The sequence below is a fragment of the Leuresthes tenuis genome, unplaced genomic scaffold (genome assembly GCF_036924035.1).
Source record: "Leuresthes tenuis unplaced genomic scaffold, fLeuTen1.0.hap1 SCAF_68, whole genome shotgun sequence".
Classification (NCBI taxonomy): Eukaryota; Metazoa; Chordata; class Actinopteri; order Atheriniformes; family Atherinopsidae; genus Leuresthes; species Leuresthes tenuis.
Genome location: NW_027325422.1, coordinates 169,283 through 241,371, shown reverse-complemented (window position 1 = coordinate 241,371; position 72,089 = coordinate 169,283). Strand labels below are relative to the sequence as shown.

General features: G+C 41.9%; 5 non-coding genes and 4 pseudogenes across 5 annotated transcripts; 3 read left to right on the top strand and 6 right to left on the bottom strand.

Annotated features, from left to right (window-relative positions):
- Positions 1 to 2,345: 2,345 nt before the first annotated feature.
- Positions 2,346 to 2,536, top strand: LOC140285983 (U2 spliceosomal RNA). The gene has a single exon (XR_011910906.1). It is a non-coding gene; the product is annotated as a U2 spliceosomal RNA (small nuclear RNA).
- An 11,470-nt stretch (positions 2,537 to 14,006) lies between these two features.
- On the bottom strand, positions 14,007 to 14,183 carry LOC140285976 (U2 spliceosomal RNA; annotated as a pseudogene).
- A 4,973-nt stretch (positions 14,184 to 19,156) lies between these two features.
- On the top strand, positions 19,157 to 19,347 carry LOC140285990 (U2 spliceosomal RNA). The gene has a single exon (XR_011910912.1). It is a non-coding gene; the product is annotated as a U2 spliceosomal RNA (small nuclear RNA).
- Positions 19,348 to 26,964: 7,617 nt separating this feature from the next.
- On the bottom strand, positions 26,965 to 27,141 carry LOC140285975 (U2 spliceosomal RNA; annotated as a pseudogene).
- Positions 27,142 to 32,111: 4,970 nt separating this feature from the next.
- Positions 32,112 to 32,302, top strand: LOC140285971 (U2 spliceosomal RNA). Its single transcript, XR_011910900.1, has one exon. It is a non-coding gene; the product is annotated as a U2 spliceosomal RNA (small nuclear RNA).
- Positions 32,303 to 42,323: 10,021 nt separating this feature from the next.
- Positions 42,324 to 42,511, bottom strand: LOC140285973 (U2 spliceosomal RNA). The gene has a single exon (XR_011910902.1). It is a non-coding gene; the product is annotated as a U2 spliceosomal RNA (small nuclear RNA).
- Positions 42,512 to 42,786: 275 nt separating this feature from the next.
- Positions 42,787 to 42,900, bottom strand: LOC140285985 (U5 spliceosomal RNA). Its single transcript, XR_011910908.1, has one exon. It is a non-coding gene; the product is annotated as a U5 spliceosomal RNA (small nuclear RNA).
- Positions 42,901 to 43,310: 410 nt separating this feature from the next.
- LOC140285980 (U2 spliceosomal RNA) lies at positions 43,311 to 43,444 on the bottom strand (annotated as a pseudogene).
- Positions 43,445 to 43,746: 302 nt separating this feature from the next.
- LOC140285979 (U2 spliceosomal RNA) lies at positions 43,747 to 43,836 on the bottom strand (annotated as a pseudogene).
- Between the last annotated feature and the right edge of the window lie 28,253 nt (positions 43,837 to 72,089).

Below are 72,089 nucleotides of genomic sequence, written 5' to 3'. Positions count from 1 at the left end.
GTCTGGTAAAGATATTTTGTTAAGTAACCATATCACAGCCACTGCATGAGGTACCTTAAGTGTTAATGGGTGAAATAACACCATTATTGTTGATGCCTGCACTGCCAATGGCTTCTGGCCATTGATTCAAAAGTACGATCTCGTCCCTTTTTCCCCTTTCAGTGGACACTGGCCCCTAATTACCGCAATTCAGCAGGTGGTCTTTCATTAGGAGTACTGGACTCCCCCGTGCACGGTTTCAGCTCCGACCCTGGACAGCGGAAAAAACGTTGAGATCTGGTTTGAGGACCCAATTGTTGAGAAAAGTCTCTCAATGAGACTCAGAGTTGCTGGAGTCAGTTAATGCAAAGGTTTAATCTTGCAGCAAGTTCAAGAATGTGTGTGTGTATGGGTGTATGTGTGCGAACGTGTGTGAGTTTGTGTGTGTGAGAGTTTAAAGAACCTGTAATCCACAGGCAGGCCTTAACTAGTATGGCACGGGTCCAGCCTGTCTCATCTTTTTTGGAAGGTCCAGCGCTCGGCCGTAACCCTTCTGTCTGCTTGGACTCTCACATACATTCGGTTAATCATAGAAAAACGAGAACAAAACTTTTTAGCCCCTTAAATTCATAAAACAGACATGGTGCAGTTATTTCCATTGTAGAAAATAAGAGTAATCACCACCATTCCTATTAATTCTGGATATTCTAACAATCTGAATCTTTTTTAAATGTTCGATGAAGCCCTTTGCTGTTCTGTTTAGAGACTCAGCTGATCATAAACCAAGTTTTGCTCTTGAACCAAGCTTCTAAACTCTTCACCTTTTTCATTTCTCAGTTAGTATTCACTTTAAAACTGATTAAAAGAAAAATTAAATGAATGCCTATCAACAAATGTGGGATCTAAACTCTAGTGCTTCCTCTAAAATAATTTCCTTTCTCAATTCAGAAATGTGTGTGTGTAAGTCACAACACCCGTGACACCAAAATGGCTTTCTTTTCTCTCTTTTCTCTACACTCTGCACTGTGAGCACACACAACAAATCAGAAAGGCTTTTTTCTCTCTTTTCTACATTATGGACTGTGGGGACACAAAACCGCTCTCTCTTTTTTTTTTTTTGATTGTGTGCCAGGGCGTTGTCTCACGTATTAGATTATGCTTAAGATACGAATGAGTTTATCAGTCACATCAGAATCCATATATACTGATCCTCCCGTAATAAAATGGTCGGATCTTATCAAACACACTTTGTTTCTTGTGACAAGTCAGCGAAACAGCGTATACACGTCAAGACACTGAATCAAGTTTGCCACAAGAACTCATAAGTTTGGCAGTATTGCTCTGCCGTCAGCAATCATACACCCATTTTATTTTCATGAGACATGTGCAGGCACCTGTTCATCTACTGTTCTATCACTATGAATTAGTTTATCTATTATCAATAAGGATACTTCTACAACTACTATCAAAGTATGTCCGGACTTCTTATGTTGTCAGTTGCTATATATGAATAAGTGGGTTGCTACTGAAAAGCATTAAGCATGTCACACAGCCCAAACATATAACATTTCAGGACACACCACACAGTTAACAACCACAGTGGAGCGTGTCAAAGCCCAAACATGTAACATTCAACAGGACACTTACACAACACATTCAAATCAAACAGTCAGACAACATACAAGAACCTATACCCCAGCCGGCATTGCTCCCTGCCTATTTTCCTACAACTCACTATGTGTGTGCACACCTTTATTCACAAACTCTTCAACTTATACTCTTTTACCGAAGCTGCTACAGCTCGATTGGCCAAATACCCTTAGATCCTATTTCGGTGAATTTGACATCTGCCTTGCATGTAACAGATTAGCGGTTTAGCAGTTTTAATTTAGTTTGAGTGAAGGAATTCATTTTATAGCAAAATCCGAAATCGTGAAGAACTCATGGAAGTAAGCTTATTCTCGGATTCCTGAATCTTTAGATTTGCTCTTTCTTTTACTGCAAAGTACAACGTTGAGCAGCACTAATGAGTTGTTTCTATTTTTGGCAGGCTTTACCTTTGCGGATGAAGCCCTTTCTGTCTGTGCAAAAGAAATCTTGTTACTGTGCAGAGTGACTTCTCTGAGTAGAGTCGCCTTACTTGTTGCGACTGTGCCAATGTTCGAAGCTGGAGTGCAAAGTTGTTGCTTGAATGGTGCTCGCTGGAGCGTGCGGTAGTGTAAAGTTATACCATTTAAAAGGGCTGAAGAGTGCTCAGTGCAGCGGGTGGGCCGAGGTGCAAAGTGACACTATGGCCATAAAAAGAACACCGCTACAAGTGCGCATTGTGCCAGGAAGGGCCCTCGGACGTGAACCAGTGGACAGTTATCGCTTCTCGGCCTTTTGGCTAAGATCAAGTGTAGTATCTGTTCTTATCAGTTTAATGTCTGATGTGTCCTCTATGCGAGGACTACATATTAAATGGATTTGTATCAATAGGAGTTGAAAAAGGAGCTTGCTCCGTTCACTCCAAGCATCGACCCGGTACTGTAGTGCCCCTGGGAACGGTGCGCTCTCCTCTGCTCTTGTGAAAAAGCAAACAGCGGTGCAGGATGGAGGTTTCAGGGAGCCCAAGATGAAACTTTCTTTTAGTCTGCTGAGAAAAGAGAGTGAATGCGAAGTAGACTTTAACACGGCTCTGGGAGCGAGCCGAGTGCGGGCTAACCAGGCGAATTGCTTGAAAGAAACGCGACACCGAATGAGCGGTCAGAACAAAGCCTCAATACGGTGTTCCTGTGGTGTTTTTATAAAATGCGGTGAAAAAAAAGGTGTGAATGCCCCATAGAAAACTAAAAGGTGGAGCGGAAGTGTTCGGCTGCAAGAAGGTGTGAATGTCCGACTATATTTGGTGAAAAGCAGGTGAAGCAAGGTCTGAATGCCCAACCTTACATCATCAAAAGCGAGATCAGAGGTTTTTGGCTGCAAGAAGGCCATAGTTTGCCAAAAGTGGGTAAGGTGCGAATGACCGACTAAATATCAACAAAAGGGGGGGCGGAGGTCTTCGGATGCAAGTGGGTGTGAATATCCCACCATAGAAGTATGGTGGAGAGGAAGCTGTGAATGGCCGACCATAGTTTGCAAAACGCGGATGAGAAAAGGTGCGAATGTCCAACCATACATGATCAAAACAGGGAGCGGAGGTGTTTGGCTGCGACAAGGTGTGAATGTCCACCCATAATTAATGAAAAGCGGGCAACAAGTAGGTTCGAATGCCATACCATACATCATCAAAAGCAGGAGTGGATGTGTTCGGCTACAAGAAGGTTTGAATGTCCGAGCATAGTTTGTAAAAAGCTGGTAAGAAAAGGTTCGAATGCCTGAACATACATCATCAAAAGCAGGACTGGATGTGTTCGGCTACAAGAAGGTTTGAATGTCCGACCATAGTTGGTAAAAAGTGGGTATGAAAAGGTTCGAATGCCCAAGTTCGGCTGAAAAAAACTGTGTTCGGCTGCAAAAAGGTGTGAATGTTTGACTAAAGTTTGTAAGACAAGGTTCGAATGCCTGACAATGTATGATCAAAAGCGGGAGCGGAGGTGTTCAGCTGCAAGAAGGTCTAAATGTCCATCATTAATTGCTAGAAAACATGAAAGAAAATTTTCGAAAATCAATCTGCACATGATCATAAGTGGGAGAGGAGGTGTTCAGCTGCAAGAAGGTGTGAATGTCCTACCATAATTGCTGAAAAATGTGTTAGAAACGGTAAGAATGCCGGACCATACATCATCAAAAGCTAGAGAGGTGGTGTTCGGCTGCAAGTAGGTGTGAATGTCTGACTAAAGTTCAAATATATTAACAAAAGCGGGAGGAGAGGTCTTCGGATGAGTGGTTGAGAATTTCCAACCATAATCTATAAAATGCGGTGAAAAAAAAGGTGTGATAGAAACCTAAAAGGTGGAGCGGAAGTGTTCGGCTGCAAGAAGGTGTGAATGTCCGTCTATAGTTGGTGAAAAGCAGGAAAAGCAAGGTCTGAATGCCCAATCTTACATCATCAAAAGCGAGATCAGAGGTGTTTGGCTGCAAGAAAACGGGTAAGGTGTGAATGACCGACTAAATATCAACAAAAGTGGGGGCGGAGGTCTTCGGATGCAAGTGGGTGTGAATATCCCACCATACAAGTATGGTGGAGAGGAAGCTGTGAATGTCCGACCATGGTTTGTAAAACGCGGGTAAGACAAGGTGCGAATGTCCGACAATGTATGATCAAAAGAGGGAGCGGAGGTGTTCGGCTGCAAGGTCTGAATTTGCTGTGAATGTCCAACCATAATTTGTAAACACCGTTGAAGAAAAGCCTCGAAAGCCCGACTATACACCATCAAAAGCGGGAGCAGAGGTGTTCAGCTGCAAGAAGGTCTGAATGTCCACCAATAATTACTGAAAAATGGGTAAGAAGAGGTGTGAATGCCCAACTATACATCATCACAAGCAGAAGTGGATGTGTTCGGCCACAAGAAGGTTTGAATGTCCGACCATAGTTTGTAAAAGGCGGGTAAGAAAAGGTTTGAATGCCCGAACATACACAATCAAAAGAGGGAGCGGAGGTGTTTCGCTGCAAGAAGGTGTGAATGTCCGAGCATAGTTGGTAAAAAGCGGGTAAGAAAAGGTTAAAATACCCGACTCTACACAATCAATAGCGGGAGCGGAGTTGTTCGGCTAAAAGAAGGTGTGAAAGTCCGACCATGGTTTGTAAAAAGCGGGTAAGAAAAGGTTCGAATGCAAAAATATACACCATCAAAAGCGGAAGCCGAGGTGTTCGGCTGCAAGTAGGTCTGAATGTCCACCCATAATTAATGAAAAGCGGGCAACAAGTAGGTTCGAATGCCCAACCATACATCAACAAAAGCAGGAGTGGATGTGTTTGGCTACAAGAAGGTTTGAATGTCCAACCATAGTTTGTAAAAAGCGGGTAAGAAAAGGTGCGAATGCCCGAAAATACACCATCAAAAGAGGGAGCGGAGGTGTTCCGCTGTAAGATGGTGCGAATGTCCGACCATAGTTGGTAAAAAGCGGGTAAGAAAAGGTTCGAATGCCCGAATATATACCATCATAAGCGGAAGCGGAGGTGTTCGGCTGCAAGAAGGTGTGATCGTCCGACCAAAGTTTGTAAAAAGCAGTTAAGAAAAGGTTTGAATATCCAACCAAACATAATCAAAAGTGGGAGCAGAGCTGTTCGACTGCAAGTAGGTGTGAATTTCCACCCATAATTCCTGAAAAATGGGTAAGAAAAGGTGCGAATGCCCAACCATACATCATCAAAAGAAGAAGTGGATGTCTTCTGCTACAAGAAGGTTTGAATGTCCGACCATAGCTTGTAAAAAGTGGGTAAGAAAAAGTTCGAATGCTCGAACATACACCATCAAATTTGGGAGCGGAGGTGTTCCGCTGTAAGACGGTGTGAATGTCCGACCATAATTGGTAAAAAGCGGGTAAGAAAAGGTTAAAATACCCGACTGTACACAATCAATAGCGGGAGCGGAGTTGTTCGGCTACAAGAAGGTGTGAAAGTCCGACCATGGTTTGTAAAACGCGGGTAAGACAAGGTGCGAATGCCCGACAATGTATGATCAAAAGAGGGAGCGGAGGTGTTCGGCTGCAAGGTCTGAATTTCCAACCATAATTTGTAAACACCGTTGAAGAAAAGCCTCGAAAGCCCGACTATACACCATCAAAAGCGGGAGCAGAGGTGTTCAGCTGCAAGAAGGTCTGAATGTCCACCAATAATTACTGAGAAATGGGTAAGAAAAGGTGTGAATGCCCAACTATACATCATCACAAGCAGAAGTGGATGTGTTCGGCCACAAGAAGGTTTGAATGTCCGACCATAGTTTGTAAAAGGCGGGTAAGAAAAGGTTTGAATGCCCGAACATACACAATCAAAAGAGGGAGCGGAGGTGTTTCGCTGCAAGAAGGTGTGAATGTCCGAGCATAGTTTGTAAAAAGTGGGTAAGAAAAGGTTCGAATGCCAGAACATACACCATCAAAAGAGGGAGCGGAGGTTTTCCGCTGTAAGAAGGTGTGAATGTCCGACCATAGTTGGTAAAAAGCGGGTAAGAAAAGGTTAAAATACCCGACTCTACACAATCAATAGCGGGAGCGGAGTTGTTCGGCTAAAAGAAGGTGTGAAAGTCCGACCATGGTTTGTAAAAAGCGGGTAAGAAAAGGTTCGAATGCAAAAATACACACCATCAAAAGCGGAAGCCGAGGTGTTCGGCTGCAAGTAGGTGTGAATGTCCACCCATAATTAATGAAAAGCGGGCAACAAGTAGGTTCGAATGCCCAACCATACATCAACAAAAGCAGGAGTGGATGTGTTTGGCTACAAGAAGGTTTGAATGTCCGAGCATAGTTTGTAAAAAGCGGGTAAGAAAAGGTGCGAATGCCCGACAATGTATGATCAAAAGAGGGAGTGGAGGTTTTCGGCTACAAGAAGGTTTGAATGTCCAACCATAGTTTGTAAAAAGCGGGTAAGAAAAGGTGCGAATGCCCGAAAATACACCATCAAAAGAGGGAGCGGAGGTGTTCCGCTGTAAGATGGTGCGAATGTCCGACCATAGTTGGTAAAAAGCGGGTAAGAAAAGGTTCGAATGCCCGAATATATACCATCATAAGCGGAAGCGGAGGTGTTCGGCTGCAAGAAGGTGTGAACGTCCGACCAAAGTTTGTAAAAAGCAGTTAAGAAAAGGTTCGAATATCCAACCAAACATAATCAAAAGTGGGAGCAGAGCTGTTCGACTGCAAGTAGGTGTGAATTTCCACCCATAATTCCTGAAAAATGGGTAAGAAAAGGTGCGAATGCCCAACCATACATCATCAAAAGAAGAAGTGGATGTGTTCTGCTACAAGAAGGTTTGAATGTCCAACCATAGCTTGTAAAAAGTGGGTAAGAAAAAGTTCGAATGCTCGAACATACACCATCCAATTTGGGAGCGGAGGTGTTCCGCTGTAAGACGGTGTGAATGTCCGACCATAATTGGTAAAAAGCGGGTAAGAAAAGGTTAAAATACCCGACTGTACACAATCAATAGCGGGAGCGGAGTTGTTCGGCTACAAGAAGGTGTGAAAGTCCGACCATGGTTTGTAAAACGCGAGTAAGACAAGGTGCGAATGCCCGACAATGTATGATCAAAAGAGGGAGCGGAGGTTTTCGGCTGCAAGGTCTGAATTTCCAACCATAATTTGTAAACACCGTTGAAGAAAAGCCTCGAAAGCCCGACTATACACCATCAAAAGCGGGAGCAGAGGTGTTCAGCTTCAAGAAGGTCTGAATGTCCACCAATAATTACTGAGAAATGGGTAAGAAAAGGTGTGAATGCCCAACTATACATCATCACAAGCAGAAGTGGATGTGTTCGGCCACAAGAAGGTTTGAATGTCCGACCATAGTTTGTAAAAGGCGGGTAAGAAAAGGTTTGAATGCCCGAACATACACAATCAAAAGAGGGAGCGGAGGTGTTTCGCTGCAAGAAGGTGTGAATGTCCGAGCATAGTTTGTAAAAAGTGGGTAAGAAAAGGTTCGAATGCCAGAACATACACCATGAAAAGAGGGAGCGGAGGTGTTCCGCTGTAAGAAGGTGTGAATGTCCGACCATAGTTGGTAAAAAGCGGGTAAGAAAAGGTTAAAATACCCGACTCTACACAATCAATAGCGGGAGCGGAGTTGTTCGGCTAAAAGAAGGTGTGAAAGTCCGACCATGGTTTGTAAAAAGCGGGTAAGAAAAGGTTCGAATGCAAAAATACACACCATCAAAAGCGGAAGCCGAGGTGTTCGGCTGCAAGTAGGTGTGAATGTCCACCCATAATTAATGAAAAGCGGGCAACAAGTAGGTTCGAATGCCCAACCATACATCAACAAAAGCAGGAGTGGATGTGTTTGGCTACAAGAAGGTTTGAATGTCCGAGCATAGTTTGTAAAAAGCGGGTAAGAAAAGGTGCGAATGCCCGACAATGTATGATCAAAAGAGGGAGTGGAGGTTTTCGGCTACAAGAAGGTTTGAATGTCCAACCATAGTTTGTAAAAAGCGGGTAAGAAAAGGTGCGAATGCCCGAAAATACACCATCAAAAGAGGGAGCGGAGGTGTTCCGCTGTAAGATGGTGCGAATGTCCGACCATAGTTGGTAAAAAGCGGGTAAGAAAAGGTTCGAATGCCCGAATATATACCATCATAAGCGGAAGCGGAGGTGTTCGGCTGCAAGAAGGTGTGAACGTCCGACCAAAGTTTGTAAAAAGCAGTTAAGAAAAGGTTCGAATATCCAACCAAACATAATCAAAAGTGGGAGCAGAGCTGTTCGACTGCAAGTAGGTGTGAATTTCCACCCATAATTCCTGAAAAATGGGTAAGAAAAGGTGCGAATGCCCAACCATACATCATCAAAAGAAGAAGTGGATGTGTTCTGCTACAAGAAGGTTTGAATGTCCGACCATAGCTTGTAAAAAGTGGGTAAGAAAAAGTTCGAATGCTCGAACATACACCATCAAATTTGGGAGCGGAGGTGTTCCGCTGTAAGACGGTGTGAATGTCCGACCATAATTGGTAAAAAGCGGGTAAGAAAAGGTTAAAATACCCGACTGTACACAATCAATAGCGGGAGCGGAGTTGTTCGGCTACAAGAAGGTGTGAAAGTCCGACCATGGTTTGTAAAACGCGGGTAAGACAAGGTGCGAATGCCCGACAATGTATGATCAAAAGAGGGAGCGGAGGTGTTCGGCTGCAAGGTCTGAATTTCCAACCATAATTTGTAAACACCGTTGAAGAAAAGCCTCGAAAGCCCGACTATACACCATCAAAAGCGGGAGCAGAGGTGTTCAGCTGCAAGAAGGTCTGAATGTCCACCAATAATTACTGAGAAATGGGTAAGAAAAGGTGTGAATGCCCAACTATACATCATCACAAGCAGAAGTGGATGGGTGTTCAGCCATAAGAAGGTGTGAATGTCCGACCGTAGTTGGTAAAAAGCGGGTAAGAAAAGGTTAAAATGGCCGTCTGTACACAATCAATAGCGGGAGCGAATGTGTTCGGCTACAAGAAGGTGTGAAAGTCCGACCATGTTTTGTAAATAGCGGGTAAGAAAAGGTGCGAATGCCCGACAATGTATGATCAAAAGAGGGAGCGGAGGTTTTCGGCTAAAAGAAGGTCTGAATGTCCAACCATAATTTGTAAAAACCGGGGAAGAAAAGGCTCGAAAGCCCGACTATACACCATCAAAAGCGGGAGCAGAGGGGTTCAGCTGCAAGAAGGTCTGAATGTCCATCAATAATTGCTAGAAAACATGAAAGAAAATTTTCGAATATCAAACCGCACATGATCATAAGTGGGAGCGGAGGTGTTTAGCTGCAAGAAGGTGTGAATGTCCACCCATAATTCCTCAAAAATGGGTAAAAAAAAAGGTGCGAATGCCCAACCATACATCATCAAAAGCAGGACTGGATGTGTTCGGCTACAAGGTTTGAATGTCCGAGCATAGTTTGTTAAAAGCGGGTAAGAAAAGGTTCGAATGCCCGAACATACACCATCAAAAGAGGGAGCGGAGGTGTTCAGCCATAAGAAGGTGTGAATGTCCGACCGTAGTTGGTAAAAAGCGGGTAAGAAAAGGTTAAAATGGCCGTCTGTACACAATCAATAGCGGGAAGGGATGTGTTCGGCTACAAGAAGGTGTGAAAGTCCGACCATGTTTTGTAAAAAGCGGTTAAGAAAAGGTGTGAATGCCCGACAATGTATGATCAAAAGAGGGAGCGGAGGTTTTCGGCTGCAAGAAGGCCTGAATGTCCAACCATAATTTGTAAAAACCGGGGAAGAAAAGGCTCGGAAGCCCGACTATACACCATCAAAAGCGGGAGCAGAGGTGTTCAGCTGCAAGAAGGTCTCAATTACCAAATACCAAAGAACAACACTAAACCTTTAGGAATCCGAGAATAAGCTTCTTTTCACCAGTTCTACAAAATTTTGGATTTTGATATAAAATGAATTCCTTCACTCAAACCAAGTTAAAACTGCTTTGTCCTTCATATTTATCCATGTCTGAATCGGTTTCAACAAAATAGAAAGTATTACTTTGCAGTATACCAAAGAACAACACTAAACCTTTAGGAATCCGAGAATAAACTTATTTCCACGAGTTCTACACAATTTCGGATTTTGATAGAAAATGAATTCCTTCACTCAAACCAAGTGAAAACTGCTTTCTCATATTTTTCAGCAAGTATGGTCGGACATTCACACCTACTCACAGCCGAACACCTCCGCTCCCGCATTTGATGGTGTATAGTCGGGCATTCTCACCATTTCTCATCAGGTTTTTGCAAATTATGATCTGACATTCACACCTGCTTTTGATGTTGTATGGTTGGGCATTCGCACCTTTTTTTTACCCATTTTTCAGGAATTATGGGTGGACATTCACACCATCTTGCAGCTAAACACCTCCTCTCCCGCATATGATCATGTGCGGTTTGATATTCGAAAATTTTCTTTCATGTTTTCTAGCAATTATTGATGGACATTGAGACCTTCTTGCAGCTGAACACCTCCGCTCCCGCTTTTGATGATGTATAGTCGGGCTTTCGAGCCTTTTTTTCCCCGGTTTTTACAAATTATGGTTGGACATTCAGACCTTCTTGCAGCCGAAAACCTCCGCTCCCTCTTTTGATCATACATTGTCGGGCATTCGCACCTTTTCTTAACCACTTTTTACAAAACATGGTTGGACTTTCACACTTTCTTGTAGCCGAACACATCCCTTCCAGCTATTGATTGTGTACAGTCGGGTATTTTAACCTTTTCTTACCCGCTTTTTACCAACTACGGTCGGACATTCACACCTTCTTATGGCGGAACACCTCCGCTCCCTCTTTTGATGGTGTAGGTTCGGGCATTCGAACCTTTTCTTACCCGCTTTTTACAAACTATGCTCGGACATTCAAACCTTCTTGTAGCCGAACACATCCAGTCCTGCTTTTGATGATGTATGGTTGGGCATTCGCACCTTTTTTTTTACCCATTTTTGAGGAATTATGGGTGGACATTCACACCTTCTTGCAGCTGAACACCTCCTCTCCCACTTATGATCATGTGCGCTTTTGATGGTGTATAGTCGGGCTTCCGAGCCTTTTCTTCCCCGGTTTTTACAAATTATGGTTGGACATTTAGACCTTCTTGCAGCCGAAAACCTCCGTTCCCTCTTTTGATCATACATTGTCCGGCATTCGCAACTTTTCTTACCCGCTTTTTACAAACCATGGTCGGACTTTCACACCTTTTAGTAGCCAAACAACTCCGCTCCCGCTATTGATTGTGTACAGTCGGGTATTTTAACCTTTTCTTACCCGCTTTTTACCAATTATGGTGGGACATTCACACCTTCTTACAGCGGAACACCTCCGCTCCCTGTTTTGATCAGTTATGGTCTGGCAATACTACCTTTTCTTACCCGTTTTTGAGTTATTATGGCTGGACATTCACAGCTTCTTGCAGCCGAACACCTCTTCTCCCGCTTTTGATGATGACTGGTCCGGCATTCTTACCTTTTCTAACACATTTTTCAGCAATTATTGTTGGTCATTCACACCTTTCTCATCAGCTTTTTACAAATTATGATCTGACATTCACACCTACTTGCAGCCGAACAACTCCGCTCCCGCTATTGATTGTGTAGAGTTGGGTATTTTAGCCTTTTCTTACCCGCTTTTTACCAACTATGGTCGGACATTCACACCTTCTTACAGCGGAACACCTCCGCTCCCTCTTTTGATGGTGTATATTTTGGCATTCGAACCTTTTCTTACCCGCTTTTTACAAACCATGGTCGGACTTTCATACCTTCTTTTAGCCGAACAACTCCGCTCCCGCTATTGATTGTGTAGAGTTGGGTATTTTAGCCTTTTCTTACCCGCTTTTTACCAACTATGGTCGGACATTCACACCTTCTTACAGCGGAACACCTCCGCTCCCTCTTTTGATGGTGTATGTTCTGGCATTCGAACCTTTTCTTACCCACTTTTTACAAACTATGCTCGGACATTCACACCTTCTTGCAGTGAAACACCTCCGCTCCCTCTTTTGATGGTGTATGTTCGGGCATTTGCACCTTTACTTACCCGCTTTTTACAAACTATGGTCGTACATTCAAACCTTGTAGCCGAAAACCTCCACTCCCTCTTTTGATCATACTTTGTCGGGCATTCGCACCTTTTCTTACCCGCTTTTTACAAACTATGCTCGGACATTCAAACCTTCTTGTATCCAAACACATCCACTCCTGCTTTTGTTGATGTATGGTTGGGCATTCGAACCTACTTGTTGCCCGCTTTTCATTAATTATGGGTGGACATTCACACCTTGTCACAGCCAAACACCTCCGCTCCCTCTTTTGATCATGTATGGTTGGACATTCGCACCTTTTCTCACCCGCTTTTTGCAAACTATGGTCGGCCATTCACAGCTTCCTCTCCACCATACTTGTATGGTGGGATATTCACACCCACTTGCATCCGAAGATCTCCGCCCCCACTTTTGTTGATATTTAGTCGGTCATTCACACCTTACCTGTTTTCTTGCCGCCAAACACCTCTGATCTCGCTTTTGATGATGTAAGATTGGGCATTCAGACCTTACTTTTCCTGCTTTTCACCAACTATAGATGGACATTCACACCTTCTTGCAGCCGAACACTTCCGCTCCACCTTTTAGGTTTCTATCACACCTTTTTTTTCACCGCATTTTATAGATTATGGTTGGAAATTCTCAACCACTCATCCAAAGACCTCTCCTCCCGCTTTTGTTAATATATTTGAACTTTAGTCAGACATTCACACCTACTTGTAGCCGAACACCACCTCTCTAGCTTTTGATGAGGTATGGTCCGGGATTCTTACCGTTTCTAACACATTTTTCAGCAATTATGGTAGGATATTCACAGCTTCTTGCAGCTGAACACCTCCTCTCCCACTTATGATCATGTGCGGATTGATTTTCGAAAATTTTCTTTCATGTTTTCTAGCAATTAATTATGGACATTTAGACCTTCTTGCAGCTGAACACCTCCGCTCCCGCTTTTGATCATACATTGTCAGGCATTCGCACCTTGTCTTACCCGCTTTTTACAAACTTTAGTCGAACATTCACACCTTTTTGCAGCCGAACACAGTTTTTTGCAGCCGAATTTGGGCATTCACACCTTTTCATACCCACTTTTTACCAACTATGGTCGGACATTCACACCGTCTTACAGCGGAACACCTCCGCTCCCTCTTTTGATGGTGTATGCTCGGACATTCAAACCTTCTTGTAGCCGAACACATCCACTCCTGCTTTTGATGATGTATGGTATGGCATTCGAACCTACTTGTTGCCCGCTTTTCATTAATTATGGGTGGACATTCACACCTTGTCGCAGCCAAACACCCTGTTTCGATCATGTATGGTTGGACATTCGCACCTTTTCTCACCCGCTTTTTGCAAACTATGGTCGGCCATTCACAGCTTCCTCTCCACCATACTTGTATGGTGGGATATTCACACCCACTTGCATCCGAAGACCGCCGCCCCCACTTTTGTTGATATTTAGTCGGTCATTCGCACCTTACCCGCTTTTGGCAAACTATGGCCTTCTTGCAGCCAAAAACCTCTGATCTCGCTTTTGATGATGTAAGGTTGGGCATTCAGACCTTGCTTCACCTGCTTTTCACCAAATATAGTCGGACATTCACACCTTCTTGCAGCCGAACACTTCCGCTCCACCTTTTAGTTTTCTATGGGGCATTCACACCTTTATTTTCACCGCATTTTATAAAAACACAACAGGAACACCGTATTGAGGCTTTGTTCTGACCGCTCATTCGGTGTCGCGTTTCTTTCAAGCATTTCTCCTGGTTAGCCCGCACTCGGCTCGCTCCCAGAGCCGTGTTAAAGTCTACTTCGCATTCACTCTCTTTTCTCAGCAGACTAAAAGAAACTTCCATCCTGCACCGCTGTTAGCTTTTTCACAAGAGCAGAGGAGAGCGCACCGTTCCCAGCGGCACTGCAGTACCGGGTCGATGCTTGGAGTGAACGGAGCAAGCTCCTTTTTCAACTCCTATTGATAAAAATCCATTTAATATGTAGTCCTTGCATAGACATATCACATATTAAACTGATAAGTACAGATGGATTATGTGCAATTAGTAAAGAGAGTAGAGGACGATCTCTCTCGTTGGAAGTCCTTACCTATATCACTTATGGGGAGAGTTACAACCATTAAAATGATGATACTACCAAAAGTTAACTATTTGTTCTCAATGATCCCCATAAAACCATCTGCTACTTGGTTTAAGTCACTAGATTCATGCATCTCCAAATTTCTGTGGAAAAACAAACCACCACGTATTAGTTTAAAAACCCTACAGAAGACCAAGGACAGTGGTGGATTAGATTTACCTCATTTTCAGCACTATTCCTTAGCCAATAGGTTACAATATATATCAAAATGGTTTAAACCTTGTTGTTGTCACAGTTCCCAGAGACGTTGTAATCGTTGAGGATTCTATATTCAACCCCTCATTAGAGGCACGTGTTGCAGATTGATGACACTGAATCTTCTTCTCTGTTCATTGCTGGCATCATTCCCAGCATCGTAAGTGTTCGTGGCATTGTTAGCCTCTTCTTCTGGATCTTGATATCGAGCATCCTTTTGTATTTCTGGTTTGTAAGTCCTCTCTCTTCGTTCACCGGAGTCTTCGTCTCTTTGTCCTTGAGTTTGGTGATTTTTTCTTCTTTTGATGCCTTGACACAGTGTGACAGGTGATACCACATGGGAGATCCTTTAACTTGGACTGCTGTCCCTGTGCTGCGAAATGGCTGTGCTGCTCAAATGGTCTCTCCTTCATCATATACACAGTTATTTATACATCACCTTCCACCATGAAGCGTTGTCCCTTTTTGTTTCTCTCTTTGTTCTTAAAATGCTGTTATAAATGTCTAAACCAATCCATTAAACTAGATCATTTTGGCAGTAAAGCGATCTACAATGTGCTTGGTCGCAAAGCTGCTCATCTGTGGTAAACAGCTCTTCAGAAAGGCATTCTTCAATTGATTTCACTCATTTTATGTAATAATTTTGTGATTTCCTAGAAAACTACACTTCTTCTCCCATCTGTCTGAGTATTTAATATTGTCTGGGTCCCGTTAAAACATGTATTTTTCCCATCTAATTCCTTGTTTGCTTTAAAACAAGTATTCCCCATTTTCTATCCCTTCAGTAGCCAACCAGTTTGTATGGAGTACACTGGAGCAACTTGACTGATCAGTAAAACACTGCTTTTGTTGTCACCGCAAGGCTTCCCCCGTCGGTTGTTTCACTGAGACACTACTGAGTAACTACAACTCAACACAGTTTATACACATAACATTCATATACATACTAACAAACAAACAAACAATAATTTATCGCAATTTTCTCATCTCTGTTTGAACGTACACCCAGGTAAATATTCCTGTAGTCTTCTCATACCGACTATGGACCCATTCATTGTTTAACTTCACTGTTTTGCAAATCCTAATTGAATATTACACATTGACATTGAACTTTACTGGATAAGCAGGTCTTCATTGCATTCAGCAGCCTATATGTGAGCATTTATGTGTAAGCTGTTCTTCTTTGCATTTATCAGCAGCAAGCAATTCTTCACTGCACATGCATATGTAAATAGTAAAACAATTCCAATGTGTTAGCGAAACCTTCTATATCACAGTGGTTTCTAAGGTCTATTTTAAGTTCTTTGCCATCAGTGAGATGACATTGTTTACAAAGTGTGTCAAATTATCACTGAAGATCTTTTCAGGAATTTCAAATCTAGAAATGAGTTATTTTACGCGTGATTTTGCTACTGAGAGTGCATCTGCTTGTGCACATGGAAATATTTCAGACCATTTGGTAAAAACCTCTGTTGTCACTGAGCAGAATCGTTTCCCTTAACATTAATTTAGTTCAATAAAATCTACAAAATAATGAAATAATGAAATCCAAACAAATATGTTGAAAAAGATACACTGGCTTAGGGAATTATCTTCGTTTTGGTCTTAGATTGCCCTGTGGAATGTATTTTGCACATATTTGACCTGCTAGACAAAACTTTATTCATTTATTTATTCTAAAAAAATGTTTTTAATAATTAGTAAAACCATATGCTGTAAAAACCTGGTTCATTATTGCTTCCATCCCTCCTGTTGAGACATGACATGGTCCGTGGCTCAATACTGCAGCATATTTAAACAAATTCTTTGGCAGTATGGTTTTCCTTCCGGTCATTCATACGAGTCTATTGTAGATGGCAATTGAATAACATCTAATAATGCTAAAATATTTGTAGTTTATACATTTAGCTGTGGATGTCAACATACCTGTTTTTCCAATGCTGTGTTAACACATGTACAGTTGAGAAGGCATACTGACTGTCAGTGTAAACGTTAACAACCTTTTTGTTATTTAATTTACAAGCTTCAGTTAAAGCTTCCAATTCGACTGCTTGAACAGAGTAATTTTTTGGTAGTGGTTGTTTTAAGAAAACTTCAGTTTCTGTTACTACTGCAAATCCTGTAGCATTTGTGCCATCAGGGTTTTTTTCCTTGATCTGTTGAATAAATATAGTTATTTCTGCATTTTCATAACGTATATCAGTTAAGTCTGGCCTGGGTAAAACACTGATGGTTATTTCTGGCTTTCCATCTGTGGGGTAGGTAGCAGTGTGGATGGATTAAGTGTAGCACATCTCTCGACAACAAGGTGTGGCTGTGAAAGAAGAACTGTTATGTAGGAGAGATGTCTGGTAAAGATATTTTGTTAAGTAACCATATCACAGCCACTGCATGAGGTACCTTAAGTGTTAATGGGTGAAATAACACCATTATTGTTGATGCCTGCACTGCCAATGGCTTCTGGCCATTGATTCAAAAGTACGATCTCGTCCCTTTTTCCCCCTTTCAGTGGACACTGGCCCCTAATTACCGCAATTCAGCAGGGGGTCTTTCATTAGGAGTACTGGACTCCCCCGTGCACGGTTTCAGCTCCGACCCTGGACAGCGGAAAAAACGTTGAGATCTGGTTTGAGGACCCAATTGTTGAGAAAAGTCTCTCAATGAGACTCAGAGTTGCTGGAGTCAGTTAATGCAAAGGTTTAATCTTGCAGCAAGTTCAAGAATGTGTGTGTGTATGGGTGTATGTGTGCGAACGTGTGTGAGTTTGTGTGTGTGAGAGTTTAAAGAACCTGTTATCCACAGGCAGGCCTTAACTAGTATGGCACGGGTCCAGCCTGTCTCATCTTTTTTGGAAGGTCCAGCGCTCGGCCGTAACCCTTCTGTCTGTTTGGACTCTCACATACATTCGGTTAATCATAGAAAAACGAGAACAAAACTTTTTAGCCCCTTAAATTCATAAAACAGACATGGTGCAGTTATTTCCATTCTAGAAAATAAGAGTAATCACCACCATTCCTATAAATTCTGGATATTCTAACAATCTGAATCTTTTTTAAATGTTCGATGAAGCCCTTTGCTGTTCTGTTTAGAGACTCAGCTGATCATAAACCAAGTTTTGCTCTTGAACCAAGCTTCTAAACTCTTCACCTTTTTCATTTCTCAGTTAGTATTCACTTTAAAACTGATTAAAAGAAAAATTAAATGAATGCCTATCAACAAATGTGGGATCTAAACTCTAGTGCTTCCTCTAAAATAATTTCCTTTCTCAATTCAGAAATGTGTGTGTGTAAGTCACAACACCCGTGACACCAAAACGGCTTTCTTTTCTCTCTTTTCTCTACACTCTGCACTGTGAGCACACACAACAAATCAGAAAGGCTTTTTTTCTCTCTTTTCTACATTATGGACTGTGGGGACACAAAACCGCTCTCTCTTTTTTTTTTTTTTGATTGTGTGCCAGGGCGTTGTCTCACGTATTAGATTATGCTTAAGATACGAATGAGTTTATCAGTCACATCAGAATCCATACATACTGATCCTCCCGTAATAAAATGGTCGGATCTTATCAAACACACTTTGTTTCTTGTGACAAGTCAGCGAAACAGCGTATACACGTCAAGACACTGAATCAAGTTTGCCACAAGAACTCATAAGTTTGGCAGTATTGCTCTGCCGTCAGCAATCATACACCCATTTTATTTTCATGAGACATGTGCAGGCACCTGTTCATCTACTGTTCTATCACTATGAATTAGTTTATCTATTATCAATAAGGATACTTCTACAACTACTATCAAAGTATGTCCGGACTTCTTATGTTGTCAGTTGCTATATATCAATAAGTGGGTTGCTACTGAAAAGCATTAAGCATGTCACACAGCCCAAACATATAACATTTCAGGACACACCACACAGTTAACAACCACAGTCAAGCGTGTCAAAGCCCAAACATGTAACATTCAACAGGACACTTACACAACACATTCAAATCAAACAGTCAGACAACATACAAGAACCTATACCCCAGCCGGCATTGCTCCCTGCCTATTTTCCTACAACTCACTATGTGTGCGCACACCTTTATTCACAAACTCTTCAACTTATACTCTTTTACCGAAGCTGCTACAGCTCGATTGGCCAAATACCCTTAGATCCTATTTCGGTGAATTTGACATCTGCCTTGCATGTAACAGATTAGCGGTTTAGCAGTTTTAATTTAGTTTGAGTGAAGGAATTCATTTTATAGCAAAATCCGAAATCGTGAAGAACTCATGGAAGTAAGCTTATTCTCGGATTCCTGAATCTTTAGATTTGCTCTTTGTTTTACTGCAAAGTACAACGTTGAGCAGCACTAATGAGTTGTTTCTATTTTTGGCAGGCTTTACCTTTGCGGATGAAGCCCTTTCTGTCTGTGCAAAAGAAATCTTGTTACTGTGCAGAGTGACTTCTCTGAGTAGAGTCGCCTTACTTGTTGCGACTGTGCCAATGTTCGAAGCTGGAGTGCAAAGTTGTTGCTTGAATGGTGCTCGCTGGAGCGTGCGGTAGTGTAAAGTTATACCATTTAAAAGGGCTTAAGAGTGCTCAGTGCAGCGGGTGGGCCGAGGTGCAAAGTGACACTATGGCCATAAAAAGAACACCGCTACAAGTGCGCATTGTGCCAGGAAGGGCCCTCGGACGTGAACCAGTGGACAGTTATCGCTTCTCGGCCTTTTGGCTAAGATCAAGTGTAGTATCTGTTCTTATTAGTTTAATGTCTGATGTGTCCTCTATGCGAGGACTACATATTAAATGGATTTGTATCAATAGGAGTTGAAAAAGGAGCTTGCTCCGTTCACTCCAAGCATCGACCCGGTACTGTAGTGCCCCTGGGAACGGTGCGCTCTCCTCTGCTCTTGTGAAAAAGCAAACAGCGGTGCAGGATGGAAGTTTCAGGGAGCCCAAGATGAAACTTTCTTTTAGTCTGCTGAGAAAAGAGAGTGAATGCGAAGTAGACTTTAACACGGTTCTGGGAGCGAGCCGAGTGCGGGCTAACCAGGAGAATTGCTTGAAAGAAACGCGACACCGAATGAGCGGTCAGAACAAAGCCTCAATACGGTGTTCCTGTGGTGTTTTTATAAAATGCGGTGAAAAAAAAGGTGTGAATGCCCCATAGAAAACTAAAAGGTGGAGCGGAAGTGTTCGGCTGCAAGAAGGTGTGAATGTCCGACTATATTTGGTGAAAAGCAGGTGAAGCAAGGTCTGAATGCCCAACCTTACATTATCAAAAGCGAGATCAGAGGTTTTTGGCTGCAAGAAGGCCATAGTTTGCCAAAAGTGGGTAAGGTGCGAATGACCGACTAAATATCAACAAAAGTGGGGGCGGAGGTCTTCGGATGCAAGTGGGTGTGAATATCCCACCATAGAAGTATGGTGGAGAGGAAGCTGTGAATGGCCGACCACAGTTTGCAAAAAGCGGGTGAGAAAAGGTGCGAATGTCCAACCATACATGATCAAAACAGGGAGCGGAGGTGTTTGGCTGCGACAAGGTGTGAATGTCCACCCATAATTAATGAAAAGCGGGCAACAAGTAGGTTCGAATGCCCAACCATACATCATCAAAAGCAGGAGTGGATGTGTTCGGCTACAAGAAGGTTTGAATGTCCGAGCATAGTTTGTAAAAAGCGGGTAAGAAAAGGTTCGAATGCCTGAACATACATGATCAAAAGCAGGACTGGATGTGTTCGGCTACAAGAAGGTTTGAATGTCCGACCATAGTTGGTAAAAAGTGGGTATGAAAAGGTTCGAATGCCCAAAATCGGCTGAAAAAAACTGTGTTCGGCTGCAAAAAGGTGTGAATGTTTGACTAAAGTTTGTAAGACAAGGTTCGAATGCCTGACAATGTATGATCAAAAGCGGGAGCGGAGGTGTTCAGCTGCAAGAAGGTCTAAATGTCCATCATTAATTGCTAGAAAACATGAAAGAAAATTTTCGAAAATCAATCTGCATATGATCATAAGTGGGAGAGGAGGTGTTCAGCTGCAAGAAGGTGTGAATGTCCTACCATAATTGCTGAAAAATGTGTTAGAAACGGTAGGAATGCCGGACCATACATCATCAAAAGCTAGAGAGGTGGTGTTCGGCTGCAAGTAGGTGTGAATGTCTGACTAAAGTTCAAATATATTAACAAAAGCGGGAGGAGAGCTCTTCGGATGAGTGGTTGAGAATTTCCAACCGTAATCTATAAAATGCGGTGAAAAAAAAGGTGTGATAGAAACCTAAAAGGTGGAGCGGAAGTGTTCGGCTGCAAGAAGGTGTGAATGTCCGTCTATAGTTGGTGAAAAGCAGGAAAAGCAAGGTCTGAATGCCCAATCTTACATCATCAAAAGCGAGATCAGAGGTGTTTGGCTGCAAGAAAACGGGTTAGGTGTGAATGACCGACTAAATATCAACAAAAGTGGGGGCGGAGGTCTTCGGATGCAAGTGGGTGTGAATATCCCACCATACAAGTATGGTGGAGAGGAAGCTGTGAATGTCCGACCATGGTTTGTAAAACGCGGGTAAGACAAGGTGCGAATGTCCGACAATGTATGATCAAAAGAGGGAGCGGAGGTGTTCGGCTGCAAGGTCTGAATTTCCAACCATAATTTGTAAACACCGTTGAAGAAAAGCCTCGAAAGCCCGACTATACACCATCAAAAGCGGGAGCAGAGGTGTTCAGCTGCAAGAAGGTCTGAATGTCCACCAATAATTACTGAAAAATGGGTAAGAAGAGGTGTGAATGCCCAACTATACATCATCAAAAGCAGAAGTGGATGTGTTCGGCCACAAGAAGGTTTGAATGTCCGACCATAGTTTGTAAAAGGCGGGTAAGAAAAGGTTTGAATGCCCGAACATACACAATCAAAAGAGGGAGCGGAGGTGTTTCTTTGCAAGAAGGTGTGAATGTCCGAGCATAGTTTGTAAAAAGTGGGTAAGAAAAGGTTCGAATGCCCGAACATACACCATCAAAAGAGGGAGCGGAGGTGTTCCGCTGCAAGAAGGTGTGAATGTCCGAGCATAGTTTGTAAAAAGCGGGTAAGAAAAGGTTCGAATGCCCGAACATACACCATCAAAAGAGGGAGCGGAGGTGTTCCGCTGTAAGAAGGTGTGAATGTCCAACCATAGTTGGTAAAAAGCGGGTAAGAAAAGGTTAAAATAACCGACTCTACACAATCAATAGCGGGAGCGGAGTTGTTCGGCTAAAAGAAGGTGTGAAAGTCCGACCATGGTTTGTAAAAAGCGGGTAAGAAAAGGTTCGAATGCAAAAATATACACCATCAAAAGCGGAAGCCGAGGTGTTCGGCTGCAAGTAGGTCTGAATATCCACCCATAATTAATGAAAAGCGGGCAACAAGTAGGTTCGAATGCCCAACCATACATCAACAAAAGCAGGAGTGGATGCGTTTGGCTACAAGAAGGTTTGAATGTCCGAGCATAGTTTGCAAAAAGCGGGTAAGAAAAGGTGCGAATGCCCGACAATGTATGATCAAAAGAGGGAGTGGAGGTTTTCGGCTACAAGAAGGTTTGAATGTCCAACCATAGTTTGTAAAAAGCGGGTAAGAAAAGGTGCGAATTCCCGAACATACACCATCAAAAGAGGGAGCGGAGGTGTTCCGCTGTAAGATGGTGCGAATGTCCGACCATAGTTGGTAAAAAGCGGGTAAGAAAAGGTTCGAATGCCCGAATATATACCATCATAAGCGGAAGCGGAGGTGTTCGGCTGCAAGAAGGTGTGAACGTCCGACCAAAGTTTGTAAAAAGCAGTTAAGAAAAGGTTCGAATATCCAACCAAACATAATCAAAAGTGGGAGCAGAGCTGTTCGACTGCAAGTAGGTGTGAATTTCCACCCATAATTCCTGAAAAATGGGTAAGAAAAGGTGCGAATGCCCAACCATACATCATCAAAAGAAGAAGTGGATGTGTTCTGCTACAAGAAGGTTTGAATGTCCGACCATAGTTTGTAAAAAGTGGGTAAGAAAAAGTTCGAATGCTCGAACATACACCATCAAAATTGGAAGCGGAGGTGTTCCGCTGTAAGACGGTGTGAATGTCCGACCATAATTGGTAAAAAGCGGGTAAGAAAAGGTTAAAATACCCGACTGTACACAATCAATAGCGGGAGCGGAGTTGTTCGGCTACAAGAAGGTGTGAAAGTCCGACCATGGTTTGTAAAACGCAGGTAAGACAAGGTGCGAATGCCCGACAATGTATGATCAAAAGAGGGAGCGGAGGTGTTCGGCTGCAAGGTCTGAATTTCCAACCAATAATTACTGAAAAATGGGTAAGAAAAGGTGTGAATGCCCAACTATACATCATAAAAAGCAGAAGTGGATGTGTTCGGCTGCAAGAAGGTGTGAATGTCCGAGCATAGTTTGTAAAAAGTGGGTAAGAAAAGGTTCGAATGCCAAAATATACACCATCAAAAACGGAAGCTGAGGTGTTCGGCTGCAAGTAGGTGTGAATGTCAGATCATAATTTGCAAAAAGCTGATGAGAAAGGTGTGAATGACCGACAATAATTACTGAAAAATGTGTTAGAAAAGGTAAGAATGCCGGACTATTCATCATCAAAAGCAGAGAAGAGGTGTTCGGATGCAAGAAGCTGTGAATGTCCAGCCATAATTACTCAAAAACGGGTAAGAAAAGGTAGTATTGCCAGACCATAAATGATCAAAACAGGGAGCGGAGGTGTTCCGCTGTAAGAAGGTGTGAATGTCCGACCATAATTGGTAAAAAGCGGGTAAGAAAAGGTTAAAATACCCGACTGTACACAATCAATAGCGGGAGCGGAGTGGTTTGGCTACTAAAAGGTGTGAAAGTCCGACCATACATCCTCAAAAGCAGAACTGGATGTGTTCGGCTACAAGAAGGTTTGAATGTCTGACCATAGTTTGTAAAAAGCGGGTAAGAAAAGGTTCGAATGCCCAAACATACACCATCAAAAGAGGGAGCGGAGGTGTTCCGCCATAAGAAGGTGTGAATGTCCGACCGTAGTTGGTAAAAAGCGGGTAAGAAAAAGTTCGAATGGCCAACCATACATCATCAAAAGCAGGACTGGATGTGTTCGGCTACAAGGTTTGAATGTCCGAGCATAGTTTGTTAAAAGCGGGTAAGAAAAGGTTCGAATGCCCGAACATACACCATCAAAAGAGGGAGCGGAGGTGTTCCGCCATAAGAAGGTGTGAATGTCCGACCGTAGTTGGTAAAAAGCGGGTAAGAAAAGGTTAAAATGGCCGTCTGTACACAATCAATAGCGGGAAGGGATGTGTTCGGCTACAAGAAGGTGTGAAAGTCCGACCATGTTTTGTAAAAAGCGGTTAAGAAAAGGTGTCAATGCCCGACAATGTATGATCAAAAGAGGGAGCGGAGGTTTTCGGCTGCAAGAAGGTCTGAATGTCCAACCATAATTTGTAAAAACCGGGGAAGAAAAGGCTCGGAAGCCCGACTATACACCATCAAAAGCGGGAGCAGAGGTGTTCAGCTGCAAGAAGGTCTCAATGTCCATCAATAATTGCTAAAAAACATGAAAGAAAATTTTCGAATATCAAACCGCACATGATCATATGCGGGAGAGGAGGTGTTCAGCTGCAAGAAGGTGTGAATGTCCACCCATAATTCCTGAAAAATGGGTAAAAAAAGGTGCGAATGCCCAACCATACATCATCAAAAGCAGGTGTGAATGTCAGATCATAATTTGCAAAAACCTGATGAGAAATGGTGAGAATGCCCGACTATACACCATCAAATGCGGGAGCGGAGGTGTTCGGCTGTGAGTAGGTGTGAATGTCCGACCATACTTGCTGAAAAATATGACAAAGCAGTTTATGACATATGACATATGATATATAATAATAATAATATGACACCTCCGTTCCCTCTTTTGATCATACATTGTCCGGCATTCGCACCTTTTCTTACCCGCTTTTTACAAACCATGGTCGGACTTTCACACCTTTTAGTAGCCGAACAACTCCGCTCCCGCTATTGATTGTGTACAGTCCGGTTTTTTAACCTTTTCTTACCCGCTTTTTACCAACTATGGTCGGACATTCGCAGCATCTTACAGCGGAACACCTCCGCTCCCTCTTTTGATGGTGTATGTTCGGGCATTCGAACTTTTTCTTACCCGCTTTTTACAAACTATGGTCGGACATTCAAACCTTCTTGTAGCAGAACACATCCACTTCTTCTTTTGATGATGTATGGTTGGGCATTCGCACCTTTTCTTACCCATTTTTCAGGAATTATGGGTGGATATTCACACCTACTTGCAGTCGAACAGCTCTGCTCCCACTTTTGATTATGTTTGGTTGGATATTCGAACCTTTTCTTAACTGCTTTTTACAAACTTTGGTCGGACGTTCACACCTTCTTGCAGCCGAACACCTCCGCTTCCGCTTTTGATGGTATATATTCGGGCATTCGAACCTTTTCTTACCCACTTTTTACCAACTATGGTCGGACATTCACACCGTCTTTCAAGTGTAACACCTCCGCTCCCTCTTTTGATGGTGTATGTTCGGGCATTTGCACCTTTTCTTACCCGCTTTTTACAAACTATGGTCGTACATTCAAACCTTGTAGCCGAAAACCTCCACTCCCTCTTTTGATCATACTTTGTCGGGCATTCGCACCTTTTCTTACCCGCTTTTTACAAACTATGCTCGGACATTCAAACCTTCTTGTAGCCAAACACATCCACTCCTGCTTTTGTTGATGTATGGTTGGGCATTCGAACCTACTTGTTGCCCGCTTTTCATTAATTATGGGTGGACATTCACACCTTGTCACAGCCAAACACCTCCGCTCCCTGTTTTGATCATGTATGGTTGGACATTCGCACCTTTTCTCACCCGCTTTTTGCAAACTATGGTCGGCCATTCACAGCTTCCGCTCCACCATACTTGTATGGTGGGATATTCACACCCACTTGCATCCGAAGATCTCCGCCCCCACTTTTGTTGATATTTAGTCGGTCATTCACACCTTACCCGTTTTCTTGCCGCCAAACACCTCTGATCTCGCTTTTGATGATGTAAGATTGGGCATTCAGACCTTGCTTTTCCTGCTTTTCACCAACTATAGATGGACATTCACACCTTCTTGCAGCCGAACACTTCCGCTCCACCTTTTAGGTTTCTATCACACCTTTTTTTTCACCGCATTTTATAGATTATGGTTGGAAATTCTCAACCACTCATCCGATGACCTCTCCTCCCGCTTTTGTTAATATATTTGAACTTTAGTCAGACATTCACACCTACTTGTAGCCGAACACCACCTCTCTAGCTTTTGATGAGGTATGGTCCGGGATTCTTACCGTTTCTAACACATTTTTCAGCAATTATGGTAGGATATTCACACCTTCTTGCAGCTGAACACCTCCTCTCCCACTTATGATCATGTGCGGATTGATTTTCGAAAATTTTCTTTCATGTTTTCTAGCAATTAATTATGGACATTTAGACCTTCTTGCAGCTGAACACCTCCGCTCCCGCTTTTGATCATACATTGTCAGGCATTCGCACCTTGTCTTACCCGCTTTTTACAAACTTTAGTCGAACATTCACACCTTTTTGCAGCCGAACACAGTTTTTTGCAGCCGAATTTGGGCATTCGCACCTTTTCATACCCACTTTTTACCAACTATGGTCGGACATTCACACCGTCTTACAGCGGAACACCTCCGCTCCCTCTTTTGATGGTGTATGTTCGGGCATTCGAACCTTTTCTTACCCGCTTTTTACAAACTATGCTCGGACATTCAAACATTCTTGTAGCCAAACACATCCACTCCTGCTTTTGATGATGTATGGTATGGCATTCGAACCTACTTGTTGCCCGCTTTTCATTAATTATGGGTGGACATTCACACCTTGTCGCAGCCAAACACCCTGTTTCGATCATGTATGGTTGGACATTCGCACCTTTTCTCACCCGCTTTTTGCAAACTATGGTCGGCCATTCACAGCTTCCTCTCCACCATACTTGTATGGTGGGATATTCACACCCACTTGCATCCGAAGACCTCCGCCCCCACTTTTGTTGATATTTAGTCGGTCATTCGCACCTTACCCGCTTTTGGCAAACTATGGCCTTCTTGCAGCCAAAAACCTCTGATCTCGCTTTTGATGATGTAAGGTTGGGCATTCAGACCTTGCTTCACCTGCTTTTCACCAAATATAGTCGGACATTCACACCTTCTTGCAGCCGAACACTTCCGCTCCACCTTTTAGTTTTCTATGGGGCATTCCCACCTTTATTTTCACCGCATTTTATAAAAACACCACAGGAACACCGTATTGAGGCTTTGTTCTGACCGCTCATTCGGTGTCGCGTTTCTTTCAAGCATTTCTCCTGGTTAGCCCGCACTCGGCTCGCTCCCAGAGCCGTGTTAAAGTCTACTTCGCATTCACTCTCTTTTCTCAGCAGACTGAAAGAAACTTCCATCCTGCACCGCTGTTAGCTTTTTCACAAGAGCAGAGGAGAGCGCACCGTTCCCAGCGGCACTGCAGTACCGGGTCGATGCTTGGAGTGAATGGAGCAAGCTCCTTTTTCAACTCCTATTGATAAAAATCCATTTAATATGTAGTCCTTGCATAGACATATCACATATTAAACTGATAAGTACAGATGGATTATGTGCAATTAGTAAAGAGAGTAGAGGACGATCTCTCTCGTTGGAAGTCCTTACCTATATCACTTATGGGGAGAGTTACAACCATTAAAATGATGATACTACCAAAAGTTAACTATTTGTTCTCAATGATCCCCATAAAACCATCTGCTACTTGGTTTAAGTCACTAGATTCATGCATCTCCAAATTTCTGTGGAAAAACAAACCACCACGTATTAGTTTAAAAACCCTACAGAAGACCAAGGACAGTGGTGGATTAGATTTACCTCATTTTCAGCACTATTCCTTAGCCAATAGGTTACAATATATATCAAAATGGTTTAAACCTTGTTGTTGTCACAGTTCCCAGAGACGTTGTAATCGTTGAGGATTCTATATTCACCCCCTCATTAGAGGCACGTGTTGCAGATTGATGACACTGAATCTTCTTCTCTGTTCATTGCTGGCATCATTCCCAGCATCGTAAGTGTTCGTGGCATTGTTAGCCTCTTCTTCTGGATCTTGATATCGAGCATCCTTTTGTATTTCTGGTTTGTAAGTCCTCTCTCTTCGTTCACCGGAGTCTTCGTCTCTTTGTCCTTGAGTTTGGTGATTTTTTCTTCTTTTGATGCCTTGACACAGTGTGACAGGTGATACCACATGGGAGATCCTTTAACTTGGACTGCTGTCCCTGTGCTGCGAAATGGCTGTGCTGCTCAAATGGTCTCTCCTTCATCATATACACAGTTATTTATACATCACCTTCCACCATGAAGCGTTGTCCCTTTTTGTTTCTCTCTTTGTTCTTAAAATGCTGTTATAAATGTCTAAACCAATCCATTAAACTAGATCATTTTGGCAGTAAAGCGATCTACAATGTGCTTGGTCGCAAAGCTGCTCATCTGTGGTAAACAGCTCTTCAGAAAGGCATTCTTCAATTGATTTCACTCATTTTATGTAATAATTTTGTGATTTCCTACAAAACTACACTTCTTCTCCCATCTGTCTGAGTATTTAATATTGTCTGGGTCCCGTTAAAACATGTATTTTTCCCATCTAATTCCTTGTTTGCTTTAAAACAAGTATTCCCCATTTTCTATCCCTTCAGTAGCCAACCAGTTTGTATGGAGTACACTGGAGCAACTTGACTGATCAGTAAAACACTGCTTTTGTTGTCACCGCAAGGCTTCCCCCGTCGGTTGTTTCACTGAGACACTACTGAGTAACTACAACTCAACACAGTTTATACACATAACATTCATATACATACTAACAAACAAACAAACAATAATTTATCGCAATTTTCTCATCTCTGTTTGAACGTACACCCAGGTAAATATTCCTGTAGTCTTCTCATACCGACTATGGACCCATTCATTGTTTAACTTCACTGTTTTGCAAATCCTAATTGAATATTACACATTGACATTGAACTTTACTGGATAAGCAGGTCTTCATTGCATTCAGCAGCCTATATGTGAGCATTTATGTGTAAGCTGTTCTTCTTTGCATTTATCAGCAGCAAGCAATTCTTCACTGCACATGCATATGTAAATAGTAAAACAATTCCAATGTGTTAGCGAAACCTTCTATATCACAGTGGTTTCTAAGGTCTATTTTAAGTTCTTTGCCATCAGTGAGATGACATTGTTTACAAAGTGTGTCAAATTATCACTGAAGATCTTTTCAGGAATTTCAAATCTAGAAATGAGTTATTTTACGCGTGATTTTGCTACTGAGAGTGCATCTGCTTGTGCACATGGAAATATTTCAGACCATTTGGTAAAAACCTCTGTTGTCACTGAGCAGAATCGTTTCCCTTAACATTAATTTAGTTCAATGAAATCTACAAAATAATGAAATAATGAAATCCAAACAAATATGTTGAAAAAGATACACTGGCTTAGGGAATTATCTTCGTTTTGGTCTTAGATTGCCCTGTGGAATGTATTTTGCACATATTTGACCTGCTAGACAAAACTTTATTCATTTATTTATTCTAAAAAAATGTTTTTAATAATTAGTAAAACCATATGCTGTAAAAACCTGGTTCATTATTGCTTCCATCCCTCCTGTTGAGACATGACATGGTCCGTGGCTCAATACTGCAGCATATTTAAACAAATTCTTTGGCAGTATGGTTTTCCTTCCGGTCATTCATACGAGTCTATTGTAGATGGCAATTGAATAACATCTAATAATGCTAAAATATTTGTAGTTTATACATTTAGCTGTGGATGTCAACATACCTGTTTTCCCAATGCTGTGTTAACACATGTACAGTTGAGAAGGCATACTGACTGTCAGTGTAAACGTTAACAACCTTTTTGTTATTTAATTTACAAGCTTCAGTTAAAGCTACCAATTCGACTGCTTGAACAGAGTAATTTTTTGGTAGTGGTTGTTTTAAGAAAACTTCAGTTTCTGTTACTACTGCAAATCCTGTAGCATTTGTGCCATCAGGGTTTTTTTCCTTGATCTGTTGAATAAATATAGTTATTTCTGCATTTTCATAACGTATATCAGTTAAGTCTGGCCTGGGTAAAACACTGATGGTTATTTCTGGCTTTCCATCTGTGGGGTAGGTAGCAGTGTGGATGGATTAAGTGTAGCACATCTCTCGACAACAAGGTGTGGCTGTGAAAGAAGAACTGTTATGTAGGAGAGATGTCTGGTAAAGATATTTTGTTAAGTAACCATATCACAGCCACTGCATGAGGTACCTTAAGTGTTAATGGGTGAAATAACACCATTATTGTTGATGCCTGCACTGCCAATGGCTTCTGGCCATTGATTCAAAAGTACGATCTCGTCCCTTTTTCCCCCTTTCAGTGGACACTGGCCCCTAATTACCGCAATTCAGCAGGGGGTCTTTCATTAGGAGTACTGGACTCCCCCGTGCACGGTTTCAGCTCCGACCCTGGACAGCGGAAAAAACTTTGAGATCTGGTTTGAGGACCCAATTGTTGAGAAAAGTCTCTCAATGAGACTCAGAGTTGCTGGAGTCAGTTAATGCAAAGGTTTAATCTTGCAGCAAGTTCAAGAATGTGTGTGTGTATGGGTGTATGTGTGCGAACGTGTGTGAGTTTGTGTGTGTGAGAGTTTAAAGAACCTGTAATCCACAGGCAGGCCTTAACTAGCATGGCACGGGTCCAGCCTGTCTCATCTTTTTTGGAGGGTCCAGCGCTCGGCCGTAACCCTTCTGTCTGTTTGGACTCTCACATACATTCGGTTAATCATAGAAAAACGAGAACAAAACTTTTTAGCCCCTTAAATTCATAAAACAGACATGGTGCAGTTATTTCCATTCTAGAAAATAAGAGTAATCACCACCATTCCTATAAATTCTGGATATTCTAACAATCTGAATCTTTTTTAAATGTTCGATGAAGCCCTTTGCTGTTCTGTTTAGAGACTCAGCTGATCATAAACCAAGTTTTGCTCTTGAACCAAGCTTCTAAACTCTTCACCTTTTTCATTTCTCAGTTAGTATTCACTTTAAAACTGATTAAAAGAAAAATTAAATGAATGCCTATCAACAAATGTGGGATCTAAACTCTAGTGCTTCCTCTAAAATAATTTCCTTTCTCAATTCAGAAATGTGTGTGTGTAAGTCACAACACCCGTGACACCAAAACGGCTTTCTTTTCTCTCTTTTCTCTACACTCTGCACTGTGAGCACACACAACAAATCAGAAAGGCTTTTTTCTCTCTTTTCTACATTATGGACTGTGGGGACACAAAACCGCTCTCTCTTTTTTTTTTTTGATTGTGTGCCAGGGCGTTGTCTCACGTATTAGATTATGCTTAAGATACGAATGAGTTTATCAGTCACATCAGAATCCATACATACTGATCCTCCCGTAATAAAATGGTCGGATCTTATCAAACACACTTTGTTTCTTGTGACAAGTCAGCGAAACAGCGTATACACGTCAAGACACTGAATCAAGTTTGCCACAAGAACTCATAAGTTTGGCAGTATTGCTCTGCCGTCAGCAATCATACACCCATTTTATTTTCATGAGACATGTGCAGGCACCTGTTCATCTACTGTTCTATCACTATGAATTAGTTTATCTATTATCAATAAGGATACTTCTACAACTACTATCAAAGTATGTCCGGACTTCTTATGTTGTCAGTTGCTATATATCAATAAGTGGGTTGCTACTGAAAAGCATTAAGCATGTCACACAGCCCAAACATATAACATTTCAGGACACACCACACAGTTAACAACCACAGTGAAGCGTGTCAAAGCCCAAACATGTAACATTCAACAGGACACTTACACAACACATTCAAATCAAACAGTCAGACAACATACAAGAACCTATACCCCAGCCGGCATTGCTCCCTGCCTATTTTCCTACAACTCACTATGTGTGCGCACACCTTTATTCACAAACTCTTCAACTTATACTCTTTTACCGAAGCTGCTACAGCTCGATTGGCCAAATACCCTTAGATCCTATTTCGGTGAATTTGACATCTGCCTTGCATGTAACAGATTAGCGGTTTAGCAGTTTTAATTTAGTTTGAGTGAAGGAATTCATTTTATAGCAAAATCCGAAATCGTGAAGAACTCATGGAAGTAAGCTTATTCTCGGATTCCTGAATCTTTAGATTTGTTCTTTCTTTTACTGCAAAGTACAACGTTGAGCAGCACTAATGAGTTGTTTCTATTTTTGGCAGCCTTTACCTTTGCGGATGAAGCCCTTTCTGTCTGTGCAAAAGAAATCTTATTACTGTGCAGAGTGACTTCTCTGAGTAGAGTCGCCTTACTTGTTGCGACTGTGCCAATGTTCGAAGCTGGAGTGCAAAGTTGTTGCTTGAATGGTGCTCGCTGGAGCGTGCGGTAGTGTAAAGTTATACCATTTAAAAGGGCTGAAGAGTGCTCAGTGCAGCGGGTGGGCCGAGGTGCAAAGTGACACTATGGCCATAAAAAGAACACCGCTACAAGTGCGCATTGTGCCAGGAAGGGCCCTCGGACGTGAACCAGTGGACAGTTATCGCTTCTCGGCCTTTTGGCTAAGATCAAGTGTAGTATCTGTTCTTATCAGTTTAATGTCTGATGTGTCCTCTATGCGAGGACTACATATTAAATGGATTTGTATCAATAGGAGTTGAAAAAGGAGCTTGCTCCGTTCACTCCAAGCATCGACCCGGTACTGTAGTGCCCCTGGGAACGGTGCGCTCTCCTCTGCTCTTGTGAAAAAGCAAACAGCGGTGCAGGATGGAAGTTTCAGGGAGCCTAAGATGAAACTTTCTTTTAGTCTGCTGAGAAAAGAGAGTGAATGCGAAGTAGACTTTAACACGGCTCTGGGAGCAAGCCGAGTGCGGGCTAACCAGGAGAATTGCTTGAAAGAAATGCGACACCGAATGAGCGGTCAGAACAAAGCCTCAATACGGTGTTCCTGTGGTGTTTTTATAAAATGCGGTGAAAAAAAAGGTGTGAATGCCACATAGAAAACTAAAAGGTGGAGCGGAAGTGTTCGGCTGCAAGAAGGTGTGAATGTCCGACTATATTTGGTGAAAAGCAGGTGAAGCAAGGTCTGAATGCCCAACCTTACATCATCAAAAGCGAGATCAGAGGTTTTTGGCTGCAAGAAGGCCATAGTTTGCCAAAAGTGGGTAAGGTGCGAATGACCGACTAAATATCAACAAAAGTGGGGGCGGAGGTCTTCGGATGCAAGTGGGTGTGAATATCCCACCATAGAAGTATGGTGGAGAGGAAGCTGTGAATGGCCGACCATAGTTTGCAAAAAGCGGGTGAGAAAAGGTGCGAATGTCCAACCATACATGATCAAAACAGGGAGCGGAGGTGTTTGGCTGCGACAAGGTGTGAATGTCCACCCATAATTAATGAAAAGCGGGCAACAAGTAGGTTCGAATGCCCAACCATACATCATCAAAAGCAGGAGTGGATGTGTTCGGCTACAAGAAGGTTTGAATGTCCGAGCATAGTTTGTAAAAAGCTGGTAAGAAAAGGTTCGAATGCCTGAACATACATCATCAAAAGCAGGACTGGATGTGTTCGGCTACAAGAAGGTTTGAATGTCCGACCATAGTTGGTAAAAAGTGGGTATGAAAAGGTTCGAATGCCCAAGTTCGGCTGAAAAAAACTGTGTTCGGCTGCAAAAAGGTGTGAATGTTTGACTAAAGTTTGTAAGACAAGGTTCGAATGCCTGACAATGTATGATCAAAAGCGGGAGCGGAGGTGTTCAGCTGCAAGAAGGTCTAAATGTCCATCATTAATTGCTAGAAAACATGAAAGAAAATTTTCGAAAATCAATCTGCACATGATCATAAGTGGGAGAGGAGGTGTTCAGCTGCAAGAAGGTGTGAATGTCCTACCATAATTGCTGAAAAATGTGTTAGAAACGGTAAGAATGCCGGACCATACATCATCAAAAGCTAGAGAGGTGGTGTTCGGCTGCAAGTAGGTGTGAATGTCTGACTAAAGTTCAAATATATTAACAAAAGCGGGAGGAGAGGTCTTCGGATGAGTGGTTGAGAATTTCCAACCATAATCTATAAAAAGCGGTGAAAAAAAAGGTGTGATAGAAACCTAAAAGGTGGAGCGGAAGTGTTCGGCTGCAAGAAGGTGTGAATGTCCGTCTATAGTTGGTGAAAAGCAGGAAAAGCAAGGTCTGAATGCCCAATCTTACATCATCAAAAGCGAGATCAGAGGTGTTTGGCGGCAAGAAAACGGGTAAGGTGTGAACGACCGACTAAATATCAACAAAAGTGGGGGCGGAGGTCTTCGGATGCAAGTGGGTGTGAATATCCCACCATACAAGTATGGTGGAGAGGAAGCTGTGAATGTCCGACCATGGTTTGTAAAACGCGGGTAAGACAAGGTGCGAATGTCCGACAATGTATGATCAAAAGAGGGAGCGGAGGTGTTCGGCTGCAAGGTCTGAATTTCCAACCATAATTTGTAAACACCGTTGAAGAAAAGCCTCGAAAGCCCGACTATACACCATCAAAAGCGGGAGCAGAGGTGTTCAGCTGCAAGAAGGTCTGAATGTCCACCAATAATTACTGAAAAATGGGTAAGAAGAGGTGTGAATGCCCAACTATACATCATCAAAAGCAGAAGTGGATGTGTTCGGCCACAAGAAGGTTTGAATGTCCGACCAGAGTTTGTAAAAGGCGGGTAAGAAAAGGTTTGAATGCCCGAACATACACAATCAAAAGAGGGAGCGGAGGTGTTTCGCTGCAAGAAGGTGTGAATGTCCGAGCATAGTTTGTAAAAAGCGGGTAAGAAAAGGTTCGAATGCCCGAACATACACCATCAAAAGAGGGAGCGGAGGTGTTCCGCTGTAAGAAGGTGTGAATGTCCAACCATAGTTGGTAAAAAGCGGGTAAGAAAAGGTTAAAATACCCGACTCTACACAATCAATAGCGGGAGCGGAGTTGTTCGGCTAAAAGAAGGTGTGAAAGTCCGACCATGGTTTGTAAAAAGCGGGTAAGAAAAGGTTCGAATGCAAAAATATACACCATCAAAAGCGGAAGCCGAGGTGTTCGGCTGCAAGTAGGTCTGAATGTCCACCCATAATTAATGAAAAGCGGGCAACAAGTAGGTTCGAATGCCCAACCATACATCAACAAAAGCAGGAGTGGATGTGTTTGGCTACAAGAAGGTTTGAATGTCCGAGCATAGTTTGTAAAAAGCGGGTAAGAAAAGGTGCGAATGCCCGACAATGTATGATCAAAAGAGGGAGTGGAGGTTTTCGGCTACAAGAAGGTTTGAATGTCCAACCATAGTTTGTAAAAAGCGGGTAAGAAAAGGTTCGAATGCCCGAATATATACCATCATAAGCGGAAGCGGAGGTGTTCGGCTGCAAGAAGGTGTGAACGTCCGACCAAAGTTTGTAAAAAGCAGTTAAGAAAAGGTTCGAATATCCAACCAAACATAATCAAAAGTGGGAGCAGAGCTGTTCGACTGCAAGTAGGTGTGAATTTCCACCCATAATTCCTGAAAAATGGGTAAGAAAAGGTGCGAATGCCCAACCATACATCATCAAAAGAAGAAGTGGATGTGTTCTGCTACAAGAAGGTTTGAATGTCCGACCATAGCTTGTAAAAAGTGGGTAAGAAAAAGTTCGAATGCTCGAACATACACCATCAAAATTGGGAGCGGAGGTGTTCCGCTGTAAGACGGTGTGAATGTCTGACCATAATTGGTAAAAAGCGGGTAAGAAAAGGTTAAAATACCCGACTGTACACAATCAATAGCGGGAGCGGAGTTGTTCGGCTACAAGAAGGTGTGAAAGTCCGACCATGGTTTGTAAAACGCGGGTAAGACAAGGTGCGAATGCCCGACAATGTATGATCAAAAGAGGGAGCGGAGGTGTTCGGCTGCAAGGTCTGAATTTCCAACCATAATTTGTAAACACCGTTGAAGAAAAGCCTCGAAAGCCCGACTATACACCATCAAAAGCGGGAGCAGAGGTGTTCAGCTGCAAGAAGGTCTGAATGTCCACCAATAATTACTGAGAAATGGGTAAGAAAAGGTGTGAATGCCCAACTATACATCATCACAAGCAGAAGTGGATGTGTGCGGCCACAAGAAGGTTTGAATGTCCGACCATAGTTTGTAAAAGGCGGGTAAGAAAAGGTTTAAATGCCCGAACATACACAATCAAAAGAGGGAGCGGAGGTGTTTCGCTGCAAGAAGGTGTGAATGTCCGAGCATAGTTTGTAAAAAGTGGGTAAGAAAAGGTTCGAATGCCAGAACATACACCATCAAAAGAGGGAGCGGAGGTTTTCCGCTGTAAGAAGGTGTGAATGTCCGACCATAGTTGGTAAAAAGCGGGTAAGAAAAGGTTCGAATGCCCGAATATATACCATCAAAAGCGGAAACGGAGGTGTTCGGCTGCAAGAAGGTGTGAACGTCCGACCAAAGTTTGTAAAAAGCAGTTAAGAAAAGGTTCGAATATCCAACCAAACATAATCAAAAGTGGGAGCAGAGCTGTTCGACTGCAAGTAGGTGTGAATGTCCACCCATAATTCCTGAAAAATGGGTAAGAAAAGGTGCGAATGCCCAACCATACATCATCAAAAGAAGAAGTGGATGTGTTCTGCTACAAGAAGGTTTGAAGGTCCGACCATAGTTTGTAAAAAGTGGGTAAGAAAAAGTTTGAATGCCCGAACATACACCATCAAAAGAGGGAGCGGAGGTGTTCCGCTGTAAGACGGTGTGAAAGTCCGATCATAATTGGTAAAAAGCGGGTAAGAAAAGGTTAAAATACCCGACTCTACACAATCAATAGCGGGAGCGGAGTTGTTCGGCTACAAGAAGGTGTGAAAGTCCGACCATGGTTTGTAAAACGCGGGTAAGACAAGGTGCGAATGCCCGACAATGTATGATCAAAAGAGGGAGCGGAGGTGTTCGGCTGCAAGGTCTGAATTTCCAACCAATAATTACTGAAAAATGGGTAATAAAAGGTGTGAATGCCCAACTATACATCATAAAAAGCAGAAGTGGATGTGTTCGGCCACAAGAAGGTTTGAATGTCCGACCATAGTTTGTAAAAAGCGGGTAAGAAAAGGTTCGAATGCCCGAACATACACAATCAAAAGAGGGAGCGGAGGGGTTTCGCTGCAAGAAGGTGTGAATGTCCGAGCATAGTTTGTAAAAAGTGGGTAAGAAAAGGTTCGAATGCCAAAATATACACCATCAAAAACGGAAGCCGAGGTGTTCGGCTGCAAGTAGGTGTGAATGTCAGATCATAATTTGCAAAAAGCTGATGAGAAAGGTGTGAATGACCGACAATAATTACTGAAAAATGTGTTAGAAAAGGTAAGAATGCCGGACTATTCATCATCAAAAGCAGAGAAGAGGTGTTCGGATGCAAGAAGCTGTGAATGTCCAGCCATAATTACTCAAAAACGGGTAAGAAAAGGTAGTATTGCCAGACCATAAATGATCAAAACAGGGAGCGGAGGTGTTCCGCTGTAAGGTGTGAATGTCCGACCATAATTGGTAAAAAGCGGGTAAGAAAAGGTTAAAATACCCGACTGTACACAATCAATAGCGGGAGCGGAGTTGTTTGGCTACTAAAAGGTGTGAAAGTCCGACCATACATCCTCAAAAGCAGAACTGGATGTGTTCGGCTACAAGAAGGTTTGAATGTCCGACCATAGTTTGTAAAAAGCGGGTAAGAAAAGGTTCGAATGCCCAAACATACACCATCAAAAGAGGGAGTGGAGGTGTTCCGCCATAAGAAGGTGTGAATGTCCGACCGTAGTTGGTAAAAAGTTGGTAAGAAAAGGTTAAAATACCCGACTGCACACAATCAATAGCGGGAGCGAATGTGTTCGGCTACAAGAAGGTGTGAAAGTCCGACCATGTTTTGTAAAAAGCGGGTAAGAAAAGGTGCGAATGCCCGACAATGTATGATCAAAAGAGGGAGCGGAGGTTTTCGGCTAAAAGAAGGTCTGAATGTCCAACCATAATTTGTAAAAACCGGGGAAGAAAAGGTTTGAAAGCCCGACTATACACCATCAAAAGCGGGAGCAGAGGGGTTCAGCTGCAAGAAGGTCTGAATGTCCATCAATAATTGCTAGAAAACATGAAAGAAAATTTTCGAATATCAAACCGCACATGATCATAAGTGGGAGCGGAGGTGTTTAGCTGCAAGAAGGTGTGAATGTCCACCCATAATTCCTCAAAAATGGATAAAAAAAAAAGGTGCGAATGCCCAACCATACATCATCAAAAGCAGGTGTGAATGTCAGATCATAATTTGCAAAAACCTGATGAGAAATGGTGAGAATGCCCGACTATACACCATCAAATGCGGGAGCGGAGGTGTTCGGCTGTGAGTAGGTGTGAATGTCCGACCATACTTGCTGAAAAATATGACAAAGCAGTTTTCACTTGGTTTGAGTGAAGGATTTCATTTTATATCAAAATCCGAAATTGTGTAGAACTCGTGGAAATAAGTTTATTCTCGGATTCCTAAAGGTTTAGTGTTGTTCTTTGGTATACTGCAAAGTAATACTTTTTATTTTGTTGAAACCGATTCAGACATGGATAAATATCAAGGACAAAGCAGTTTTAACTTGGTTTGAGTGAAGGAATTCATTTTATATCAAAATCCGAAATTGTGTAGAACTCGTGGAAATAAGTTTATTCTCGGATTCCTAAAGGTTTAGTGTTGTTCTTTAGTATACTGCAAAGTAATACTTTCTATTTTATTGAAACCGATTAAGTTAAAACTGCTTTGTCCTTCATATTTATCCATGTCATAATAGCTTTAAACAAAAAAGAACGTTGTACTTTGCAGGATAGGAAAGAACAACTCTAAACCTTTTCAGGAATCCGAGAATAAGCTTCTTATCACCAGTTCTACACAATTTCGGATTTTGATATAAAATGAATTCCTTCACTCAAACCAAGTTAAAACTGCTTTGTCCTTCATATTTATCCATGTCTGAATAGGTTTCAACAAAAAAGAAAGTATTAATTTGCAGTATACCAAAGAACAACACTAAACCTTTAGGAATCCGAGAATAAGCTTCTTATCACCAGTTCTACACAATTTCGGATTTTGATATAAAATGAATTCCTTCACTCAAACCAAGTTAAAACTGCTTTGTCCTTAATATTTATCCATGTCTGAATAGGTTTCAACAAAAAAGAAAGTATTACTTTGCAGTATACCAAAGAACAACACTAAACCTTTAGGAATCCGAGAATAAGCTTCTTATCGCCAGTTCTACACAATTTCGGATTTTGACATAAAATGAATTCCTTCACTCAAACCAAGTTAAAACTGCTTTGTCCTTAATATTTATCTGTGTCTGAATAGGTTTCAACAAAAAAGAAAGTATTACTTTACAGTATACCAAAGAACAACACTAAACCTTTAGGAATCCGAGAATAAGCTTCTTATCACCAGTTCTACACAATTTCGGATTTTGATATAAAATGAATTCCTTCACTCAAACCAAGTTAAAACTGCTTTGTCCTTCATATTTATCCATGTCTGAATGGGTTTCAACAAAATAGAAAGTATTACTTTGCAGTATACCAAAGAACAACACTAAACCTTTAGGAATCCGAGAATAAACTTATTTCCACGAGTTCTACACAATTTCGGATTTTGATATAAAATGAATTCCTTCACTCAAACCAAGTGAAAACTGCTTTGTCATATTTTTCAGCAAGTATGGTCGGACATTCACACCTACTCACAGCCGAACACCTCCGCTCCCGCATTTGATGGTGTATAGTCGGGCATTCTCACCATTTCTCATCAGGTTTTTGCAAATTATGATGACATTCACACCTGCTTTTGATGTTGTATGGTTGGGCATTCGCACCTTTTTTTACCCATTTTTCAGGAATTATGGATGGACATTCACACCATCTTAAAGCTGAACACCTCCTCTCCCGCATATGATCATGTGCGGTTTGATATTCGAAAAATTTTCTTTCATGTTTTCTAGCAATTATTGATGGACATTGAGACCTTCTTGCAGCTGAACACCTCTGCTCCCGCTTTTGATGGTGTATAGTTGGGCTTTCGAGCCTTTTCTTCCCCGGTTTTTACAAATTATGGTTGGACATTCAGACCTTCTTGCAGCCGAAAACCTCCGCTCCCTCTTTTGATCATACATTGTCGGGCATTCGCACCTTTTCTTACCCGCTTTTTACAAAACATGGTCGGACTTTCACACCTTCTTGTAGCCGAACACATCCCTTCCCGCTATTGATTGTGTACAGTCGGGTATTTTAACCTTTTCTTACCCGCTTTTTACCAATTATGGTGGGACATTCACACCTTCTTACAGCGGAACACCTCCACTCCCTGTTTTGATCATTTATGGTCTGGCAATACTACCTTTTCTTACCCGTTTTTGAGTTATTATGGCTGGACATTCACAGCTTCTTGCAGCCGAACACCTCTTCTCCGGCTTTTGATGATGAATGGTCCGGCATTCTTACCTTTTCTAACACATTTTTCAGCAATTATTGTCGGTCATTCACACCTTTCTCATCAGCTTTTTACAAATTATGATCTGACATTCACACCTACTTGCAGCCGAACACCTCGGCTTCCGCTTTTGATGGTGTATATTTTGGCATTCGAACCTTTTCTTACCCGCTTTTTACAAACCATGGTCGGACTTTCATACCTTCTTTTAGCCGAACAACTCCGCTCCCGCTATTGATTGTGTAGAGTTGGGTATTTTAGCCTTTTCTTACCCGCTTTTTACCAACTATGGTCGGAAATTCACACCTTCTTACAGCGGAACACCTCCGCTCCCTCTTTTGATGGTGTATGTTCTGGCATTCGAACCTTTTCTTACCCACTTTTTACAAACTCTGGTCGGACATTCACACCTTCTTGCAGTGAAACACCTCCGCTCCCTCTTTTGATTGTGTATGTTCGGGCATTCGAACCTTTTCTTACCCGCCTTTTACAAACTATGGTCGGACATTCAAACCTTCTTGTGGCCGAACACATCCACTTCTGCTTGTGATGATGTATAGTTTGGCATTCACACCTTTTCTTACCCATTTTTCAATAATTATTGGTGGACATTCAGACCTTCTTGCAGCTGAACACCTCCGCTCCCGCTTTTGATGGTGTATAGTCGGGCTTTCGAGCCTTTTCTTCAACGGTGTTTACAAATTATGGTTGGAAATTAAGACCTTGCAGCCGAACACCTCCGCTCCCTCTTTTGATCATACATTGTCGGGCATTCACACCTTGTCTTACCCGCTTTTTACAAACCATGGTCGGACTTTCACACCTTCTTGTAGCCGAACAACTCCGCTCCCGCTATTGATTTTGTACAGTCCGGTTTTTTAACCTTTTCTTACCCGCTTTTTACCAACTATGGTCGGACATTCGCAGCATCTTACAGCGGAACACCTCCGCTCCCTCTTTTGATGGTGTATGTTCGGGCATTCGAACTTTTTCTTACCCGCTTTTTACAAACTATGGTCGGACATTCAAACCTTCTTGTAGCAGAACACATCCACTTCTTCTTTTGATGATGTATGGTTGGGCATTCGCACCTTTTCTTACCCATTTTTCAGGAATTATGGGTGGATATTCACACCTACTTGCAGTCGAACAGCTCTGCTCCCACTTTTGATTATGTTTGGTTGGATATTCGAACCTTTTCTTAACTGCTTTTTACAAACTTTGGTCGGACGTTCACACCTTCTTGCAGCCGAACACCTCCGCTTCCGCTTTTGATGGTATATATTCGGGCATTCGAACCTTTTCTTACCCACTTTTTACCAACTATGGTCGGACATTCACACCGTCTTTCAAGTGTAACACCTCCGCTCCCTCTTTTGATGGTGTATGTTCGGGCATTCGCACCTTTTCTTACCCGCTTTTTACAAACTATGGTCGTACATTCAAACCTTGTAGCCGAAAACCTCCACTCCCTCTTTTGATCATACTTTGTCGGGCATTCGCACCTTTTCTTACCCGCTTTTTACAAACTATGCTCGGACATTCAAACCTTCTTGTAGCCAAACACATCCACTCCTGCTTTTGTTGATGTATGGTTGGGCATTCGAACCTACTTGTTGCCCGCTTTTCATTAATTATGGGTGGACATTCACACCTTGTCACAGCCAAACACCTCCGCTCCCTGTTTTGATCATGTATGGTTGGACATTCGCACCTTTTCTCACCCGCTTTTTGCAAACTATGGTCGGCCATTCACAGCTTCCTCTCCACCATACTTGTATGGTGGGATATTCACACCCACTTGCATCCGAAGACCTCCGCCCCCACTTTTGTTGATATTTAGCCGATCATTCGCACCTTACCCGCTTTTGGCAAACTATGGCCTTCTTGCAGCCAAAAACCTCTGATCTCGCTTTTGATGATGTAAGGTTGGGCATTCAGACCTTGCTTCACCTGCTTTTCACCAAATATAGTCGGACATTCACACCTTCTTGCAGCCGAACACTTCCGCTCCACCTTTTAGTTTTCTATGGGGCATTCACACCTTTTTTTACACCGCATTTTATAAAAACACCACAGGAACACCGTATTGAGGCTTTGTTCTGACCGCTCATTCGGTGTCGCGTTTCTTTCAAGCAATTCCCCTGGTTAGCCCACACTCGGCTCGCTCCCAGAGCCATGTTAAAGTCTGCTTCGCATTCACTCTCTTTTCTCAGCAGATTAAAGAAACTTCCATCCTGCACCGCTGTTTGCTTTTTCACAAGAGCAGAGGAGAGCGCACCGTTCCCAGCGGCACTGCAGTACCGGGTCGATGCTTGGAGTGAACGGAGCAAGCTCCTTTTTCAACTCCTATTGATAAAAATCCATTTAATATGTAGTCCTTGCATAGACATATAACATATTAAACTGATAAGTACAGATACTACACTTGATCTTAGCCAAAATGCCGAGAAGCGATAACTGTCCACTGGTTCACGTCCGAGGGCCCTTCCTGGCACAATGCGCACTTGTAGCGGTGTTCGTTTTATGGCCATAGTGTCACTTTGCACCTCCGCCCACCCGCTGCACTGAGCACTCTTCAACCCTTTTAAATGGCATAACTTTACACTACCGCACGCTCCAGCGAGCACCATTCAAGCAACATCGGCACAGTCGCAGCAAGTGAGGCGACTCTACTCAGAGAAGTCACTCTGCGCAGTAACAAGATTTCTTTTGCACAGACAGAAAGGGCTTCACCCGCAAAGGTAAAGCCTGCCAAAAATAGAAACAACTCATTAGTGCTGCTCTACACGGAAGTCTTTAGTAAAAGGCGAAAGACTTGTACATTATGAAGAGAAACCAGTGTATGATTATCCATCACTGCGGGAGCAGGGCATCAGGCTAGTTGGCATAGCCACCTTCCCCATGGTGAGCTTTGCTTGGTTGAGACGCTTGCTCCCCCCCCTTGCTCCTCGGCTGACCAAGTAGGAACAATCGGCCATATTCGATGGCTGCCTTGTCTTTTACTCTGTGCAAAAGACAAGGCAGCCACAAACAACACGGGAACACCGTGTTGAGGCTTTGATCTGACTGCTCATTCGGTGTCGCGTTTCTTTCAAGCAATTCTCCCAGTTAGCCTGCACTCGGCTCGCTCCCAGAACCGTGTTAAAGTCTGCTTCGCATTCACTCTCTTTTATCAGCAGATTAAAAGAAAGTTTCATCTTAGGCTCCCTGAAACTTCCATCCTGCACCGCTGTTTGCTTTTTCACAAGAGCAGAGGAGAGCGCACCGTTCCCAGGGGCACTGCAGTACCGGGTCGATGCTTGGAGTGAACGGAGCAAGCTCCTTTTTCAACTCCTATTGATACAAATCCATTTAATATGTAGTCTCGCATAGAGGACATATCAGACATTCAATTCAATTCAATTCAATTCAATTTTATTTATATAGCGCCAGATTACAACAATTGTCATCTCAAGGCACTTAAGTAATATAGTCCAATTCAAGCCAATTGGAATTCAATTCATTGTAATCATGATCCAATTAATTCATATAGAGCCAATTCAAAAAATTAATATCCTAGCTAAGGAAACCAACAGATTGCACCGAAACGTGTCTTCAGTCCAATCTCCCGTCCTGAGCGTGCCTGTGGCAACTGTGGAAAGGAACGACTCCCTTTTAACAGGAAGAAACCTCTGGCAGAACCAGACTCAGGAAGGGTGGCCATCCGCCTCGACCAGCTGGGGTTTAAGAAGATAAGAACAGATACTACACTTGATCTTAGCCAAAAGGCCGAGAAGCGAGAACTGTCCACTGGTTCACGTCCGAGGGCCCTTCCTGGCACAATGCGCACTTGTAGCGGTGTTCTTTTTATGGCCATAGTGTCACTTTGCACCTCCGCCCACCCGCTGCACTGAGCACTCTTCAGCCCTTTTAAATGGTATAACTTTACACTACCACACGCTCCAGCGAGCACCATTCAAGCAACAACTTTGCACTCCAGCTTCGAACATCGGCACAGTCGCAACAAGTAAGGCGACTCTACTCAGAGAAGTCACTCTGCACAGTAACAAGATTTCTTTTGCACAGACAGAAAGGGCTTCATCCGCAAAGGTAAAGCCTGCCAAAAATAGAAACAACTCATTAGTGCTGCTCAACGTTGTACTTTGCAGTAAAAGAAAGAGCAAATCTAATGTTTCAGGAATCCGAGAATAAGCTTACTTTCATGAGTTCTTCACGATTTCGGATTTTGCTATAAAATGAATTCCTTCACTCAAACTAAATTAAAACTGCTAAACCGCTAATCTGTTACATACAAGGCAGATGTCAAATTCACCGAAATAGGATCTAAGGGTATTTGGCCAATCGAGCTGTAGCAGCTTCGGTAAAAGAGTATAAGTTGAAGAGTTTGTGAATAAAGGTGTGCGCACACATAGTGAGTTGTAGGAAAATAGGCAGGGAGCAATGCCGGCTGGGGTATATGTTCTTGTATGTTGTCTGACTGTTTGATTTGAATGTGTTGTGTAAGTGTCCTGTTGAATGTTACATGTTTGGGCTTTGACACGCTTCACTGTGGTTGTTAACTGTGTGGTGTGTCCTGAAATGTTATATGTTTGGGCTGTGTGACATGCTTAATGCTTTTCAGTAGCAACCCACTTATTCATATATAGCAACTGACAACATAAGAAGTCCGGACATACTTTGATAGTAGTTGTAGAAGTATCCTTATTGATAATAGATAAACTAATTCATAGTGATAGAACAGTAGATGAACAGGTGCCTGCACATGTCTCATGAAAATAAAATGGGTGTATGATTGCTGACGGCAGAGCAATACTGCCAAACTTATGAGTTCTTGTGGCAAACTTGATTCAGTGTCTTGACGTGTATACGCTGTTTCGCTGACTTGTCACAAGAAACAAAGTGTGTTTGATAAGATCCGACCATTTTATTACGGGAGGATCAGTATGTATGGATTCTGATGTGACTGATAAACCCATTCGTATCTTAAGCATAATCTAATACGTGAGACAACGCCCTGGCACACAATCAAAAAAAAAAAAGAGAGAGAGCGGTTTTGTGTCCCCACAGTCCATAATGTAGAAAAGAGAGAAAAAAGCCTTTCTGATTTGGTGTGTGTGCTCACAGTGCAGAGTGTAGAGAAAAGAGAGAAAAGAAAGCCGTTTTGGTGTCACGGGTGTTGTGACTTACACACACACATTTCTGAATTGAGAAAGGAAATTATTTTAGAGAAAGCACTAGAGTTTAGATCCCACATTTGTTGATAGGCATTCATTTAATTTTTCTTTTAATCAGTTTTAAAGTGAATACTAACTGAGAAATGAAAAAGGTGAAGAGTTTAGAAGCTTGGTTCAAGAGCAAAACTTGGTTTATGATCAGCTGAGTCTCTAAACAGAACAGCAAAGGGCTTCATCGAACATTTAAAAAAGATTCAGATTGTTAGAATATCCAGAATTTATAGGAATGGTGGTGATTACTCTTATTTTCTAGAATGGAAATAACTGCACCATGTCTGTTTTATGAATTTAAGGGGCTAAAAAGTTTTGTTCTCGTTTTTCTATGATTAACCGAATGTATGTGAGAGTCCAAACAGACAGAAGGGTTACGGCCGAGCGCTGGACCTTCCAAAAAAGATGAGACAGGCTGGACCTGTGCCATACTAGTTAAGACCTGCCTGTGGATAACAGGTTCTTTAAACTCTCACACACACAAACTCACACACGTTCGCACACATACACCCATACACACACACCTTCTTGAACTTGCTGCAAGATTAAACATTTGCATTAACTGACTCCAGCAACTCTGAGTCTCATTGAGAGACTTTTCTCAACAATTGGGTCCTCAAACCAGATCTCAACGTTTTTTCCGCTTTCCAGGGTCGGAGCTGAAACCGTGCACGGGGGAGTCCAGTACTCCTAATGAAAGACCCCCTGCTGAATTGCGGTAATTAGGGGCCAGTGTCCACTGAAAGGGGGAAACAGGGACGAGATCGTACTTTTGAATCAATGGCCAGAAGCCATTGGCAGTGCAGGCATCAACAATAATGGTGTTATTTCACCCATTAACACTTAAGGTACCTCATGCAGTGGCTGTGATATGGTTACTTAACAAAATATCTTTACCAGACATCTCTCCTACATAACAGTTCTTCTTTCACAGCCACACCTTGTTGTCGAGAGATGTGCTACACTTAATCCATCCACACTGCTACCTACCCCACAGATGGAAAGCCTCATGATTGCATGTCAGAAATAACCATCAGTGTTTTACCCAGGCCAGACTTAACTGATATACGTTATGAAAATGCAGAAATAACTATATTTATTCAACAGGTCAAGCAAAAAACCCTGATGGCACAAATGCTACAGGATTTGCAGTAGTAACAGAAACTGAAGTTTTCTTAAAACAACCACTACCAAAAAATTACTCTGTTCAAGCAGTCGAATTGGTAGCTTTAACTGAAGCTTGTAAATTAAATAACAAAAAGGTTGTTAACGTTTACACTGACAGTCAGTATGCCTTCTCAACTGTACATGTGTTAACACAGCATTGGAAAAACAGGTATGTTGACATCCACAGCTAAATGTATAAACTACAAATATTTTAGCATTATTAGATGTTATTCAATTGCCATCTACAATAGACTCGTATGAATGACCGGAAGGAAAACCATACTGCCAAAGAATTTGTTTAAATATGCTGCAGTATTGAGCCACGGACCATGTCATGTCTCAACAGGAGGGATGGAAGCAATAATGAACAAGGTTTTTACAGCATATGGTTTTACTAATTATTGAATTTTTTTTTTTAGAATAAATAAATGAATAAAGTTTTGTCTAGCAGGTCAAATATGTGCAAAATACATTCCACAGGGCAATCTAAGACCAAAACGAAGATAATTCCCTAAGCCAGTGTATCTTTTTCAACATATTTGTTTGTATTTCATTATTTCATTATTGTGTAGATTTCATTGAACTAAATTAATGTTAAGGGAAACGATTCTGCTCAGTGACAACAGAGGTTTTTACCAAATGGTCTGAAATATTTCCATGTGCACAAGCAGATGCACTCTCAGTAGCAAAATCACGCGTAAAATAACTCATTTCTAGATTTGAAATTCCTGAAAAGATCTTCAGTGATAATTTGACACACTTTGTAAACTATGTCATCTCACTGATGGCAAAGAACTTAAAATAGATCTTAGAAACCACTGTGATATAGAAGGTTTCGCTAACACATTGGAATTGTTTTACTATTTACATATGCATGTGCAGTGAAGAATTGCTTGCTGCTGATAAATGCAAAGAAGAACAGCTTACACATAGATGCTCACATATAGGCTGCTGAATGCAATGAAGACCTGCTTATCCAGTAAAGTTCAATGTCAATGTGTAATATTCAATTAAGATTTGCAAAACAGTGAAGTTAAACAATGAATGGGTCCATAGTCGGTATGAGAAGACTACAGGAATATTTACCTGGGTGTACGTTCAAACAGAGATGAGAAAATTGCGATAAATTATTGTTTGTTTGTTTGTTAGTATGTATATGAATGTTATGTGTATAAACTGTGTTGAGTTGTAGTTACTCAGTAGTGTCTCAGTGAAACAACCGACGGGGGAAGCCTTGCGGTGACAACAAAAGCAGTGTTTTACTGATCAGTCAAGTTGCTCCAGTGTACTCCATACAAACTGGTTGGCTACTGAAGGGATAGAAAATGGGGAATACTTGTTTTAAAGCAAACAAGGAATTAGATGGGAAAAATACATGTTTTAACGGGACCCAGACAATATTATATAGATGTCGCCACTGAAGTAAAGAACATTTACGTGGGATGGTGTGAGGGTCCTCGTTTGGCTGACGTTCGCCAATATGCTCGCCATGCTCAGAACCAAGTTGAGACGCGTAAGACAACCAAAAGGGACAAGTGTGAAAAGGAGCTGCATTTGGCAACCATGACCATGTATTACGCAGTTGGTGTAAACAGAGGACGAGGCCGAAGTCGAAGACGTGGACGTGTGGGAGAGGAGGTCGAAATGGGCCACGCCAGAGCTGTGATCCGAATATTTGTTTTTACTGTGGCCAGACTGGACACTGGAAGAAGGACTGTCCACAGCTAAAAAGTGATGAAATTGGGCAAAAGGCTGACTGAGGGTGGGAGGCAGGTTCTGGACGTCACGCGGCAGCGGAGCCTCCACTAATGGGTGATAGCACAAACACACTCACACATTTTTCCTGCTCTGTGTAGTGAAGCAACGCTTGCCGACTGTGATTCACGTAGTAAAGTTTTGCATGCTATTTCCGTCCTAGAGCAAAGATATTTCTCTCAGAATATAGGAACTTATGTTCATCAGTAGTGACGTCAGGGGAGTTTGATTGTCCTCCAAAGTTAAGTGGAAACCACGTTTACTGTATGTCTGCATCAGGCCAGGTTGTGAAGGAGAAAATGACAATGCCCATTGCGTGTTGTCACTCCCGATGAGCTCTCCTTCAAACACTCATTTTTGTTATCAGAGTTGTGTCCCATTAACCTGATGGGCTGTGATCTCATGTGTAAATTAGGCATTATTTTAACTTCTACACCAGAGGGTGTTAAGGTTATGTTACAGCCTGACAAAGTTTTCACAGCAGTGCAGTTTGATTCATCGGCACTTACATATGCTTATGAGTGGAAACTTCCCAGCTCTCCTTTTTCACAACAACTAGTGGAAGAAGCAAAAGCGTTAGTTTCACCCCTTTCTGATTTCATGCAACCTACTGATTTGCACTGCACATCACACATTTCTTTGGGGCCTGACAATGACTATGAGAAGAAGTGAAAAAATATGTGCGCCTACTTTATTGGCTGTGTCGCTCACTCCAGAGCACTTCGATTTTTTTAATGTTTGTGGTACTCGCCCTCACATTTCCTTGGCCAAACGTACACACTGGCAGTGACAAGGTGTGGGAGAGTTTGTTGCGACATGTCAGAAAGAAATGGAGTGGACCGTTTCACCTGCTGATCCAAATTTGATGTTTTCTGAACGATTGTCAGCATAGAAAAAAACATTTTTGAGTACAATGCATTGTCAAAGAACTGTGGACTTAATTCCTACCACAGAATCACATTTTGAAGCATGTTTTTTATCTGAAACAGATTTGTCTTCGATACCCATGTTGGCTGAAGTGCCCAATGATCTTTGGGCTAAGAGCAAATATGATGTGGGGTTGATAAAAGGCTGTGAACCAGTAATTGTCACCCCTAAATCAGACTTTTGTCCATGTAAAAAACAATACCCTTTTAAGCCTGAAGCAATTAAAGGGATTAAACCTGTTTTTCAATCTTTTCAGAAAACAGGCGTTATTGTTCCTTTTGAAAATTCACCTGTGCTTACTCCATTGTTTCCTGTTAAAAAGATTAAAGATGCTGGCCAGCCAGATGAATGGCGTTTTGTACAGGACCTCCAAGCGGTGAATGCTAAAGTTTAGCCACATGCTCCTACTGTGCCCAACCCACACACTATTTTGTCTCAAATTACATCAGATGCACAGTTTTTCTCAGTGGTTGACTTGTCGCCAGTGCACCCTGATAGCCCATTTTGGTTTGCTTTTTAGTTTGAAGGGAGATCTTGGACTTTTACCCGGTTATGCCAGGGGTACTGTGAAAGTCCCACTATTTACAATGCTGCCCTCAAAGCTAGTCTGGATTAACTTCAATCAACCACAGGTTCTGCTCTTTTGCAGTATGTGGATGACATCCTTTTATGTAGTCCATCTAAACAACAGTGTGAAAAAGACCAAATGACTCAAATAACTTTCTTGCTTTCAAAATCTTTCCTCTAGTGACGCTGACTTAGAGAGGGATGAAGATAATCATGTTTAATTGTTCATGTTTTGATTGTTTATCATTGGACCCTTTATTACTATGATGCCTGCATTTTAAACTCACGTTGTGTGCAAATGCAGGCTGATGTTTTACAGATAAAGTTATTATTTTCCTTGTTTCTTTTGGGTTGATTAATATAATGGTATTATTATAATCAAAAGGGAGGAATGTAATGGAAAATAATTCTTATATGCATTGTATTGAGTGTTACTGTGTATAACCTGCAAATGACCGAGCTGCAAGGTACCACCCTGCCCTGTTTTCTTAAATTCCTCTTTACAATGGTGGGCTTGTTATAATGAGATAGGTGCACTTTAACAGATGACGTGATGAGCGGGCAATATAACTGTGTGTTTTTGCTTCAGTGGTCAGAGCAACTCTGTATTCTGTACTGTGTTGTTCTCTCTTGCAAGATATTATTATTAAAGCCTCTTATCTCCTCACAAGAAAATAACTGACTCCCCAAATGCAAGTGTCAAGACAAATGATCAAACTTCTCCAAGCTTCAGTCTGCAGAGAAGTACAAGACAGGGTTGCTCACTTTCTCCCTCACTTTTTGCTATTTTCATCAAACCTTTAGCAGCTGCTATCAGACAAGATAGAAATATTAAAGACATCCAACCCCAAAATATTGAGCATAAAATAAGTCTTTATGCTGATGATGTATTACTTTTCCTTCAGAACTCACAGACGTCTCTCACTCACGATCACACTCATAAATAAATTCTCAGCACTTTCTGACTACTCTATCAATTGGTCTAAGACCACAGTTCTGCCCATTAACTGTAGGGTCCAGAATATACCTGCGATCACTTTACAGTCAGGAAATATTAGATATTTAGGCATAAACATTTCCTCCAGGCTCTCAGAGCTAACAAAGCTAATTTATGTGCAATTATTAAAGACAGTAGAGGACAATCTCTCTCGTTGGAAGTCCTTACCTATATCACTTATGGGGAGAGTTACAACCATTAAAATGATGATACTACCAAAAGTTAACTATTTGTTCTCAATGATCCCCATAAAACCAACCTGCTACTTGGTTTAAGTCACTAGATTCATGCATCTCCAAATTTCTGTGGAAAAACAAACCACCACGTATTAGTTTAAAAACCCTACAGAAGACCAAGGACAGTGGTGGATTAGATTTACCTAATTTTCAGCACTATTCCTTAGCCAATAGGTTACGGTATATATCAAAATGGTTTAAACCTAGCCCAATAGATGAACATGGATAAATATAGAACAAGCATTGTGTGATAATCTGGAAATCTCTGACCTGCCACTTATTAGTCAAAACGTAAAAAATCACAAATGTTTCAAAAGCATTAACATCAGCACCTCTCTGACAGCCTGGTGGGAATTTCTTAAAATAACAAAGTCTTCACTTGTCTAAGCTTACACCCATCTGGAACAATCCTGACATCCTGCAAAACAAAAAAATGCTAAACTTTACTCTCTGGAAGATCAAAGGAATCAAACATCTGGAACATATAATCCAAAATGGACATTTTATTTCATTTGATGAGCTCATATCACAACATGAGATAGGCAGCAATAAATTCCTAGAATATCAACAACTTAAGTCTATAATAACAAAGAAATATATCCTCCACCAACCAGACTTACAACTCCCGATTAGGGTAGTAGAATTTCTAAGCATCTGCACCCCAAAACTACTATCAAAAATATATAAATTATTGTCTAAGATAGATGACACAATGTCTCTACCGTCCTCAAAATGGGAGGCAGATTTATCCATCAGTTCTAGTCATAGCTTCTGGCCACATATATGTTTGAACACCTTCAGAATGACTCGAAATCCTAATTTACAGCTCATACAATACAAAATTCTTCATAGAACACACTATACAGGACAAAGGATGTTCAGGATGGGTCTAACACACTCAAACATCTGCTCACATTGCACAGATAACACACCTGATGATTATGTACACGCTTTGTGGTTTTGTGCGCCTGTCCAGAGGTTCTGGCTTGAAGTCTGTGCGGACCTATCAACATGACTAAAGTGTAGCATTCCTGCATGCCCCACACTGTGCATACTGGGTGACTTAGATAACATCAATGTGGAATTTAGCTTAGCACACATGATCCTCACAGTGTTATGTATAGCAAAGAAAACTATTCTCATGAACTGGAAAGCGAAGAACAATCTGTGTATTAACCAGTTTAGAAATTTTCTTTTAGATTATATTAGCATGGAAACAATGTCTGCTTCCTCAAAACATCAATTGGCTGAATTTAATTCTCTCTGGTCCCTTCTGATTAGCTTGATCACATAGTGGTGGTGGTGGGTTGCTGTCCCGTCGCTCTGGGCGGTTGGGTGTGTGCTGGGGGGGGCTGTGTGGCTTCGGGCGTCTGGTGGTCTCTCGGGTCGTGGGGAAATACAGCAGCCCTGTATTATTGCTTCCTGTGAAATCAAGATACAATGTGCACATGCTGGTTACAAATAAGAAAATACAAACAACAAACAGTTTCTTCCATGGTTCACAGCATGTGTATGATCATCTTCATCGCTGGTCTCAGTAAGGATGTTTCAATCTTCGGTGTCAGAGGTTACTAGCACACACACCGGTGGAGTACAGCTTTTACTGCTGACTCTTATCTTTGTCCTTCCGGGCGTGTTGGTTAGGCTGATGTATGTCAGGGTGGAAGTCATCTACTGGTTCTGGTACCTTCTTACAGTGACTGGCATGAATCCAGGTTGCTCTCTCTGCAACTTTAACAGCTGTGTGAGTGACCAGTAGCACCTGGAACGGGCCTTGCCAACGTTTGGACTTCCAATGTTTCCTGCGAAGTTCCTTCACCACCTGTCATCTGGTTGGAGTGGTGTGTTTTCTGTGGCTGGAAGGGCTGCTTTTACTGCCTGTGAAACTTGAGATAGAACAGTGGAAAGGTTTCGACAGTAAGACAACATAGCATCATCACAAACAGTTGTGGAAGGGAGGGGTCTGGTTACAGGTCCCAATCCCAGGTTAGGAGGTCTGCCAAATAAAATTTCAAATGGGCTGAGATTCACTTGAGCTCTGATTCTCATTCTCATGTAGGTAAGCACAATAGGTAATGCTTTTGTCCATGGCAGACCTGTTTCTTCACAACATTTGGCTAACTTGGACTTTAATGTACCATTTTCTCTTTCCACAGCACCTCCACTCTGTGGATGATAAGCACAATGTGTGCGCAAGCTTATTCCCAGGAATTTACCAACCTCAGTCAATGCAGTGTTTACAAAATGTGTGCCATTATCACTAATGATCTTCTCTGGAATGCCCCATCTAGGAATGATTTCTGTTTAGCAGTGCTTTAGTCACTGCATTACTGTTTGCATGTTTTGCAGGGAAAACTTCAACCCATTTACTAAACACGTCCACTATTACTAGTGCATATTTCTTTCCTTCAGCTGGTGTGAGTTCAACAAAATCCATCATCAAATGTTCAAAAGGTTTCTCTGGTGGAGGGTGTGCAACTTGCGATGTGTGTAATGCCTTTCCTACATTATGTGTGGCACAAACCATACATGACTGACAGTATTTTTGCGCATATGAACTGAACCCTTTTGTGAACCACTGAGCAGTGAGTGCATTCAGCATCCCCCCTTTTGACACATGGTTCAACCCATGTGTCAATTTTGAAAAATGAGGAAAAAAATGTTTAGGTAGACAGGGTTTACCATCAGGTCCCATCCAAACACCATCCGTATGAGTTGCACCCACAGAGGACCAAATGCGTCCAGAGGACCAAATTTCATCTGCAGAGGCAAAAGTTTGCAAAGCATGGAGATCTGTGAGGGAGTCTTTTGCCTGCAAAGAGAGGGAAGCGAAAACAGGAAAAAAATTAGCTGCTTGCTTAGCTGCAGCATCAGCTCTGGCATTGCCACAAGCAACAGGATCGTCTGAGTTAGTGTGAGCCGCACACTTACAGACCGAGATTGCTGTAAGCAAAAGGATCGCATCAAGAAGATCAGAAACCTGCTTGGAGTTCAGAATAGTTTTACCATCTGATTTAAGGAAATGCCTGTGTTTCCACAGCGCACCAAAGTCATGAACAACACCAAAAGCATATCTGGAATCTGTGTAAATAGTGACAGACTTACCAGCTGCCAACTTACAAGCTTCAGTAAGTGCAATAAGCTCAGTAGTTTGAGCAGAGAAATGTTTAGGAAGAGAACCAGACAACAAAGTGTCATGTGAAGAACATACTGCAAACCAAACACAGTTAGTACCTGTGGCTGGATCACGCAAAGCTGATCCATCTACAAAAAGAATCATGTCAGAGTTTGGAAGAGGAGTCTCTAAAAGATCAGGTCGGGGTGTACAAACTTGTTCCAAAACAGCTTCACAGTCATGAGGCTCCCCATCCTCAGGAGTCGGAAGCAAAGTAGCAGGATTCAGAACAGTACAATGTTTAACAGTGACATTTGGCATATCACGGAGCACAGAGGTGTATCTGAGCCAATAAGCAGTTGAAAGATGTGAAGTTTTCTGCTCGAGAAGAATAATGGCAACAGCATGAGGAACCAAAACAGTCAAATTAGCGTAGCCCACAATATCTTGGGAGGCCAGGACAGCTTTCTCTGCAGCTGCAACAGCACGAAGACAACCAGGCAGGCCTGCAGCCACAGAGTCCAGTTTTGCTGAGAAATGAGCCACTGGCCTTTGCCTGCCCCATGTTCCTGCATAAGAACAGATGTCATACAACCATGCTTGTCATCAACTGCCTGTATGAAAGGTTTATGAGGATCTGGAATGCCAAGTGTTGGTGATGTTTGAAGAGCCAGCTTAAGCTGACTAAAGGCTGATTCAGCCTCAGGAGTCCATGGAACACGATCAGCTGACTGGAGCTGCATGTCAGAACTGCAGCTGCCTTTACCATGGATAAGAGCACCTAAGAGAGCTTCGAGAAAAGAGTAGTTAGGAATAAAGTTCCTGCAGTAAGATGTTATACCTAAGAATGACATAAGCTGTTTTTTAGTAACCGGTTTAGGAATGATCTGAACTGCAGCAACATGTTTAGGAGAAAGTGAGCGCCCATCCTTAGAAATCACATGACCCAAAAAGGTGACTTCGTCCTGTACAAACTGTAACTTAGAAAGGCTGGCTTTATGGCCATAAGAAGGAAGATGTTTCAACAGATTCACTGTCTTTTTCACACTGTTGTTTAGATGGACTACATAAAAGGATGTCATCCACATACTGCAAAAGAGCAGAGCCTGTGGTTGATTGAAGTTAATCCAGACTAGCTTTGAGGGCAGCATTGTAAATAGTGGGACTTTCACAGTACCCCTGGCATAACCGGGTAAAAGTCCAAGATCTCCCTCCAAACTAAAAAGCAAACCAAAATGGGCTATCAGGGTGAGAAAAACTGTGCATCTGATGGAATTTGAGACAAAATAGTGTGTGGGTTGGGCACAGTAGGAGCATGTGGCTGAACTGCAGCATTCACCGCTTGGAGGTCCTGTACAAAACGCCATTCATCTGGCTGGCCAGCATCTTTAATCTTTTTAACAGGAAACAATGGAGTAAGCACAGGTGAATTTTCAAAAGGAACAATAACGCCTGTTTTCTGAAAAGATTGAAAAACAGGTTTAATCCCTTTAATTGCTTCAGGCTTAAAAGGGTATTGTTTTTTACATGGACAAAAGTCTGATTTAGGGGTGACAATTACTGGTTCACAGCCTTTTATCAACCCCACATCATATTTGCTCTTAGCCCAAAGATCATTGGGCACTTCAGCCAACATGGGTATCGAAGACAAATCTGTTTCAGATAAAAAACATGCTTCAAAATGTGATTCTGTGGTAGGAATTAAGTCCACAGTTCTTTGACAATGCATTGTACTCAAAAATGTTTTTTTCTATGCTGACAATCGTTCAGAAAACATCAAATTTGGATCAGCAGGTGAAACAGTCCACTCCATTTATTTCTGACATGTAGCAACAAACTCTCCCACACCTTGTCACTGCCAGTGTGTACGTTTGGCCAAGGAAATGTGAGGGCGAGTACCACAAACATTAAAAAAATCGAAGTGCTCTGGAGTGAGCGACACAGCCAATAAAGTAGGCGCACATATTTTTTCACTTCTTCTCATAGTCATTGTCAGGCCCCAAAGAAATGTGTGATGTGCAGTGCAAATCAGTAGGTTGCATGAAATCAGAAAGGGGTGAAACTAACACTTTTGCTTCTTCCACTAGTTGTTGTGAAAAAGGAGAGCTGGGAAGTTTCCACTCATAAGCATATGTAAGTGCCGATGAATCAAACTGCACTGCTGTGAAAACTTTGTCAGGCTGTAACATAACCTTAACACCCTCTGGTGTAGAAGTTAAAATAATGCCTAATTTACACATGAGATCACAGCCCATCAGGTTAATGGGACACAACTCTGATAACAAAAATGAGTGTTTGAAGGAGAGCTCATTGGGAGTGACAACACGCAATGGGCATTGTCATTTTCTCCTTCACAACCTGGCCTGAGGCAGACATACAGTAAACGTGGTTTCCACTTAACTTTGGAGGACAATAAAACTCCCCTGACGTCACTACTGATGAACATAAGTTCCCATATTCTGAGAGAAATATCTTTGCTCTAGGACGGAAATAGCATGCAAAACTTTACTACGTGAATCACAGTCGGCAAGCGTTTCTTCACTACACAGAGCAGGAAAAATGTGTGAGTGTGTTTGTGCTATCACCCATTAGTGGAGGCTCCGCTGCCGCGTGACGTCCAGAACCTGCCTCCCACCCTCAGTCAGCCTTTTGCCCAATTTCTTTGGTTGCCCGCTCATCACGTCATCTGTCTTTGGTTGATAGTTGATTGTTCTTCTAACTTTCCTCCTAAATTTCATCACTTTTCAGCTGTGGACAGTCCTTCTTCCAGTGTCAAGTCTGGCCACAGTAAAAACAAATATTCGGATCATAGCTCTGATCCCACACGTCCACGTCTTCGACTTCGGCCTCGTCCTCTGTTTACACCAACTGCGTAATACATGGTCATGGCTGCCAAATGCAGCTCCTTTTCACACTTGTCCCTTTTGGTTGTCTTACGCGTCTCAACTTGGTTATGAGCATGGCGAGCATATCGGCGAACGTCAGCCAAACGAGGACCCTCACACCATCCCACGTAAATGTTCTTTACTTCAGTGGCGACATCTGGCATATTTTCTTCTGAGGAGATAAGAGGCTTTAATAATAATATCTTGAAAGAGAGAACAACACAGTACAGAATACAGAGTTGCTCTGACCACTGAAGCAAAAACACACAGTTATATTGCCCGCTCATCACGTCATCTGTCTTTGGTTGATAGTTGATTGTTCTTCTAACTTTCCTCCTAAATTTCATCACTTTTCAGCTGTGGACAGTCCTTCTTCCAGTGTCCAGTCTGGCCACAGTAAAAACAAATATTCGGATCATAGCTCTGATCCCACACGTCCACGTCTTCGACTTCGGCCTCGTCCTCTGTTTACACCAACTGCGTAATACATGGTCATGGCTGCCAAATGCAGCTCCTTTTCACACTTGTCCCTTTTGGTTGTCTTACGCGTCTCAACTTGGTTATGAGCATGGCGAGCATATCGGCGAACGTCAGCCAAACGAGGACCCTCACACCATCCCACGTAAATGTTCTTTACTTCAGTGGCGACATCTGGCATGAGGCCTTTAATTATTGCATTGCATGCAATACTCTCCCATGGTCCTGATTCATTACCCAAATCCCTTGGTCTCTGATGACCGCTGTGCTTGCTGACTTCCTCAAGGAGGCGGTGTACAAAATCATCAGTCCCTTCACCGGGTTTCTGTTTGCAGGTGTAAATGTGGGACATATTGATTTTGGTTGGAAATTGAGTGGTGATGGCTTGACACAGTCTTTGGTTGGCTGCTTCATATTGAGCGTTATCATTATGTCCTCGTTCACTGTTGGTAGGTCGCAAATCCAGTTGTAGCATACTGGCCTCTATTTTGCAGAGGTCGGACGGTTTGAACTTTTTTGCCAATATGCGATGCAATTCAACCCCAGTCGGGCAGAATTGTGCGCAGAAATCTCGCAACTCGTCAGCAAAATGGGGTCCAGAAATCTCTGGATCTGGTAAGCATTGTTATGCTTCCATGATGTCAGTCTCAGTCCAGGGTCGATAAACCAGTAATGGTCCAGTGGGAACTGCAACTTTAACCATAGGCATGGTTTGAATCTGGTTTTGTTTTTTCTCACGTTTAGATCTCTGAAGTCCAGATTGTGGGTAAAGGATTTTTGTCACTTGCGTTAAAAGTTCTTGGGCAGGTACGCTGGAGAACCAAACGTCTTCCTTTTCCTCATCATCAGACCTATGTAGCTGATGTTGTGAGAATGATGGAATTTCTTCCCGAGGGAGGATGGAAGAAGTCCCTTCTTCCCGAGAGCCAGAGGCTTGTGGCAGGGCTGGCTGTTGTTGTTGCAGGCGTCGTGGAGGGCAGGAGTCCAGGTCTGGATCCGGCACAGCTAATACTAAATTATTATCATCATTCCGTCATGGCATTTGTTTAACATTTTCCTTTCTTTCTCTTAATACACTTTATTTTTTCCAAAATTCTATACCTTTCTTACTTCTTATTTAAACTTAATTTTCTTTTTTTTTGCTTCATCTCTTTCTCATATTTGCAAAACTTTTCTTCTAATTTTCTTATTTCTAACATACTAAAAGAACCTTCTGGTGGAAAACCTCTGGACCATATGTCTTTTTCATTTCATCATGCTTAGGTCCCCCGGTAGGGTCAAAAGTCTGAGACCTACTGTTTCCAATTCTCAGACTTGGAATGGGGAAATATATTCCTTCACTCAAAGGACGTCTCCAATGAGGACCTTAATCTGTACTCACACTTCTTCGGAGTACTTCACACTTCTTCGGACTGCTTCAAAAGTTTCACTTACCCATGAAATCTCTGTCTCACTAATGACACAACCGGGAAACCCTCTTTTATTCAAATAAAAACTAAAAAGCAGTCCTATCGTCTCAGACTATCATATTTCAAAAATGATCCCAGCGCTGGTATTCAAGAAAAGGACCTGCCAGTCCTCTCTCTCAGAAAAGCCCTTGGAGGTATGAGGCTGGAACAGCTACTTCAGTCCAGGCTGGCCATGCACTGCGATCCGGTCCAGAGACACCAGTCGAGGGATCCTGTTCGTGACGCCAAAATTGTGGTGGAAATTTAGTAACGCACAGAGTCAGTTATTTTCTTCTGAGGAGATAAGAGGCTTTAATAATAATATCTTGAAAGAGAGAACAACACAGTACAGAATACAGAGTTGCTCTGACCACTGAAGCAAAAACACACAGTTATATTGCCCGCTCATCACGTCATCTGTCTTTGGTTGATAGTTGATTGTTCTTCTAACTTTCCTCCCCAACCATCAGTTTAGGTTACCCAAAAGGAGTGTATTGCTCCATCACAAGTATGCTTCTTTCATATACAGGGTAATATGAATATGAATTTTATGCCTGAAACCTATTAAGACATGCAAAAATATGAAGGACAAAGCAGTTTTAACTTGGTTTGAGTGAAGGAATTCATTTTATAACAAAATCTGAAATTGTGTAGAACTCGTGAAAATAAGCTTATTCTCGGATTCCTAAAGGTTCAGTGTTGTTCTTTCCTATCCTGCAAAGTACAACGTTCTTTTTTGTTTAAAGCTATTTAGACATGGATAAATATGAAGGACAAAGCAGTTTTAACTTGGTTTGAGTGAAGGAATTAATTTTATATCAAAATCCGGAATTGTGTAGAACTCGTGAAAAGAAGCTTATTCTTGGATTCCTGAAAAAAATTAGTGTTGTTGTTTCCTATCCTGAAAAGTACTACGTTCGTTTTTGTTTAAAGGTATTTAGACATGGATAAATATGAAGGACAAAGCAGTTTTAACTTGGTTTGAGTGAAGGAATTGATTTTATATCAAAATCCGATATTGTGTAGAACTCGTCAAACGACGCTTATTCTCGGATTCCTGAAAAGGTTTAGTGTTGTTCTTTCCTATCCTGCAAAGTACAACGGTCTTTTTTGTTTAAAGCTATTTGGACATGGATAAATATGAAGGACAAAGCAGTTTTAACTTAGTTTGAGTGAAGGAATTCATTTTATATCAAAATCCGAAATTGTGTAGAACTCATGAAAGTAAGCTTATTCTCGGATTCCTGAAACTTTAGATTTGCTCTTTCTTTTACTGCAAAGTACAACGTTGAGCAGCACTAATGAGTTGTTTCTATTGTTGGCAGGCTTTACCTTTGCGGATGAAGCCCTTTCTGTCTGTGCAAAAGAAATCTTGTTACTGTGCAGAGTGACTTCTCTGAGTAGAGTCGCCTTACTTGTTGCGACTGTGCCGATGTTCGAAGCTGGAGTGCAAAGTTGTTGCTTGAATGGTGCTCGCTGGAGCGTGTGGTAGTGTAAAGTTATACCATTTAAAAGGGCTGAAGAGTGCTCAGTGCAGCGGGTGGGCGGAGGTGCGGAATGCGAAGTAGACTTTAACACGGCTCTGGGAGCGAGCCGAGTGCGGGCTAACCAGGAGAATTGCTTGAAAGAAACACGACACCGAATGAGGTGGCTGTTTTGGAACAAGTTTGTACACCCACGACCTGATCTTTTAGAGACTCCTCTTCCAAACTCTGACATGATTCTTTTTGTAGATGGATCAGCTTTGCGTGATCCAGCCACAGGTACTAACTGTGTTTGGTTTGCAGTATGTTCTTCACATGACACTTTGTTGTCTGGTTCTCTTCCTAAACATTTCTCTGCTCAAACTACTGAGCTTATTGCACTTACTGAAGCTTGTAAGTTGGCAGCTGGTAAGTCTGTCACTATTTACACAGATTCCAGATATGCTTTTGGTGTTGTTCATGACTTTGGTGCGCTGTGGAAACACAGGCATTTCCTTAAATCAGATGGTAAAACTATTCTGAACTCCAAGCAGGTTTCTGATCTTCTTGATGCGATCCTTTTGCCTACAGCAATCTCGGTCTGTAAGTGTGCGGCTCACACTAACTCAGACGATCCTGTTGCTTGTGGCAATGCCAGAGCTGATGCTGCAGCTAAGCAAGCAGCTAATTTTTTTCCTGTTTTCGCTTCCCTCTCTTTGCAGGCAGAAGACTCCCTCACAGATCTCCATGCTTTGCAAACTTTTGCCTCTGCAGATGAAATTTGGTCCTCTGGACGCATTTGGTCCTCTGTGGGTGCAACTCATACGGATGGTGTTTGGATGGGACCTGATGGTAAACCCTGTCTACCTAAACATTTTTTTCCTCATTTTTCAAAATTGACACATGGGTTGAACCATGTGTCAAAAGGGGGGATGCTGAATGCACTCACTGCTCAGTGGTTCACAAAAGGGTTCAGTTCATATGCGCAAAAATACTGTCAGTCATGTATGGTTTGTGCCACACATAATGTAGGAAAGGCATTACACACATCGCAAGTTGCACACCCTCCACCAGAGAAACCTTTTGAACATTTGATGATGGATTTTGTTGAACTCACACCAGCTGAAGGAAAGAAATATGCACTAGTAATAGTGGACGTGTTTAGTAAATGGGTTGAAGTTTTCCCTGCAAAACATGCAAACAGTAATGCAGTGACTAAAGCACTGCTAAACAGAAATCATTCCTAGATGGGGCATTCCAGAGAAGATCAGCAGTGATAATGGCACACATTTTGTAAACACTGCATTGACTGAGGTTGGTAAATTCCTGGGAATTGTGCTTATCATCCACAGAGTGGAGGTGCTGTGGAAAGAGAAAATGGTACATTAAAGTCCAAGTTAGCCAAATGTTGTGAAGAAACAGGTCTGCCATGGACAAAAGCATTACCTATTGTGCTTACCTACATGAGAATGAGAATCAGAGCTCAAGTGAATCTCAGCCCATTTGAAATTTTATTTGGCAGACCTCCTAACCTGGGATTGGGACCTGTAACCAGACCCCTCCCTTCCACAACTGTTTGTGATGATGCTATGTTGTCTTACTGTCGAAACCTTTCCACTGTTCTATCTCAAGTTTCACAGACAGTAAAAGCAGCCCTTCCAGCCACAGAAAACACACCACTCCAACCAGATGACAGGTGGTGAAGGAACTTCGCAGGAAACATTGGAAGTCCAAACGTTGGCAAGGCCCGTTCCAGGTGCTACTGGTCACTCACACAGCTGTTAAAGTTGCAGAGAGAGCAACCTGGATTCATGCCAGTCACTGTAAGAAGGTACCAGAACCAGTAGATGACTTCCACCCTGACATACATCAGCCTAACCAACACGCCCGGAAGGACAAAGATAAGAGTCAGCAGTAAAAGCTGTACAAGCCGGTGTGTTAAGTGCTAGTAACCTCTGACACCGAAGATTGAAACATCCTTACTGAGACCAGCGATGAAGATGATCATACACATGCTGTGAACCATGGAAGAAACTGTTTGTTGTTTGTATTTTCTTATTTGTAACCAGCATGTGCACATTGTATCTTGATTTCACAGGAAGCAATAATACAGGGCTGCTGTATTTCCCCACAACCCGAGAGACCACCAGACGCCCGAAGCCACACAGCCCCCCCCAGCACACACCCAACCGCCCAGAGCGACGGGACAGCAACCCACCACCACCACTATGTGATCAAGCTAATCAGAAGGGACCAGAGAGAATTAAATTCAGCCAATTGATGTTTTGAGGAAGCAGACATTGTTTCCATGCTAATATAATCTAAAAGAAAATTTCTAAACTGGTTAATACACAGATTGTTCTTCGCTTTCCAGTTCATGAGAATAGTTTTCTTTGCTATACATAACACTGTGAGGATCATGTGTGCTAAGCTAAATTCCACATTGATGTTGTCTAAGTCACCCAGTATGCACAGTGTGGGTCATGCAGGAATGCTACACTTTAGTCATGTTGATAGGTCCGCACAGACTTCAAGCAAGAACCTCTGGACAGGCGCACGAAACCACAAAGCGTGTGCATAATCATCAGGTGTGTTATCTGTGCAATGTGAGCAGATGTTTGAGTGTGTTAGACCCATCCTGAACATCCTTTGTCCTGTATAGTGTGTTCTATGAAGAATTTTGTATTGTATGAGCTCTAAATTAGGATTTTGAGTCATTCTGAAGGTGTTCAAACATATATGTGGCCAGAAGCTATGACTAGAACTGATGGATAAATCTGCCTCCCATTTTGAGGACGGTAGAGACATTGTGTCATCTATCTTAGACAATAATTTATATATTTTTGATAGTAGTTTTGGGGTGCAGATGCTTAGAAATTCTACTACCCTAATCGGGAGTTGTAAGTCTGGTTGGTGGAGGATATATTTCTTTGTTATTATAGACTTAAGTTGTTGATATTCTAGGAATTTATTGCTGCCTATCTCATGTTGTGATATGAGCTCATCAAATGAAATAAAATGTCCATTTTGGATTATATGTTCCAGATGTTTGATTCCTTTGATCTTCCACAGAGTAAAGTTTAGCATTTTTTTGTTTTGCAGGATGTCAGGATTGTTCCAGATGGGTGTAAGCTTACACGGGACAAGTGAAGACTTTGTTATTTTAAGAAATTCCCACCAGGCTGTCAGAGAGGTGCTGATGTTAATGCTTTTGAAACATTTGTGATTTTTTACGTTTTGACTAATAAGTGGCAGGTCAGAGATTTCCAGATTATCACACAATGCTTGTTCTATATTTATCCATGTTCATCTATTGGGCTAGGTTTAAACCATTTTGATATATACCGTAACCTATTGGCTAAGGAATAGTGCTGAAAATTAGGTAAATCTAATCCACCACTGTCCTTGGTCTTCTGTAGGGTTTTTAAACAAACTGTGGTTTGTTTTTCCACAGAAATTTGGAGATGCATGAATCTAGTGACTTAAACCAAGTAGCAGGTTGGTTTTATGGGGATCATTGAGAACAAATAGTTAACTTTTGGTAGTATCATCATTTTAATGGTTGTAACTCTCCCCATAAGTGATATAGGTAAGGACTTCCAACGAGAGAGATTGTCCTCTACTGTCATTAATAATTGCACATAAATTAGCTTTGTTAGCTCTGAGAGCCTGGAGGAAATGTTTATGCCTAAATATCTAATATTTCCTGACTGTAAAGTGATCGCAGGTATATTCTGGACCCTACAGTTAATGGGCAGAACTGTGGTCTTAGACCAATTGATAGAGTAGTCAGAAAGTGCTGAGAATTTATTTATGAGTGTGATCGTGTGAGTGAGAGACGTCTGTGAGTTCTGAAGGAAAAGTAATACATCATCAGCATAAAGACTTATTTTATGCTCAATATTTTGGGGTTGGATGTCTTTAATATTTCTATCTTGTCTGATAGCAGCTGCTAAAGGTTTGATGAAAATAGCAAAAAGTGAGGGAGAAAGTGAGCAACCCTGTCTTGTACCTCTCTGCAGACTGAAGCTTGGAGAAGTTTGATCATTTGTCCTGACACTTGCATTTGGGGAGTCAGTTATTTTCTTGTGAGGAGATAAGAGGCTTTAATAATAATATCTTGCAAGAGAGAACAACACAGTACAGAATACAGAGTTGCTCTGACCACTGAAGCAAAAACACACAGTTATATTGCCCGCTCATCACGTCATCTGTTTTTGGGTATAATTGATTGTTCTTCTAACTTTCCTCCCCAACCATCAGTTGAGGTTACCCAGACACACTCGTAAATACCAGCCTAACCCTGTCCCCCCTAAAGTGCAGCTATCTCATTATAACAAGCCCACCATTGTAAAGAGGAATTTAAGAAAACAGGGCAGGGTGGTACCTTGCAGCTCGGTCATTTGCAGGTTATACACAGTAACACTCAATACAATGCATATAAGAATTATTTTCCATTACATTCCTCCCTTTTGATTATAATAATACCATTATATTAATCAACCCAAAAGAAACAAGGAAAATAATAACTTTATCTGTAAAACATCAGCCTGCATTTGCACACAACGTGAGTTTAAAATGCAGGCATCATAGTAATAAAGGGTCCAATGATAAACAATCAAAACATGAACAATTAAACATGATTATCTTCATCCCTCTCTAAGTCAGCGTCACTAGAGGAAAGATTTTGAAAGCAAGAAAGTTATTTGAGTCATTTGGTCTTTTTCACACTGTTGTTTAGATGGACTACATAAAAGGATGTCATCCACATACTGCAAAAGAGCAGAGCCTGTGGTTGATTGAAGTTAATCCAGACTAGCTTTGAGGGCAGCATTGTAAATAGTGGGACTTTCACAGTACCCCTGTCATAACCGGGTAAAAGTCCAAGATTTCCCTTCAAACTAAAAAGCAAACCAAAATGGGCTATCAGGGTGCACTGGCGACAAGTCAACCACTGAGAAAAACTGTGCATCTGATGTAATTTGAGACAAAATAGTGTGTGGGTTGGGCACAGTAGGAGCATGTGGCTGAACTTTAGCATTCACCGCTTGGAGGTCCTGTACAAAACGCCATTCATCTGGCTGGCCAGCATCTTTAATCTTTTTAACAGGAAACAATGGAGTAAGCACAGGTGAATTTTCAAAAGGAACAATAACGCCTGTTTTCTGAAAAGATTGAAAAACAGGTTTAATCCCTTTAATTGCTTCAGGCTTAAAAGGGTATTGTTTTTTACATGGACAAAAGTCTGATTTAGGGGTGACAATTACTGGTTCACAGCCTTTTATCAACCCCACATCATATTTGCTCTTAGCCCAAAGATCATTGGGCACTTCAGCCAACATGGGTATCGAAGACAAATCTGTTTCAGATAAAAAACATGCTTCAAAATGTGATTCTGTGGTAGGAATTAAGTCCACAGTTCTTTGACAATGCATTGTACTCAAAAATGTTTTTTTGTATGCTGACAATCGTTCAGAAAACATCAAATTTGGATCAGCAGGTGAAACAGTCCACTCCATTTCTTTCTGACATGTAGCAACAAACTCTCCCACACCTTGTCACTGCCAGTGTGTACGTTTGGCCAAGGAAATGTGAGGGCGAGTACCACAAACATTAAAAAAATCGAAGTGCTCTGGAGTGAGCGACACAGCCAATAAAGTAGGCGCACATATTTTTTCACTTCTTCTCATAGTCATTGTCAGGCCCCAAAGAAATGTGTGATGTGCAGTGCAAATCAGTAGGTTGCATGAAATCAGAAAGGGGTGAAACTAGCGCTTTTGCTTCTTCCACTAGTTGTTGTGAAAAAGGAGAGCTGGGAAGTTTCCACTCATAAGCATATGTAAGTGCCGATGAATCAAACTGCACTGCTGTGAAAACTTTGTCAGGCTGTAACATAACCTTAACACCCTCTGGTGTAGAAGTTAAAATAATGCCTAATTTACACATGAGATCACAGCCCATCAGGTTAATGGGACACAACTCTGATAACAAAAATGAGTGTTTGAAGGAGAGCTCATCGGGAGTGACAACACGCAATGGGCATTGTCATTTTCTCCTTCACAACCTGGCCTGATGCAGACATACAGTAAACGTGGTTTCCACTTAACTTTGGAGGACAATCAAACTCCCCTGACGTCACTACTGATGAACATAAGTTCCTATATTCTGAGAGAAATATCTTTGCTCTAGGACTGAAATAGCATGCAAAACTTTACTACGTGAATCACAGTCGGCAAGCGTTGCTTCACTACACAGAGCAGGAAAAATGTGTGAGTGTGTTTGTGCTATCACCCATTAGTGGAGGCTCCGCTGCCGCGTGACGTCCAGAACCTGCCTCCCACCCTCAGTCAGCCTTTTGCCCAATTTCATCACTTTTTAGCTGTGGACAGTTCTTCTTCCAGTGTCCAGTCTGGCCACAGTAAAAACAAATATTCGGATCAGAGCTCTGGCGTGGCCCATTTCGACCTCCTCTCCCACACGTCCACGTCTTCGACTTCGGCCTCGTCCTCTGTTTACACCCACTGCGTAATACATGGTCATGGTTGCCAAATGCAGCTCCTTTTCACACTTGTCCCTTTTGATGGTCTTACGCGTCTCAACTTGGTTCTGAGCATGGCGAGCATATCGGCGAACGTCAGCCAAACGAGGACCCTCACACCATCCCACGTAAATGTTCTTTACTTCAGTGGCGACATCTATATAATATTGTCTGTAAAAACATGTATTCCCCATTTTCTATCCCTTCAGTAGCCAACCAGTTTGTATGGAGTACACTGGAGCAACTTGACTGATCAGTAAAACACTGCTTTTGTTGTCACCGCAAGGCTTCCCCCGTCGGTTGTTTCACTGAGACACTACTGAGTAACTACAACTCAACACAGTTTATACACATAACATTCATATACATACTAACAAACAAACAAACAATAATTTATCGCAATTTTCTCATCTCTGTTTGAACGTACACCCAGGTAAATATTCCTGTAGTCTTCTCATACCGACTATGGACCCATTCATTGTTTAACTTCACTGTTTTGCAAATCCTAATTGAATATTACACATTGTTAGAAAAATTCTCTGTAAAATTAGGCTCAGAGTCGCTGGATACGATTAATTAACACAAAACATTTATTTCTTGCAAGAAAGAGACAAGTCCGCACAAATCCACACAACCTGTCGGGAAGACCGCTCAGAGTTGTCTCCCGACCAAATGGTGCTCCAGCTATTTATGTTGTTTATGCTTGCTGATCACACAATGTTATGAGAAAAGGCGCTTTTCTCACCATTCATTATTATGGGAAGGAACATTCAATGTTATGGGGAAAGGTGCTTCTCTCCCCATTCCTTGTTATGGGAAGGAACATAAGAGGTGCTTCTCACCAGTTAATATTATGGGAAAGACTAGTACCAGAGTCAAAACTCTTTTGCTTGAATCATAGAAGGTGAACAGATGGAGGGACTCTTCTGTCATAGTATAACTATATAATTTTTCCAACATTCCCTCCTGTTTATGCTATGAAGTATTAAAACTGTACAATTAACATTGAATGTATTTCTATCGTTCGCAGTGCATAGGAGCGAAAAACCCATTTGCTTTATTTACGGGAAAATTCTCCTATGGCCCCATTCTCTCCTTGGCGACCGACCGCTTAGTCACTCACTCAGTATCAAAGGTCACACTCCGAACCGTTAATTTCAATGAATGGTGATGGACCTAGGTGTGACCAGCAAACACAAAACGGATACAACCAAAAATACATGGAAATAAGGACAAACAAACAATAAAACTATGACTAAATGATTAATGGACAAAATTAATACAATGGAATAATAAAAATGGAAATATGACACAAACAAAAAATTAATGAAATGAAAATAAGAATAATAAATGAAAATATGATTATATGCAATTAATAAATAATATGAAATTGATATTAAATGGAAAAATTAATAAAATGAAAAATAATAATAAATGAAAATCAAGAACAGTCAAACAATAATAATAATAATACAATGCAGTTTATTCAGTCCACTCTGCAATCGTCTGCTTCTGGCCGAACATCAGTCCGGCTGGGTCTGGAACTGCTAAGCTATCTTGGAAGGAGAGGTTACTAGCACTTCACTTCCCGGAAGAGGTCTTTACCACCTCTTATTCCCTAACTAATCCTCTTTTAGGACACTTCAGGATATAATTCAGCCATACAGTGGTTGAAGGCTGTAGATTGTTAGACGTTACTTGGTGGAATGAACTCTTCAAATCAGCTTTTCATTCAGTTGGGGTGGAGCGCTTAGCTTCACCGTCCACCCTTTTGTACACATGTGGATAAAAATTTGTGATTGTTCCGCCATCATCTTGGCATGATGGGAATTCCAGAATTCCAGAAACCTGTTCAGTTACCTGACTTTGAGTCCTGTAGTGGTTCTGCTGCTGATGCAGTTCATCAAACTGTGGACAAATGTTAGCAGGAAGAAGCAACATATCATCTTTACAATGCTCTACATTCAGGAATTGCCTTTTATTAGGTCCAATTCCCATGTTCATTGGTCTTTCATATGAACGCAAAAATAATCATTAGAGAAATCATTTAGAATTCACTCGGGGTCATTCAAAGTACTTTGAACTTTAAAGGTTATCATCGTCTCCATCGTCCACGTGTAGCTCGTTGTCATCATCTCCCTCTATCTGTTGATACATTATGCAGGTAAGGGTGGTTTCAATCAGTCTTTGGGACAGTCCTGTCAAGCATGTGATACAACATCAAGCACAGGTGGCTACTATGGCTGTGACAACAGACAGAGACCAAACCACTTCTCCATCATGTCAGTGAAGGGGTCGTTGATTTTCTATCAGCTCTGCAGAGAGTGAGGCGAGTCCCTCTTTGTGATTCTGCCATCTGCGGAAGTATTGTTAGGAATAAAGGAACAGAATAAAGTTCCAAACATTTTAATTGTTCAGCAATGCCTCGTAGATGTAATTTATCCAATAAACATTTTTATTTATTGTTGCCCACCAGAAAAGAAAAGATTCAAAGTCTGTAGTTACTTGATTTCTAGCTTTAAATTCATCTGGGACTCAGAACTCCAATGCTATCCAGGTACACTCTGTTGTCAAATGAACCTCCAGACGCAGTTGAACGCTTGAGACATTGCAGTTTCTCACCCAAGGCCTTAAAGTCCCCCACAGGGAACAGATGGAAAGGCATCTGTAGTTGGGCTATTGTGCAGCTGCCAGTTAGGCAGAAGGACGGACCTCAGTTTCATATCCCCACACAGCCACCAGAGGTCTGCTCTCATGGAAGTCTGGTTCCGAAACCAAGATGCTGAGTAGTTACCTGCATCCTGAGTGACATTGATGGATTTTTTTACAATAATCTGACATGAGTGTACCCACATTCTTACCTGTACCCCTGTGGATGAAACATATATAATTACCCGTATAAGCCAACGCTGAGGGCAGTACATCTCTTTTCTTAACTGCTGGGAACAACAAAGAGAGAGTTTTACATTGCTCTGTGTTAGGTACAAAATATTCATTATGCAATTGTAATGCAATTGTAATGCTTCATTTCTAAATTTATGTTCTGGCTTTAGCACATTCAATACAATTAGATTGGTTATTTTGTCATGCTGTACACATTCTAACAAAATTCCAACTGATACACTGGCGATTCTTAAAATAATTGAGCATAAGTCAATGTCAGCCACCCCATCTATTCCTGCAACAAAAAATAGGTTGACAAGTTATCTGTTGGACCTGAAGGACCTCCTATCTCTGTGGTCAGTCTGTGTCAAGGGTCTGAGGGTGATTCAATGCATTATCTTTTAGTTTTTTATTAATCTGTGCTTAATCCCATAGAATTAGGAATACGATAATAAGAATAATGATTAACAATACACAACTGGTTCCTTTTAACCTACAAAATCCTGGTAATCTGAATGGATGCCACGGCTGCTGTCTGTCTATCCCTGTCTTATTTTAGCCACACCCTATGTTCTCATTTTAGCCGTTGTTTTCTTCACTGAGGTTGAGACGAACCCCCTCCTGTTGAGAGAATTCCCCTTTGTAGTCAGACTTATGCCTCAGAGAACGGTGGTGGGTAACTAATCTTTCCCTACTTCTGCAGGTCGTGGCCTTACTGGTTTATAGTGTGATGAGGATCCAGGATATATTAGTTTAGCTGCTGTGGGTGCTGTAAGCAGTACCTGCTATGAACCTTCCCACCTTGGGCTGGAGCAGTTATCTTTCTTTATCACTTTGATGAGGATCCAGTCTCCAGGTTTTAGAGATTCCTCCACAGGGTCACCTGGAACAGACACTAGACAGAATAGATCTCTCTACTTGTTAACATTTTAACCATGTATCCTGCTAAGGTTTCTTCTCTTTCTTCATCATGTCTGGTGAATAGTTCTGTGGTAGTAAAAATGGTCATACATTATACATCATCTCAAATAGAGTTAATTCTGTGCTAGTTAGAGTAATATGTATGTTTAGGACTACTAGTGGTAAACAGTAACCCAATTCTTCCCAGTTTCTTCAGTCTTGCACAGTGGTTTCTGAGATCCTTTTTTGTTTTTAAGTTCTTCGCCATCAGGAAGATAATGTTGTTTACAAAGTGCGTCCCTGTTATCACTGTAGATTTTTCAGGAATTCCAAATCTAGGTAATATTTAATTCACCAGTGTTGAGGGTACATCTGCCTGTGCATTTGGAAATACTTCACTTCATTTGGTAAAACATCACTAATCACCAGGGAGACCCCTTTATTTAATTCAATGAAATCTATACAAACGTGTTGAAAAGGGTCCTCCGGCCCCGGGAACTGTCCTCGTCCCGGTCCTAGGCCATATGTATGGATCATATTTTGCACATATTTGACATGTTAGACAAAAATTCTTTATTATCATATTATGATATTATGATTTTATTATAATTAAAACCATACACTGCAAAAACCTTGTTCATTGTTGCTACCTTCCCTCCTGTAGAGACATGACGTAGTCCATGGCTCGATACTGAAGCATATTTAAACAAACTCTTTGGCAGTATAAGTTCTACATTTCATAGTAAATGGCACCTTTATTCTTCCAGATCTGTCCTTGTAAGTGTATATTTGGTTTTGCATGCGTGGTCCAATTTAATGGACTAGTATATGCATCCAGTTTCTCAGAATAAACGCTCAGGATGGCTCTTACCATTTGCTGATTTGACCCAAATAATTTCCTTGGATTCCTCAACTCCCGGAATGTCATCAGGATGGATTACAGTTCGTGTTGCACCTGTGTCGCATAGAAAAGTTACCTCCGTCCCGGAAACATTCAATGTAATCTCAGGTTTGATGTCATACTATAAGATAAGTTCAATTCCCTCTAAGTTTAGCACTTTTTCTGGCTTTTCTGCTTCTATCCTGGTTACAGCTCCTGTTTTTTTCTTATCTAGTCATAACTGACTCCCAAACTCTTCCTCTATCTTACTGTTGCTCCTGCAGTCCCTCGCCCAATGCCCCCTCCTTCCACACAGCCTCCTGCTCTGTCTCTCCTTCTACTTCCTCTGTCTCTGCTCCTGTTGTGATCTGTGTTTTTGCTTTCCCTCATCACCTAAATAGTTGCTTCTCTCCCTTCCAACAAAAAGTTTAGTCCTTTCTTCCTTTTCTTTTTGTTGTCAGAGTGCTACTCTGCATGCCCTCTTTATTCCATTGCTGTGCAAACACATTAAGATGACTGTTTATTGTCATGTTACAAGTCACACAAAATTACTCTCTGCATTTGACCCAT